We start from the raw sequence: 72089 nt of genomic DNA, 5'->3' as shown, positions 1-72089 counted from the left end.
TCAAAATCTCACCATACAAAACCTCATTTTTTTTACCACAAACACTTAATAACTCTCTCCAACATGCCCATAAATAGTTCTACTCCATATTTTCATCTTTTGATAGCCTAGACAAGTCATAATAGGTCTCTTAATTAACTCCTAACTGTCTAAAAAAGTCCCCACCTCTTACCTTCAATTTTCACTAATCAAAACCCTTTTTTACTCAAAAACACTTCAATTCTTCAACAATGGATCACCCCCTTTCTCCACAAACTTTTTCAATCATAAAACACTTCTAACAAGTCTCAAGTTACTTCATAAGTGTCCTAGAATAGTTGTTCTCTCACACCAACCCCTGTTTCTCAAATTCACCTATTAAAACCCCTTTTTTAGCTTAAAAACTCAAGTAAAAGACCCTTCCTCAATACCATAATAGATTGGACAACATTCAACATCTCACAACAACATTCTAAACCAGACTGGGTTCCAAATTAAACTAGCAAATCATACAAACATCATCTAATCAAGAATCCACATTCCAAAGCACTTCAAATTCATAAATACCACTTTAACAAAACAATTCAACCACATGCATTTATTTCATAAACAATTAAACATCCTTTCATACTCAAACATTGAATTCTAAAAACATTACTAGCTTCCCTTACCTCTAAACAAACTACCCCAACTTTCAAAACGTCTTGCCAATTGCTTAAAACGCAAGGAAACTCTAAACGAACCTATGAAACACCAAAGGATGATCGGACAAAGTCCTTATGACCTCAATTTAACCAACAATAAAAGGGAAAACAGAAAAGCTACATGCAAAGGAGGATTCTTTGACAGAATCACAGATTGAAATCGAATAGAAACAAGGGTAAAAACTTACTTGCTCTAGACAGAAAGTGATCAGCTAGAAATATGGACCTCATTGTTGTGATCGATTAGACACCTCTTGATTGTCAAAGAGATAACTCTGGAGTCAGAACTCTTAAAGAGAAGGTAGAGAATTCTAGAAAAATGGTTTATAGAGACCTGGTGCTGCAAGAGTGATGCCACCCACAGGATTCTACCTCCACCTTGAACGGAGGTTTAAAGAAGGCACCAACCTCTGTTCCTCTCCGCTCTCTGCCATCGTCGAAGAAAGTGAAGTGCAATGATGATTTTTCTAATTGGCAAAGAGCGTGACATGGGAGACTTGGTGCTACAAGAGCGAGACCACCCACGAAATTCTACCTCAGCATTGAATAGAGGTTTGATGAACGCACAAACCTCCACACCGCTTCGTTCTCTACCATTTTTAGAAAAGGTGAAATGTGGTGATGATTTTTGCGTTGTTGCATGTGGGTTTCAACATTTTTTTTGTTAGTGTTTGAATACTACATCATTTTAAATAGAACCAATGTTAAGGATGTTCAACTTATTACATCGGTGTAATCAACATAGGGTTCAAAATCAATATAATATGTTCAAAATGACTGATTTAAAATGTTATTTTTCAAATAGAGGTGAATAATAATTATTTTTCTTTTTCATGTTTAGAGTCTTTAATAAGTAGATCAACTTTTAATCGAATACGTTACTGTTCTGGTTTGTGGGGTTGAGGCCAACTCCTTTCCTTGATTTTTCTTTTGACTCCAAGCTCAAGTCAAAGTTTCTCTTCTACTTTGTACTTTATACCATTCGGTCAGACTAGGGAATTACCTGCAGAAGGCACTCAATGCCAAAGTCAGAAGGATTCGTGATACTTACAGTAAATGCGTAATAAATGTAACCAATCTACTATAATACTTCAAACATGTATTTATAGATTTTTTAATGGATTTTGGATTAGCATCAACCTAATTACGGCCAAACTAGTAATAATCTTGATTAGCTTTAACGTAATCATTCTTAGTATTAATCCTCGTTTAGTCCGACCGCTCGACTAATCGACTAGCTCTTCTAAAATTCTAGATAAACAGAACCCTCTGATCTTCTGCTGACCTGACGATCATACTATACATTTACTAAATATATTATGTATTCAAATTTGGTTAGATTGAATAATTTTGGACTCAAAACAAGTATAATTATAACAAAATTTATATACATTAAAATCCATAAAAGATAGGTAATATGCAATTTTTACGTTAAGGTAGATAAAGTTATTTTTCTAAATTTAATCAAAGAAATATGTGCAAACAAATCATATAAAATGTATTTAACAAAAAGTTACGCAAGTTAACATGAAGAGTCTTTCAAGTGATTTAGGTGATAATACAATAACATGAAAGGGTGACAAGCGTAATTTAAATTGCACATACAGAGTAGTTAAAATGAAAATTTATCATAATCATTTAAAAATGTCACATAAGTTTATTTTATAATTTCAACCTTTAATGATTTTAGTTTATATTTAAGATTCACTATTAATATTCCCTCGCAATAGAAGTCTTTTCATTTGACATGTCATGTGTGATCATATTTATTATTGTAATTTTTTAATATGTAAGTATTCATACAAACGTATCTTGTAGATGGTTGAAATGTTGTCACGTACATACAGAATCATCACAAATATTATTGAAAATGACAAAAGTCGAAAGGTACCTAAATCCTGTCCTATTCGAAAAGTGTTTCCTTTTTTCTTTGAATTTAATATTGACATGTAGTACGTGTAAATTTCTTTGCAACAAATTTTCTTTATCGATATATTTTAATTACCTTTTCAATGAATGATTCGTGGTGACTGCCAGAAGTTATTTCATTAATCTATTTTAATACTGTTATTTCTACAATCTCTATATTTTAATTGTTGTTTATTTTAAAATTAAAATATAAAATGTTCTTGATCGAGATTGGCGTCGTAATTTGAATACCGTAAGATTTTCTCTTCAAAATATTGAATTAATTCTTTTGATGATATGAAAGTTGTATTGTTCGTTAAAAATAAATAAAACATTCGCTTGTACGAGATTTTTCAACACTTAAATTAAGAAAATATTATACGAGTATAGAATATATAAGTATAGTAAATGAGAAAAGTTTAATAAAAGCTTTTACATCATTATATATATTTGTAAGTTTTTTTATCCTTCTAATAAAGCCTTATAACCAAAACATATATTTATTTATAAATTTAAGGTTTATTTAATAAAATGGTCTTGTATTTGTAAATATAGATAGTTTTATCGTTCTATATATTTAAACATTTTTTGGTTTTGTTATTGGTCACTATTCTTCTTTATCTTTCAAGACCTGTAAACATTTTAAAAAAATTACTTTTGTCATCTTTCTTTTATAATAGGTACGCTCAAATAGCCTTTTTTTTCTTTTTTTCTTTTTTGAATTATGATAATTATATTGGAAACAAAGGTTATTGAGATTGGAAATGTGTTATCATCAAGTCGTATTAACCTTTTTTTAAAGGAAGACTATGTAAAAGAACTTTCTTCTACTTCCCTTTTCACCACTCATATGGTGATTCCAACCATACCACCATCTAGTGTGGTCATAATTGATTCTTTAGAAAGGTCCAAATAAAAAGATCTTTGTCACAAGATGTTGAATCTAATTGAGCCATTTTCGCCAAGAAGAAAGGCAATGACAAATTTTATTCTATTATCAATCTAAAGTACTTTTGGGAACTCTAGGAAGTTGCAACTTATTTATTTGAGTTTACCTTTGGTGGTACGATAGAATAGTCAAATATTATGACTGAAACTTGTGATGTCAAATATAAGCTTTATATGAAACAAATTAATGCGAGTGTAGATTTTATGTTTGTGTACAAGTTCTACTTTAGGAACTCGACGTTCTCTTCCCTTATGAAATTCCTCTGATACGTATTTAGTGTGATCATCATCTAAGCATGCAATGGTGAGGATATCAATATTCTAAATAGATTAACGTTATATATAGTTTAAAATGAAGCTTTATGACGTAATCTCATGGCCACTTTTGGTTAGCAAGCTTTGAGAGAGTATGAACTCAATTGTATTGATCTCTTTATTGAAATCAAATGAACCCTTTAAAGATAAAGGAGTTCTAATGATATGAAAACACTACCAGGTGGGGATAAATAACTGACTCAAAGAGTCAACAAAGTTGTTGACTAAGCTTAAGTCATCACAAAAGGCTTTTGTTCACTTGTAGATTATAAACAAACAAGTTAGTATGAGCTATATGTTAATAAAGATCCCCATGTGTGATTGTAATAGGAAGACAAATGGAAGGAGGGTTAACCATGTATGGTGTTCCTTTATAGACGAACTAAAGTTTGAGATCCTAATACTTGAGTTCGCTACCAAGTACAAAGGTTCAATTTCGTAGGAGAAGCCATAGACTCATTTGTGGTGTTGCATAAAAATCAAATCTTTCCTATGCTGCACAACAACAGGTAATCCACTGTCTTCTTTAGTAAATTTTTGTTATAATTTATAAATACATGAACTAAACTTTGCATATGTTTATTTCAATTCTCTCATCATCAAAAGAAGTTCTTGTGTGACCATACTATGGATGAAAATAACATGGCAGAAGTAAAGGATGACCCTCTTTAAAAGCTTTTCACCATATTTATACATTGAGGAGAAGACCAATAAAGCTATAATAGGACTTCAGAGTATTTGGACTTGAAGTTGTTGTACCATTTTACATTTCCTTAGTTGATGCATTAGAGGTGGTTGGTGGAGAACTAATGTGAAATCTTTTTATCATCCAACTATCATGCATGCAATTTGTAACGTGTCTTTGTATTGACCATATTGAAATTGCCACATTTAACTTATAATTCACTATCTTAAGTATATGGAAATAATGATTATGGAGTAAGGCTGATCATAACTTTATGGATGTTTTCAGTCTCAAGCCATTAAAAAAATTTGGGAACACAAAGGTCCAAATACAACAATATATGTAAACATGGATGACTCACTCACAAAGATGTGTCTACTTAGCTCCATACTATGAAGTTAGTCTCTTTGAGAACATTTTTTTGAAAGTTATAGTAAGTATTCAACTAATTATTTCTCATTCATTGTGGGACTCATTGGCAATTAATATTAATTATTTCTCAATATTTGTCCATAAAAATATGTAAATTTGCATTTGACACAACATCAACCGACATAAAATTTCGTCTTACACCATGAAAGTCAGACATAAATATTTGTATGTTGTTTTTAAACTCTTTCAATTTACGTCGTAATAAATAACTCTGATGTTACGTCGGGATTATTGATAGTCCGACGTAAATTTATATTAGGCAAATAACTATACATAGATTATGTCTTTCGCAATGTTTGACCTTTACAAGACATAAAAGGCCTATAATAAACATAAAGAAGGTTTTTTTGTTTTAATGTTTGAAGCTATCACTACCTTCACAGTCATAACCTCTACAAACCTAACAATGTATCTAAGAAAGAGAAATCCAACACCAATGTTTTTAAACCTCTTATGCTATATATGATTATTAACTAGGTGTATTACACTTTGACTATGACAATGAGTAGTCATACAATTCTGCATAATACTTAACTATTTTATCATCGCCTTCAACCATCTAGCCTCCTTCATTCATACCACAAGCATGATATGCTCAGACTTCGTAGTAGTTAAAATTATTACTAATTGCAAATTGACTTCCAACAAATTATAAATCCAAATAGTGAAAACATACTGATCAAGTGACTTTTCAATGTCAGCATTGCATGCACAACCTACATCTACAGACCCTTAGTTTCTCTATTAGGGGAAGATTGTCCATACATCAATTCATACAATATAAGTTCATTCAAATATCTCAACATCCACTTCAAAGTTCCCAAATGAGCACATCCAAGATTTTCCATGAACTTGCTAACCACATTTATAGACTGCATTAGATTCGATCTACTACACAATATTATACACATTATGCTCCCTACTCCATTAGAATATGAGTTAGTCTTCATCTCCATTTCATATTCCTTATAATTAAGAGTTTAAATAATTGAGATATTTTTTTATGATCAAAAGGTGTACTCATATTGTTATATTTGTGCATCCCAAACCTCTCATCATTCTTATTCAAATATCATTATTGAGATAGATGCAATACTCAAAACATTTGATACTTATGGATGTCTATCTCTACTATTCACAGTAAGATCTTTCATCCCTAATTATAAATTTATTTGCTCTAAGTTCTTTTATTCCATTATTATATTGGTTGGCTATAAGTATACCTTATATACATTAGAGTAGGAATAACACACTTCTTTCTTCTCTTTTAAGAATCTAGGAATAATTAGCATAATCCCTCCTCTAAAACTTCTTCCCAAGAAATTATCAAACCTATTGTACTATAGTGATTTTTGTAAAAGACACATTTTTGCTAATTTTCAACAAACCTCACATGTTACATGTAAAAAATCTCTTCTAAGTTTTCAAGCAAAAGACATGTTTTAAGATATAGTTGTTTCAACCTCAAATTTTATTGGTTAACAATTGACATTAAAATATTGAACATAATGTCATCCCCTCTATTTATGCAATACCTTTTGACACTAGACTCACATCTTTCTCCAAACATGTTATTCCCTTCTTCCAACTACATTTTGATTTCTAGAGAGATCTACAATTGTCCATGTGTGATTCCATTTCAAACAAAAGGTTGATTCTCATCGTTTGATGCTTTATTGTCTTACCTTCTAGACGATATTATCCAAATCTAGAACACTTCTCCATAGACTCACCCAACAAATTTTTAGTGCTTACCCAATAAGTTAGGGTAATTAGCATGTTACAGAAACAATCTCTCGCCTAGCGAGAGGCTATGCTTTACAAAGGAGAAGATACTTTTTAAGAGTGATTAAAATGTTGAGAGTTAGATGAAATGAGTAATTTTTTGTGTGGGAACATGACCACAAATAAGACACGGGAAGAGGCACTTCTAGGGCTTGGAAGCTTCATTTTCCACCCTTAGTTCCCCTATTTTGATCCTTTTTTTTTTTGTTCTGGATGTGTAAGACCAGTCAAACTTTCATTTCATTGGGGTTGGATGCAATGTACCCATATGTAGTTTTTTCTATGCAATATAATCGCTTCCATTACTCTTGTGTTCTATCTTTATTATTCACATGCATGATCAAATATCTATGTCATTTGGTGGTGTATAATCATTGGAAAATGTTTTGAAACCTATACATTGATAGAAAAACCAAGAGGTTTAGTGCTAGACATAGAATTTTCTCTTGGTCATTCTAAATATTTTTTCTTAATGCAAATTTTATGTTAAAATAGCTAAGAGGTTAGTATTTTCATATATTTAGAATTTGCCTCTAAAGAATTAAGGCTTGTATGTTTGTAATGTGAATGCTTGAGTATGTTAGATATATATTGTGTAGATTGTTGTTCTTGTATTCTGTCTTTAATATTCATGTGCATGATGGAAAATCTATGCTAGTTAGTGTTATCTAATCATTGGAAAATGTTTTGAAACCTAGACATTGATAGAACAACTAAGAGGTTTGGTTCTAGACATAAAATTAATCTCTTGGTCATTTTAAACATCTTTTCTCAATGAAAATCTTGTGTTAAAATAGCTAAGTGATTAGTATTTTCACATAAAGATCTAGAATTTATCTCTAAGAAATTAGGGCTTGTATGCTTATGATGTGAATGTTTGAGTATGTTATATATATATATATATATATATATATATATATATATATATATATATATATATATATATATATATATATATATATTGTGTTGATTGTTGCATTGAGTTTGTTTCATGAAGTCTAACGCCAGGGAATACTTACCCTAATCATTTTATAACTTTAATATTTACATGCTTTTAACTTGATTTCGTATCTTGCAAATAGTTGAATCAAATGATGTCTTTATTAACAACTTGAATTAGTAAATAATTACAATTAACCAAACAAATACAAATCACTTTAAAAAATTATGCTTAGACTTTCATTTTATCACTTATGGAGTTTGGTACACTTTTCAAGGAGTTAACGTCAATATAGTACAAAGTAGATTATAAAATTTTCTTTATCAATAGTATATAATGTTTGCAATTTCTCCCTATAAGGACTTAGGTGAAACAAATCTTAGTAACATACACCTTGCCCACTCTAAAAGTGTTATGTTCATCCTCTAAACACAATTATAGTGTTGACATGTACTCGCAACTATCTAATAGCTTTTGATATAGTTTTTTCTAGAAACTCATTAAATTGCTCCAATAAGCACATGAAGTTTGATTACCTATTAATTATCTGTGTCACTCTTTAAATATATGAAAATTATTATTCTTACTTTTCAATGTATAGAAAATATTAAATATACTTTTATACTATGTCAAATAATAAAAATTGTAATTATTAATTAACGTCATAGCAATTTATAAAAAATATTTAACAGAGAATTCATAATCACATAACCAATCACCAAACTAATAATTGTGTTTCTTTTTAGTTTAAGTAACAGTGGCATTCAACAAAGAAAAATGGACAATCATGCCTCTCAAGCTTTGATATTCTCTAAAGTTTAAAGTGTAAGAAGAAAAATCAAAACCCTAATTATACAACAAATCTCTAGTTAGGAATTGAATCGTTAGATTAGATGCTTCTTACTTGACATAGTTGCAATTTCAGTTTGTCTCGAGTAGAGGGGCACGTGTGTGTAATGCTAAAAATGATTTAGAACAATCAAAAGTCAATATAGGGTTTACAAATAGCAAAACATCAACGTTTGTTAATTATGGCAGACAGCAGGATTAGAAACTTTTTTGTGTCGATCTTCTTGTCCATTTCAAAGTTAAAAGAAACTAAGAGAAAAACTACTTTTGTAACAGTTTGTTAAAATAACGAGAGAAGAAAATGCATAGTACATGACCTGATTATTTTGTTTAGAAAAACTTGCAATAGATAAAACTTTTATGAATAATCTTTAGTCTTATTCTTTCTTTGGAACACTATAGACCACAAGAGCAATAAAATTTGTGTTGTTTCATCATTGCATGCATTGTGATTCATTATTCTTTTAAGAGAAGCTCACTCAAGCAATCATCCAAAATGAAACATAGAATTATTGGAAATATTAGCTTCAAAGTCAGATCGTAGTTTCATCAAAAATTGATCTCATTTGCTAATCTCGTTCATGATTTAAACAACATTTAAGACTCCATTAACAATCAAACATTATTTATACAAGTATTTATAGTGGTTCAAGTCGTGCATAAGACTAACAAGCAAGATCAAATTTCGATCAAGCTTGAATCTGACTTTTAAACTACTCGTTCCAATCTAATGAACTATGCCTCATATAAATGCTTGCTTGTATTTTGTAACCTCTTTTCAACATAGAATATTTTTATATTAATATAAAAGACTAAAAGTTATGTCATAAAAGAAATTATATAAGAGAATTTTTATTTACAAGAAATAATTGTTAATAAATCTTAATAGCAATCTAAGATAAAAATTAATCTAATAAAAACTAGTAAGACTAATAAATACAGTGTTTTCGTTCATTCATTAACAAATGTTAATTGCAATTAAATTTTAATCACAAATTTACAAAATTATAATTTTAGACCTAACTTTATAGAATTGTTGTGCTTTTCTTAACGTTTTCCAATTTTAGTCTTTATCCTCATAATGAAAATTTCTCTGCTTATTTTCGTACTTCATAATTTCTTGTTTTTGTTGTTCTACGGTCATCAACTACTCGATGCTGGGTGGATTTTTCTTATAATTTATTAAATGCCTCAGAGATATTTCTTAACATTATTTGAATATCTCAGTTACACATAACTTTCGCTGATATATCACATCATACAGTGGATACATTTAATTCGCATACATATTGGCAAATTATATATACATCAAATTATGTGAAAATAATAACCGAATTTATAAATATGTATAATGAGCATATGTATTTAAATTATCACAGCGGTCACATTTTCTTTTTCCTTTTTTATTTATTTATTTTCATACACATTTTAGTCGTGTAAAAAGTCATTTTTTACATAGTGAATAGTAAGAAAGATAGATGAAGATGGTGAAATAAGGAAGTAAAAATTAAGATTAATTTTGTACGTCGGTTGAGTGTATAACTGACATCAAAAGTTGCACTTTCTATGACGGATCCAGAATTAATATAAAGTGTAAAAAAATTTTATGCAACCTAAATATACGATGATCCAAAATTATCGTAAAAAATATTTTTTAACCAATATAAAAAGTCTTCGCCACACTAGTAATTACATGAAATATCATGTATTTAAACCCACCGCGACAAAATTCTAATTAATCTCATCAGGTAAGGCATAAACCAATTAATATCAAGAGTAGGAATGATAACGGATCGACTACAAGTAGTACCTACTTGCAATCCGACTTGACAAAAAAGAAATTCACTTATTACCCGACCTGCAACCCACATGGATACCCGCTTAAAAAATATCCGTAGATATTTGAAAACCCTCAGATATCCATGGATACCTGCAAATATTTAAAAAAATATAATTTTATAAAATATTATAATAAAATTTAAATAAAATTACAAAAAATATATAAAATATAATATAAATTAAATTAAATATAAGTTAAAATTTTATTTTAATTATATTTAACCTTATGAAATATAAATTAATGTTAATTTTAATTAAATTTAACTTAACAAAATATAAATTAAATTTTTATTTTTATTTTTTGCGGGTACAGATAATATAATACCCACACCCAACCTCTGCTACCCGTAACCTGCAAGTAATAATTATGCGTGGATATCTGCGGGCGTGGATTTTTTTGTTATCCTAATCAAGAGTCTTGTGTTTGACATAATTTTCTGAATTTACATATTTTTCTTTTTTTCTAAATTATCCTATTTTCTGCATATGCCTTCATCTATGTTTTTTTTTCACTTTATTTTCCTTGATTCATGCTTTATAGCACATGCACAATATTGTATTCATTATAGCACGTGTCGTGATTCCCACAACAAACTCTTTTAACGTTAAAATACTCTGTGATGGTTTTTGGAGTTTACAGAAATTTTATAATCAGGTCACTGAACTTACTCTTTACTTCATATACATCACCATCGTGTTTTAAGAGCAATGGTTCAGAAACTAGAAGTTAAGCAAGCATACAACAAGAAACTAGTACGTGCTTGTTTGACATATTTAGATTTATTGAATCTTTAGTATAAATCTCTTTCATTACAGCCTTATTCTCTTCTATTCCTACTCCAATTCCTCCCTTTTGTATAACAATCAATTACCTTATTTTCCTCATGTTATGTTTTTGTAGTGGTTCACTATAAGACTAAAAAAATTTATTTATGTATAATTTTCCAATTTCTTACCTTCATGCTAGAACTCACAACAAATAAAATAAATTAGGGATAGCATTGATAGCAATTGGGCTGATAAGCAGAACGGGTTATTGCCTAAATATGATATTTATATGCTTTTGACATGTGCTAATTTAAGAAATGAATGGCTTGCCAACAACTTATAACTAGTTGATCATCAATTGTATTTCATAATTGTAATGTAGTAAGAGCTCGCATGTCAGTTCAAGATTGTTGTTATGTTTATTTAGCTAATAGCCTTATGTAAGAATATGAGTTACATCTATTGATCTAGTGTTAAAAGACCAAACTTATAATTTTTATTTTCTTGAATTATATAGCTGTAACTATGTAGGTCCCAATATATGTACATGTAACAAAAGTCGGCACACTGCATTCCATTACAAAACCATTTTTCGACTTTTGAAATACCTAAATGTCAATTTAATTTATGAATTGTGATATCATGGTTAAATTCAATTAAAATGAATTGAGATGGATATTCATTCATTAAAAATATACACGTATTTTTAATAAATAGATTGTTTTAAAATTTTCAAAATTAAGCGATGGCGTGTGCAATAATGCTTTTAAAAAAATGGAACCCCACGCAAGGAAAATAAATGTATATCATCCATTTAAATAATAAGACTAAACAATATATCAGAGTTTAGTTCTTTAGGATCGTGTTCTGTTAGTTTATTTTTATTTTTCAAAAACTATTGTGTTAGGGTAAACTTTTGTAAGGGAAGAAAACAACTAAAAACCATTCCTGTTTATCTTTTAGCTTTATATATATATTGCATTTGGCGGATAAAATTTTAGGGAATAATTTGTTTTTATAGAAAAATTAAAATACATTATGGTAAAAATATATTATTTCGATAGTTAATTCTACAATAAATTAAAATTTTAGAAATTTATAAGAGTATTTTGATTACTAAATCATAAATTATATAAGTTTAATTTTTCTTTTTTACACATATTATTATCTTTTTTCTCAAATATTTAAAATTGTTGCTTAATATTTTTAAACTGTTCAATTATTTTAAATATAATTGTTTCAATATAAAATGATATTATTAGAATCAATTATTATATATACACGAGATATTGGTTATAATAAGACATGAAACTCTGTCATAGTTTTATTTTTAATAGACACTTTAAAAAGTAAAAAAAAAATATTTAAACTGTTTTATATTTTAACTCTTAAACAAAATTATTGAGTATGATGAAAACAATAATAAAAAATAAATCACTCGATCGGAGCTAAGAACCTATAATGTAAAACGTTTGAATAATTTATTTGAAAAAAAAATATTTAAAATGTAAAAAATTTAAAAGTTAAATCAAAATATTCACGTGGTGGAAACAGGAGATTAAGCTAAATCAATTAATTTAAGTGTTAAAGCAAGATCCAATGAATATTTCACTAACTTTATAGAGCATTTGGAATTTTAAAATGTGAAGATGGATGCATAAAGAATGGGAAGAAATGATTTTAGTAGCAAGCAGGGCACAGCAGTGGGGTGTCGGCAATGCACTATCTTTTTTACTTTAACATTCTCTCTGCTAAACATTTATTCATTACTTATAAATAATCATAAGCCATTATCCTAGAGTTATAGCAACACAATAACTTTAAAGCCCGACCATACTTCTTTCCCTCATTGTGAAACTATTCAAGGACACACATACAACTTTTTTCATCTTCTGCTTTTACATTATCTACCAAACCTATTTTCTTTCTTTCATTTATTACTCTCTCTCAACAACATAAACTAGAAAACATAATGATCACCCCAATTCAAAAGGCATACGTACAAAAGCAATAACTTCGTTGTTGAGCTAAACTTTCGGAAATTTTGAATTGTTGAGACAATTTTAGTACCCTCTACGACCTACCAACTTATAATAACCATATTCAAAGTTTTTTCTAAAGAGAAACTCGATTTATTTGTTATTTCCATACAAAATTCTTTTACAAATAACTAGACAATAAAAATGTCACATTGTTTTCGTTCTAAATTATAAAAAAATTACATTTTCCCTTTTCCCAAATATAAATTTGTATTATTTAAATTTTTCTCCTGTGTGAATTTAATGTATTTAATTTTTTATGTTCGAAAATTCAATTGTTGGTGTACACACATTGCAATTTCCTCTTCACTTAGAAAATATTCTATCCACAAGTTATCTAGTTGTATAATAATCTCCACATATAACATTAATTTGTTGAGCTTTTTTAATATACATGTTGGAGATAATCAATATCTAACCTAAAAAACATGGTTCAAGACTCATCGTATTCATGTCTTCTAGGCTATGTATTGACTTTTCTCGATATGTTCACTCAAGAAATCTAACTAACGTCATTTGTGAAAAATGTTATACGAGTAAAGGACATGTGGGTTTTGAAAATCGAAGTAATGCGTGAATTTTATATAAGTGTGTCTGAAGTCTCATTATTTCTTAAATTTTTTTATGCATTTCTCTTCGAAAGAGTCATCATTTCAATATGAATTTAGTTTTTCTTTTCTTATAAAAAAATTGTAGTTGGATTATATCAAACAAATATATATTATGAAATATTCTTTTGTTTTTTCACCAAATCTAGTGTGGGTAGTTGGATTTGGAGGTTAGGGTTAATGGCTTTTGAGTATTTTCAACACAAAGTGCAAGAAAAAGCATGAGAAGAGTAGTAGCAGCAGTTAGTTAGGTTAGCTAAGCATAAGGAATAGTAAGTAGTGGTTGGTAGTTAGTTAGATTTGCTACTGTCTCAAAAGACATAAAATCTATGGCAAAGATACGGCTTTCCCTCTCTTTTCATATCCTTTTATCATGGGCTTACGTAAGCATAAATTTTACTTTTACTTGCTTTCGGGTATAATGATGAATTACTTCCTACAATGTAGGAAATTAGATGCTTTTAATATCTAGGTTAAAACATCCTATTGGTAGTTATATTTATTTGAAAATTTAAATTAAGTTTCTATATTTTGATTGATTTTAGTTAGATTTTTATTTTTGAAAATATATAACAATTAAGTTATTTTGTGATTTTTTTAAATTTTTATTTTAATATCATTAAATATGTGTTATGAATCAATTTGTGAATTTTTTTTAATTATTAATTTTTTTAATATCATTAATTTGATTATGTATTTATTATTTTGAAATATGAGAATTTAATTGAAATTTTTAAAGAAGAAGCATAGAGTGTTTTAACCTAATTGTTACTATGTTGACATCTATTTATTATAAAAATAGTAAAGTTAGACAAATTTTCTTTAGATAAATAAAGCAAATTGAAGTATTAAAGATACCTTAATGTGTTTGATGTCTTAAATTAGGGTTTTGTGCTTTGGGTTGCGTTAAAGTGTTAAAGGTTTTCCTTGAAGAAGAAGTGTTGTGTGACATTATCCCTCCCCGTGAGGCTGAAAACTCAGTTTGTGGAGGGTCCAACATTTTAAGTCCCATCCATTGGGATATTTTAATGGTGGTTAATCTTTAATTTGGATGTTATATAAAAGCATATATAAGGGTCGATTTGAAGGACCAAATATTCTCTTGGTGCTTAGTGTCTTAACAAGATATGATTTTGTGAACAACACTTTTAACAACATCCCACATGGGGTTAGAAAGGGAGAAGCAGATTGAGTAGTGGGATATTTAGCTTCTCACCTATAACCTTCATTAGTGCTTCCATTATTTTACACAAATTAACAAAATATGAATATAAAAACAAATAACATTTTTATTTTTCTAGATAAATTTTATGTGAAACGTATTATCATCTCATCTAATTATATATATTTTTTTATTTATGTCAATTTAGTTAGATACATTAAATTTATGAACAAGCTCTTCTTTTACGTAAATGTATTTTCGGCAAGCATCTTCAAATGAAACTTCTCAGAAAACGAAAGCTTGTTACCGTTTTTGTCTTGTTTTTATATCTTTTTAGTTAGTATATTTTTGTTAATAATTAAGAATTTCCATTTATTTCATCTTGCTTTCTTATTTGAAGAATCGAAAAATATTTAATGCCTTTTGACATTTTGTACACATTTCGGAATTAGGGAATGGAACATGAAAACAAAACACTCTAAGAACTATCAATAAATACAATCTCAAAATAAAAGAAAATGGACGTGATCCTGAAATTTTCTCATGGAAGAACACCACACATTGTGTTGTTTGGAATCTAACTTTCTAAACAAAACATAAATCACTCGTGAATTTTCACGTTATCTACAAAGTTATGGTTGGCTAGTTTTTAAACTTGAAGTGGATGAGGATCCAAGGATGCAGAGAGAAGATTACTGGAAAAGAGTAAGTGATTTGAGCATTTGAATTTGACGTGTAGCACTAGAATTTTTTTTTTGAATGAAATGGTGGGAAAAAGGAAAAAAAAGGTGAGAATAATAATTAATATCCTTGGCAAAAGGAAAAGGTGTATGTAAACATAAAAAGAATGAAAAATCTCCAACGTAATATCGGACATCATATAACATAGTAACAAATGGACGGCTGCGATTGGTTTCAGTTCTGACAATTGACAACACACAGAGAAAGAGAGTGAAACACGGGAAGAGACAAAGTAAATTAAGTAGTGCCGCGTTTGGACGTTTATAAACAGCGGGTTGGTTAATGGCCGTTAATAGGTATCATTTCCTCTTTAACAAACTAAAGTCAAAATGTCTACTTCTTACTATCACTACTTTGCTTTTTTGGAGCAATAGTTTTTAGAAAAATAATCAATACAAAAAACGACAATTATCAAAAAGAATTCTTAGTTGTTAGAAATGTAAGGACTTTAAATACCAGTGACATCAACAGAGAGTGACATTTTATTAATTAAATGCACAACACATTATGATAATTAATTTTTAAATATACGAAAAAAAAATGTTATGTGGATTATCACAACTTTTTATAGAAGATTTATCTAATAGGTATCATTTGAAGTTAAAAATCACTTGACATGGTTAATGATGAACTAAATGGAAAAAAAAACTATTTTGTATTATTTTTATATTTTAATCTCTTTTTTTTATAATAATATCTGAGCGTTAATATTTATTGTTCCATTCCGATATAATAATAATAATAATAATAATAATAATAATAATAATAATAGTAATAATAATAAAACTCCAACTATATAATGAAAGGTTAATAAAAAAATTGAGAGAAAATATTAATGTAACTAAGTTTGAATTTTTTTGTAATTTAAAATACTTGAAATAGTATGACGTGATTAATAATACTCCTATCTTACTTGGTAACAAGAATAAAAATTGAAAAAAGAACTCTAACTACTGTTTTTAAAGAAAAACGAAATGATAAATAGCTTTCTGGAAAAGAAATAAATAGATTTTGTAATGTTTCAAACAGTAAAAAAAATCTTTTTAAAATTTTAAGAATTCAATTTTAGAAAAACATATAACTAAAAATCTGCAAATAATTGAGAGCAACAATTAATAATTTAACCTAATAATTACTTTATAGTATCTTTTGCACACTGATATGCATAAGGGTGAATAAAAACCTTACAAAATCAACTGCGACAGTTTAACAAACTGAAACAGATAGACTGAGAAAATAACATGTCTCTCTGTAATTTCTCTTTTATCTGACAGCATATTGCTGATATGATTTTTGAATTATGGTGGTTTCGTTTCTTTCCTTCTGAGTGTTACTGTGATAGCTAGGGCCACAGGAAAAGAAATTCAAAAGAAAAATGATGTTATCAGAATCCAAGTTGATTTTGAAGATAGGGTAATGAGAAAAGGCCAAAAGGGTGCATGTGCAGCTGCTGCCTTTGCGAGTCTTCAAACTACTCACAAATCGCTTTCAATGGGCAAATGGCACATACCTTGGTTTGAGCTAAGCATTGGTAAACACAAACAAACTACATGCATGCATGCATGTGATGTGCAGCCACTGCATTCTACCAGAAAAGATTACCATACCATAGCATATACCATAGCATGGCAGCCATTGAATTCAATCACTCTGTCTCACACACTGCTTTTTTTCTCTGGTTTTATCACCCATTCTTGTTCATTTCCGGAGCTTAGAGATAACCCACAGAAACTTTTAAGACAAATCAATAAGTTAGTCAGATTATTCTTGAAATCAGCAATTTTTGTTTTCCAATGGGAAATGACAACATTTTCCAATGGGAAATGACAACACTCTGAGGGGCAAATTCTTTTTCTATAATACAATTTCATGTATTTTAAAGTTTTTATTCAATTAGTAAAATTATAATAAAATAATGTTCTTAATATTTCAACTTTCTTGCATGTGTCTTTTTTTAATGTGTTATTTTCTCTTGATTATATTGATGTATTGTTGAAAATTATTTGGCCAGTTTTTGTTCTAGTGGGATGGGGAAAAAAATCCATATAAGACAAAAAAAATGTTTTCATGAAGATATATCTTACAAGAGCTGAGAGGACTATTATTTTTTAAATAAAAATAAAGAAGCTAAAACGGAAATTATTTTAGAATAGAAAGAGTGACAGTAGTTATTTATTTACGAAGATAAAAAATTATTTTACATAAATTCTTAATAGTGTCTAAGATATTTGTAAGGAAATTAGTTTAATTTTATTATAAAAAAAAATGGATTTTAGTTAAATTTCTTGAGGACAACTTCAGGATTTCACCCAAAATTTACAATTTTTTTATATATTTTTTTCTCTCTCTTTTTCTGCTGCCTATTCAATGTGCCCCTTTTGTTATGATGTGAGTGCAAGTTGCCAAAGTGCCATTAAATGGGTTGGGTTATGACTAGCCAAACTCCAAATTAGGTCACACAAGTTCATCTCTTGTAGCACTTTGTGCTTATCATGCCAAAATAATATATTTAAAACCATAGCCTATTTTGACCTACCAATCATGATGGCTTTTTTTCCTTCTTTTCTTTTACAAATATTTTCATCCTTAAGATATAGATTAAACATATATATGTTAATTACCAAAGAATTATTGAAATATTTTATGAAAAAATGATATTAAGAGAATTATAGAAATATTTCAAAATGGTGGAAAACAAGAAGAAGCAAATTTTATTGTTTTTTATTGAACAACTGTTTCACCTGTATTTCTGTAGACGTATTTAACATAAGTCCTGGTTCATTAAAGTGAATAAGAAACACTAATGGCGAGAATCGCGGTTTAAGATCATTTCCACGTAAAATCTCAAATCAGTTTTATCGTTTTCCATGCACATCTTATCAACTAAGATTCATTAATCACTCGCTAATCACCATATATTATTTGCTTGACAGATAATCCAAATCAAAATCCAGCTGTGTAGAAACACAACTACTTAAATATGTCTGACTAGTATATATTTTTTATTTGACTTAAGCTTTACAGTTTCATTCTCATTGTTTTCTTCCCCTGTATTAAATGAATTATTACTCAAATTATTGTTATAAAATATATTTCCACGAAATTATCCTAGTTAAGACTTAGAATATAAGTATATAGTATCTTTCTAGGTATATATGACAACCGAGAAGGTATGATTCGATTTATATAATAATAAATATTTTAATTTAATTAGAAAAATGAAATAAAATACATTTTCATTCAATGAGGATAGGTAGCTGCGTTAATTAAGCCCTAGAAGGTTTCAATCCAAAATCGAAGAAGTTTTAATAATTAATTCATATGCCTAACTTAGACTTTTCAAGTAAAAGGTAAAAGTAAAAAAGAGTAAAATTTTGTCAACTCTTTTTTAGAACAAGAATGAAAAAATGTATATAAAAGAAAGATAATAGGAAAAGGATTGTTGTTGAACATAGTTTGAAGAAGTGATGATGCATGTGCAAAGTTGCTTTTGTGTAGTTGGGAATAGAATGATGAACAATAAGAGATGTTGCGTTGAATAGCAACCGTCCGTGAGTGCAAAGAAGACCCACAAGACAGACACAGAGATATGGCCACACATAGGGCTTGTACCTTTCAACCTAACGATTTTCTTTGTTGGATCATTAGGGTTCCATTTTAGGATTGTTACTTCCTTTCAACAACAACTTTCCAAATATTTACTTACTCCTCATCAAATCTTAATTATTTTTTTAAGGTTATGTATATTTCTACAATTGAATATTATGTTAAAACATAGTCTTTATGAAAGTCTGTAAGAAAAAAAAACATTATAGACACATAATACGATGGTGAGAAGATTCTCAAGTGGCTTACGATGAACACAACTAATAATACAGTTAAATATATTCTACGGTGACAATGTCGTACACGTACAACAGATTCATATATATTAAGGAAAGGATGAAAAACAAAGATATTTTGGCCAACACTTCCTCGGCCATATTTTTGCTGCTTGGTACGTAATAGCATATTTATGCTGGTTGGTAATAAGACGGACGAAGTAACTTAAGAGAATAATTTACTTATTTATTTAATAAATTTGAAATTTTTTTGAATAAAATAAATTATTTGGATGAGAAAATTAAAAGAAGTTAAAATTTAATAATTTTAAAAAATATTTCAAGTAACTAAAAATAAAAATTTATAATTCATTCAAAAAATAAGAAAATTGAAATTTTACAATTAGTTATTTTTTCTCTATTAAATGTCTTAATTTGATCTATAGGCTATGGTTAGTTTTCAGTTCATTACTGAATAACTTTCCATTTTTTATTTAAGAGACTCAAAAAGTACTTATCCTCCAAATCTTATTAAGACTCTAATTAACTTCAAAATATAAGACATTTAATCTAGGTTAAAGGTGGTGTGAAGTCAATCCATGCTAAAGGTCAAATTGAGTGTGTTTAGGTCGAAGGTTGAGAAGAATTAGCCTAATCTAAAAGTTAAGAAGAGTTAACACAAGCCAAAGTCGTGTTGAGTTGACTTAGGCCAAACCTTTAGTTTAGGATGAATCTACTCTACCCTTTCATCTAAGTCAACTAGAGTCAGCCTTTAGACTGACATGACTTGACTCAATTCTTTGTCTTGATTGACACAAATTACCTCCAACCAAGGTCGACGCTACTCGACTTTAGTTAAGCTAACTTAGATTAACCTTCATCCTAGACAACTCAAAATGACCCTTACCTCAAAAGCTTTAACTTGACCTTCTGATTGGAAGGTTGGCCTCGGGCAACTCCACTCCAATTTTGCCGTGGGCCAACTCAAATTAATTCTTCGAGTTAATTGACTCTAATCAACCTTTGGTTCAGGTAGACTTTGCTAGACCTCTCACACAGCCGACTTGGTTGACCTTCGATCAAGGCTATCTTGACTCAATCTTTGACTCACTACGACTTGGCTCAATCTTCAACCCAAGCCAACTCGACTCGATCTTCAATCTGGGTTACTTGACTCAACCTTTGACCTAAGGTTTGGAATAACAAATGGGAGTTGTAGGTACATGTGGAGTTGTGGGAGTTAGAAAATTTAAGGTAGTAGGTCCAAATTCTGTAGAAATTCTATTTGAAAAGTAGTAGGTCCAAATTTTATAGACGTCGGGGCCCCTCCTAACAGAAGTCTTAATGCTTGACAGGTAGGTGAAAAGTAAATTTTTTCCGCCTTAGAGACGTCTGATCCCACCATCCCGACGTCTATATTCGATTATAGACGTTAGTGCCCCTCCTAAAGGACGTGTATATGTGTGACAGCTAGATGAAAAGTTATTTTTTTCCGCCATACAAACGTCGGATCACGCCAACCGATGTCTAAATGACTTGTGAAAGTTGTTTTGGACGTCATATTAGTGAGGGTCTCGACGTCTAATTTAGAATAGACGTCGGTTCACCTGGGGAGCCGACGTCTAGTTTGCTGTTAAATGAGACATGAAATCTGCTGTTACGAGCACTTCATCGTCTTCCTTCTCTCACCTTTTCTCTCCGCGACATTGCTTTTCCAGGTGTATTTTTGTCTCTTTTGAACTGTTTAAATGTACTTTTATTCCGATTATATTAGTCCTTGGTTGATTATCTTTCATTTGAACCGATTAAAATGAGTTTTTGTTGTGTTTTGGTGCAGTTTTTCTCGTGTCTTTGGGTAACGTTGTACCGCATTCTCCCTTTGCTAGTTTCCTCGTAAGAAAAACTTGCGTCTTTTGGATGTCTTATAGCGTTTCAACCCAAAAACGAACTTCGGTCCTTGCCTAGTTCTATTGTCACCGTTCGTTTTCATTGTCGGTTTTAATGGAACTAGGCAAGGACCCAGATTCGGTTTTCGGTTGAAATGCCATAAGAGATCCAAAAGATGCAACCTTTTCTATGACGAAACTAGAAAAGGGAAGAAGGTGCTACTACACTACCCAAAGACACGAGCTACAGTAGACGTCGATTAATGCAATGTTCGGCGTCCATGGAGCTCTTTAGACGTCGGGGTAATGTAGTAACCGACGTCTATGGAGCCCTTTAGACGTCGGTTACTGCATGACTCGACGTCTTTATAGACGTCAGACCTGTTTTGTGTCCGACGTTTGATTAACGTCACCCACAAAGATGTCGGTTCTGGAGCTGACGTTAAAAGGCCAAAATAACAGACGTTAAATGCCCTTTCTGCACTAGTGGTTCTTTCGTTGAGCGCCAGGACAAGCATTGGGCAATCTGTTCAACTCATGTTTAAGGCTTTCTTTCTTTTGTTTTCTTGTAACTTTAAACTATATTAGGGCTTTGAGGTTTGTTAAAAGTCTCTATTGAATTATATGATGATTTATAAATGAGGTTATGCATGTATTTAATGTATAGTTTGAAAAGAGTTTCTAAGGTGAATTTCTTTATGTGAATTTTAGAGTAATGTATTGATGTAGGGACTTAGTCTTAGAAGTTATCTTGACATTCCAATAATAATTTCATCTGAGATAGAGAAGGGGATTGTGTGGTGAGGAGTAACAGAAGGTCCTAGTCTATTGTCTAGTGTTCTTTATCCATAGACTATCACAAATTAATCTTGTGTGGTAGCTTGGGGGACAGCTATTCCACCACTACAAGTGTACAACTTGCCATAATCTGACATCAATACATATACCCAGAAGTGTCATGTCTAGAATTTATCTTAGGTTTATGTTTAATTTGATGTGGAAATGAATTATGTTATATGATGTTTTATAATTGCATGATTTGATTATTTTGATATTAGCCTACCCTTGTTGTTTTGGTTTGTTTGTGTTTGTACTACTGCAAAAACAGCGTATAACGTCACGCTTTCAACGTTCAACCACTGAATAACAACCGTTAAAAATGACCGGTGACATTTTTGTAAATAAATGCAATTGTAGAACGTCGAAGTCTCATTCAACTCGACGTTTTATGATGGTAATTATCTAAACCAATGCGTCATTCTCTTTCTTTTTTCTTTTAAACCACCAATAGTACGTCGAATCCTATAGGGGACGTAATATTTGTCAATTAGAAGCCAAAGAGTCACCCTTTTTAATTCTTTTTTCTTTTTTCTTTTAAACAACAAATAATACGTCGAATTTTGTAAGGGTTTCGACGTATGATTTGTCAGCCAGAAGTCAAAAGGTAACCCCTTTTTAATTCTTTTTTTCTTTTTTCTTTTAAACCACATATAATACATCAAATTTTGTAGGAGCTTCGACGTATTATTTGTCAGCTAAAAGTTTCCCCTTTTTAATTTGAGCGGGATATTGAAAATTCATTCGCTGTATCTTAGCGCGTGAGACCCTCTTCTCTTCTCAAACTTTTCTCGCACGAATTTTGACGACAATCACATGTAATCTTTCTTTCATTTGATACAAATGCATGTTAATTAACTACTTTATGTATAATTTTCGTTTATTTTGACCGATTATTTTCGTGTTCTTGTTCTTCATAGGCGCATTTTGTTTTCTCTCTCACGGGTGGAAACACTTTATTCCAACGAACTCACCTTTTGAAGGTTAGTTTTCGTTTTCGTTTTGAAGAACTTATTTGTTGAACTTGTTTGTTGTTGTTTTTTGTTGAACTTGTTTGTTGTTGTTGTTTGATTGAACTTGTTTGTTTTTTGTTATTGTTGTTTTTTGTTGATACTATACTACATGTTCATAGTTCATGCTTTATAAAATACCAAAAACTGAAATTTGTATTTTTTCTGCTTTTCAGGTCTCGTGGAGTTGTAAAAAAGGATTACAATTAATTAAAAAAACAAAAAAATTATTTAACGTCAAATATTAACAAAATTCGATCTCAATTTGATTAACGTCGAATTTTTTAAATTCGACATCAATTTAACGTCTCCCGATATAACGTCGATCTCGAATTCGACATGAAAAGGCCAAAAAACAACGACGTTATACAATATTTTTGTACTAGTGTTGTTTTCTCTTTTGGAATACTTAAATGGTGTGAGCTTAAAAAAATGTATTTTTAATTAATCTAGCGCGAAGTGGGGTGAAACAACTACGTAATTAAGTTTTCATTAATCAGGTGTAAATTTTCTCTTTAAAAGATCTCTAAATTTTTTAGTTATATTTTTGTAATATTTTATTTAGTAATAGAATTTGATGATTTAAGATTTTAATTATTACAAATATAAATAAATAATTAGGATACTGAAGATAAATATACATGATTAATACTGAATGAAATGTAGTCAGAAACTCTTTGAACAGATTAATTATCAATAAATAAATAGAATAATACATATTTCGTTCCCTTTCATTAATTATCATAATACTATACTGAAGTTCAAGTAAAAGTTGCAAAGTATTGTTCTTCTCTTTCTTTTCTTTTTTTTCTATTTAGTCTGCATGCCCTTTATTGATTCTCTTCTTTCAGTACATATCTTCTTTCACCGTTTGACATTTACCCATACTCTATTTATAGGATTCATTGTGATCATTGCAGTTAGTTAAATTCTAATTTGATTCTCTTAGAATTAGGGTTCACATTCCTTTTTTAAAAGATTTATTTTCCAACTATTTTTATTGTTATAGAGAAGGATAAGACCTGCCCACGTGCAGCCTTATTCCATCATCTTTTCCTTTTTACTTTATTGTTATCATTATTTATAATAATTATTATTTTCAATTAATTATTTTAATTCTATATATATATATATATATATTATTTTATGGTGACAATAAAATAATTGTATAATTTATAAATAATAATATTTTAAATACAAAATATTACATTATAAAATTTTCAATGTTACATTTATTAAAAGTGAAAATTAACATTGATATATAATTAATCTTCAAAGAAGTACCTTTTTTCTATTTTTTATTTCTAAATTAAAAAAATTAGTATTTTTTCAGGTTAAATTATACATTAAATTCAGAATTTGTGATATATATATATATATATATTGATATCTCAAAATAATTATAATTTTAGTTTTCGAAAACAAAATCTTATTTGCATTTGTAATATATAATAATATATTTATTGTTGTTTTTACTTATATAAAGAAAAAAAAATGTTTTGTAATAGTCTTAAGGCATAAGAGTAGTTGTTTTCTAATTATTAACTTCACCAAACCTTTTGGCTTTTTGCCAAGGATAGTGTGAAACCGTTTTTACCATAGGTTCTGTTTTAAAAGGGTTCAGTGTTGCAGAGCAGATGCCCGAAGATAAACCGTTTCACCAATTATTCCCCAGTGTTATTAATGGGAATTTCTCTGCACACTGATGCATTTATTAGAATTTTCAACACTAACAGAAGCTTTCCAAACAATTTACTTAGTTTTATTTTTATTTATTATTATTATTATTATAAATATAACAACAATAAAAAAAAAAATTTATGTTAATTGTAGTTCAGAAGTAACAGCCGTATACACGACTTTAAGTTTCTTAATTTAATAACACAGATAAATTTATGTTTATTGTATTTATAACAAATGTAAATTTTGTATTTATTGCATGACAATAGATAAATTTGTAATTTTTTAAGATAAATTTTTTGTTTTTTGAAAACATTAAAAATTAATATATAATATAAGAATATACTACAAAATGTTTCAAAAAAATTTAAGTAATATGAGTATATCAAATAAATATGTTAAGTATAAAAAAATGAGTAAAAATATTAAAAAAATAAAAATACATATCATAAATGGTAGAATTTTTAAAATTCAAGACCCTTAATCCGTTCAAGTATTGGCCAGCATATTCATCGTTACATTTCCAAAAAAAATTCATTTTTGAAGTGTCTCCATTTCATTTGAGGTATGTAACAAAAGTTATAACTATTTAAATTTTTTAACTACTAAATCTTGACAACTCAAAATGTCTTACCAATATGTCATATGTGAACACTTTACATTTGAATATTTTCTCATAGAATTTATCACAATAATTTAAGTCAAAAATAATTTTCTAACTATTTTTAGTGACTTTTACAAAATCAGGATAATATGAGTTAATTTAAAAGAGGAAAGAAGATGAGAAAAACTAACCTCAATGGCACAAAACACAACATTTATGACATACAACAATGACACGAGATGATGAAAACACCAATATATAGTGAATGAAAATAACAACTTTAATGCGAAATGCAATCGAGAAGAATGAAATCTTGAGTCCATACGAGTAACATAATTGCAAGATGGAGTTAAATGAGTTGAAAAACTTGCTCTTACAAGTTTGGTGTCATTGTTGCACAGTGGTGGAAGGTTTTGCACAAATGAAAAAAGGAAAGGTGAAAGTTAACACTATTTTTTTGAAATTTTAAAAGGCCAATTAACGTCGGTCCATCTTCCACTAGACATTAATTCACCATTTAATGTCGGTCCTAAAGTAGTCCAATGTTATTTAACATCTGTTTGGCCTAGAGCCGACGTCAAATGAGGAATTCACATATGTTAGGAACAAGTCCAACATCAATTTAGGTGAAATATTTACGATAATATCACTATGCATTTTTAACATGGGATTTTTCTACACCTGATGTGAAATTAGTGAAGTTGAAAACTCTTTTGTGTTAGTGCAACCCCAAAATATAGGACATTTCTACAAGTTATTACACTATAGATATTGAACAAATTCTGGCCAGATAAATATAGAAAACATAACATACTTATATAGTGTAGTCACACTCCTTAATATAAAAGTTTTTCAAAATAAGTACATTTCTTAATTCCAGTTACCAAATGTCACAGTGCGGTTACACCAAATATCATATTCAGGTACATTAACTAAACTCAATCAACCATCGCTCCTAGGGTCTAGTTTTACTATCACATGCATGTTCACATCATTATAGTGATCATTACAAAAAAGAAACACAAACAAACACATCAATAAGAGAAAAAGTTGAAAACATTATAGGGGGTGAATATTATTTTTGAAATTCTTTCACAAATGGCGTTTGATGGGTTTTCAAAAGATTAACAAACAAGAGTACGTTCAGACGATGATGTTTCAAAAAGCTTTATAAAAGCTTTTAGGGAAGGAAAAAATAAAACACAGTTTTTATACTAGTTCACTCAACTTGAACTACGTCCAATTCTCCCTTAAAAACTCTTAAGGGATTCCACTAATATTTTTTCAGATTACACGAGTTTTACTTCTTTAGATTTACAACAAGTATTCTTACAATTCCTAGTTCCTTAGTGAACACGACTAATCCGAGTTTAATCACTCCTGGTTACAACTATTCTAACCATTTCTGGTCTCAAACTTAGACAACTAGTCTAGACAAGTGTTTTAATTCTCTTCAAAATTTACAACACAAACAGTGTTAAGAGCAAAAGTACAGATGATAACTCTCAAAGAGAGGATATAAACAATACTAAGAGTTCTGTGATTTTCTACAAATTTTTTTCTCTCAAAAGATATTGAACATCGGATGATATATGAGCGCAACAAGCTTGAGTTTACTATTCTATTATTTATATGTTATCTTTTTTATTTTGTGTTGCTATTCTTCTTGTTTTCTCTTCAAGCTTTCTTCTATATATAACTTTTCTTCAAAGAAGATCATTAGACAAGAAAGTTGACTTCAGGAGAACAGTAACCTTTGGGTGGAAAGTCAAACTTTAGTCTACTTTATAGAGGTTAAAGATTTTTCCCATAGCTTGAAGTGAAGCTAAGCTTATACGATGTGATAGAGCATAAGGCTTTAAAGGAAACATTTCCAGAAAGTTCTTCTTCTCTCACAACATCTTTTTCTTGAATGTAGTGATTCTGATAATATCTTTCTGCTTTAGTAATTTACACAAATATCAAGAAACAAAGTATACAGGTATTGAAGTACTTTATTGTACATGAAATAAATGTTTTGAACGTTGATAATCGTTAGACTATATTGCGTGTTCAAGACATTTTATCATTTGTCATGTCATTCATAAATGCATCGTTTGATAAAACATACAACATGTATAGTCAGATGGTATGAACATTAAATGCTTCTTTAAAGACTATAGCGTTTAACGACCATTCATCAGACAATGTATTCTTTAAAGGGCTTTGCATGAGATAAAACTGTATTGAATAAATACTTATTTTAGCCTTAGTGTTATACAAAAGATAAACTTTCGTTATCATGAGACGCTAGCTTGTTTTGCTTATATAGTCTATTAGATGATTTCAAAGAGAGATACTTTCTTTTATACGTTGTTTATGATTTTAGTTCATTTGAACCTTTGGTCTATGAAATGTTGCTCATAAGCTTGTAGATGTTACAAAATATTTCCTCTTTATACATTATTTCTTTTAGAAAGCTTTCCATATACAATAATATTTCATTTAATGCTTATTGTTAAACTTAAAAACCTAAGTTACTTAGACGGTTTATTCTCTAGATGATCTTGTCTTAACTAGAGTAAGTTATTTATAAATTTAAACATACTTATATTATAACATTTATAATATTAGAATCTTATAACCAATACTTATAACCAACACAAGCAATTTGTCTATAGAACAACCAAGTATTAGACATGATATAAGATTCTAAACTCAATCTTTATATGTATGCACTAACTTGATACTAGAAACTTTGCACCTATCATGAAATAGTGAAATATATTATCAAGATTGGTCATACCAAATTGTACGATCTCAACCCTTACATGAACAAGGTAAGTTAACTTATGGCTTCGCTCCAAAAGGGGTCCCACCCAGATCCCACCATAAAAACCTGTCTTAACTCTCACCACTTAGACTCTAAAATGTTATGTGAGTCTATAAGTCTAGTAGAGTTTATAATGAAATTTGACCAGCATGTATCCCTAATCAATGCATAACACTAACTAATAATGGATTTTCATTTCTCCCTTATAAGCACAAACCTTGTACAACATACAATTCAATCATTTCATTTCTATAAGAGTCTAGAACATCATGTTTTAGAATTGATATTGTTTTTAAATGATGAGACTAAATTATTTTAAAATTAAAAGTCTAACGTATAAATATAGTTTTTATGAATGAGTTTCATTATTTTAAAACATGTCTTGTTTTTAGAAACCTTTTCCTATAACTTTCTCTCCTTTCTCTCTAAAATATCTTACAATTTATTCATCTTTTTGAAGATCATCCAACCAGTTTCTTCAATAGGGTAAGTTTGTTTTTTGCCCCTCTTTTGGTCTGTTGGTTATTCTTTTGCATGTGGCCCCTTTTTGACTCGCATGTGATGTTTATGTTCTTCTTGCTAGTCTTTGTTGATTAATGGTCCTAATGATGTGCCTTGATCGTGTTTGTGCAGTTCATAAAGGCAGTTTGAACTACTTATGCATTTAAGGATGCTTTAGGGGTCTTTGAGTTGTTTGGTCGTCTTTCAAGTAAGGGAAGCTAATTGCTTTAGTCTATGAGTTGAAAATATTTGATTGATCATGGTATAAGTTAAATTTGATTTAATGTTGTGTTTGAATTGAATGGTTTGATAATTGATTTGAATTTTGGCTTGTGGTTTGGTTGTTGTGGCTAAGTGAGTTGAAAAGCTAAGAAATTATACAAATTGGTATTAGTTTAAGGTATACAAACTATGTTGAACCATTTCTTTAGAAAAGAAATACCAATTTAAGTAATTGATCAAGTCTCATTTTACTTAAATCATAAATTTGATCGTGCTGAAACCATATATAGCATTGAGTGGTACTAGTGTGGCACTGAACGCAAGCTTGGTTATGCAACTCTGGAAGCAATTTTGTTTCAGAATATTGAGCAATTTTGGTTTTGGCACTAAGCGGTGTGTTGATGGATTGGCAAGTGTACCAAATCGAACAAGTAATATAAAATGGTAAGACCAAGTATCGTATCCCAGAGGACTCTCGGCACTAAATAGTCGTAATTAATTAATTAAGACTTAAAAGAAACAAGATCATTGGTTTAAAATGCAAAGACAAAAAATTAAATATGAATGCAAATTGATCAATAGTAGAGTAACACAAAGATGAACAAATGTTGTTTAATATGAGATGAATATGTTGTTGGGGTTAGATTTCACCAAGTTCCCTCTCATGTATATAAGAATTCCTCTAATTAAGTACTTAGAACCTAATCCCTTGGCGCAATAAGCCTGCCTTAATTCCTAGTTCGTGCAATTCCTAGCGTTCCTAGAAAATTAAGTCTGAAAATCAAGAGCTTAAGACGACCAAGTACTCATACCCTCATCCCTGAGAAATATTACCCTTGGGAGAATTCAACAAGAATCTGAATTGTAAGGAACCTCCCGGCACTCATGCAATTCATAAATCATGCAACTAAATGAGTTAAATAGAGCAAACATTAAAACAGATGAATTCCCTAACAATTAATGAATAAAGCATATATGATTAAGAATCAATTCAAATACATGAGAGTTCACAAGGTTACATCATTCCCCAACAACAAATAGAGTTTAGTTCCCCATAGACATGAAGAAACTATATGAACAATGGAAAAACATGAGATAGTAAAACCCTAAGAGTAGAAGAGGAAGCTCCCGCCTCTAGACCTGCGTTTGGAGAGTAGAAGAGTGTGTTGTTGTGTTGCTCCAGCCAGAGATACAAAACCTAGAGCTCTTGGGCCCTTTAAATAGAGTCAGAAAAGAGTAGAAACAGGACCCGGTCCAAAAGAGTTGAAACAGAACAAAAACTGGGCCGAATCAGCAATGAACGCCGCTCGGGCGGCCCATTTGGTCGCCCGGACGGTGGACGTCGATTTCCGTAAGGCTTGAGCCTTCAATTTCGCCCAGGCTTCAGGGGTTTGACGCCCGGGCGGCTTAGCTCGCCCGGGCGACGGACGTCGATTTTTCCACGCCCAAGCCTCCTGTAGGTCGCCCAAGCTTCGTGCGGTTCCCTCTTCTGGTGCTTTTCTAGGCCTTTCTGAGCTCTATATCCTTAGCACTTCATCTCTGCTTCCTGTATTAACTCATTTTCTATCAAAACAAAGGGAATTAGTCATAAAATCATCAAATTCAACCTCAACTCTCTTATTCACACAATTTAATGAAAAAGCATGAGTCCAAGCAAGTTTCTAAGTCAAAAAAAGGTGTATTTAGTATCAAAATTACATCACAGATAACGGTATTTTAAACCGTTATCAGGTGGCAAGACATCGTTGAGTGCCATCTTGCATTATAAGTCTAGAGAAATTTTGGCTTCAAGACCTTGAGTGAAGAAGAGAGTCGATAAGTGTGACATTTTGCAAGAAGAATGATGTTGAACGCTAAGACTACCGTTGAACGCCACCTTTTACGAAAGGTTTGGCACTGACGTTAGGACTGTCGTCAAGCATCACCTTTTAACGAGAGGTTTTACAATGAGTACTACCTTTGAGTGCCAATCTGTATACTTTTTTTTCCTTCTTTTTGGTTGTTTGGTATTGATTTAGATAGGCTTTGAGTATGCTTATAAGTATGACAATTGTATGTGAGGAAATGAGAATTTTTGTTATGAATATGCGTGGTATTGTTGTTCAGAGACTTTCAAGGAAAAATTCTGTGTTGTGATGTGTAGTGTTATAACATATAGGAGTCCGTAAAGTAAGTATCTTGATATTCTACTAACCATTCAACTCAATAGAGATGAATATTGGTAGAGAGAATGACAAGAGGTCCTAGCCACTGGACTATTTTATCCTAGGCACACCTATTTTGTCCAATAGCAAGGGGACTGACCTTGTGAGTAGTAGGGTGATAACCCCTTGTTTATGCTCTATAGAGTATAAATAATACATGTGCACACCTATAGTGAAGTCTTATGTCATTGCATATATTTGGATAATCGAGTCTAATGTCAACTGTATTTTGTGTCTATTTGAGTTAATGAAATTCATAAACGATTAGTATAAATATATGATGTGATAATTGTATTATGATATTTCTTTTTGCACTCTAGCTTACCTTGCTTTCTTTTATTTTTGTGTGTTATTCTTTTGTAATGATCACCTATCGGTACGAGCATGAGATGAGTTAGGTGTTGACATATCGTTAGTGGAAGACAATAACTTAGAGGCATAGTTATATCATTTTATCTAACGATTTTCTATAGAAGTTTCTTCTTTTTGAACAACTTTAAGAGTTTCTATTAATATTATAATGGATAAATATATTAATATTTTATGTTTTCTATTAATTTGTCATGCATTATCAAAATTTACAATTTCTATTTAGTAGTTTTATATTATTAAATAGGATATGTTATAATTTTCTAATTCCATTAATTCACTCTAATAGAATTATGAAATTACAAATTATAAGATTAAAATAATATAAAATGAGAAAATGAATATATTATAAAATAATAAAATATAAAATTATAAAATTAGTTAACTTATGAATTTTTAATTATATAATTTAAAATTTATATGGCCAAATTTATAAAATATAAAACTAAAAATAACTAAAAAATTAAAGGAAAATTATAAAAATATAATATTAAAAAACTAAAATATTAAAATAAAATTATAAAATAGAAAAATAGAAAAATATATAATTACAAATTAAATAATTATAAACTATAAAATTAAAAATTAAAAAATTAAAAAAATTACAAATTATTAAATTTTATATTTTGATATTTTTTAATTTCATAATTTTGTAATTTGTAATTTTATATTAACTTTAATCTTATAATTTCGTACTTCTATAATTTTATAATTTTATAATTAGGCAATGTTTTTAACTTTATAATTTTGTAGTTTTTAAATATGATCATGTTAGAAAACATCGTGAACTTTGACATCTCAAATACATAAATACATACATTGATACTTCAAATCCTATAAATCAATTGTTATTACATTAAAATTTATTAAAAAACAAAATATAATAGTACAAAGTATGGGAATCATACCAAATTCATATTAAAATTTATATTTTACAACACAGACTAACTATACTTATTGTAAAATATATATATATATATACATATATAAATAAATATATAGATTAAATCATTTATATTATTTCTTATGAATAAAAGCTAAATTAATTCATTTATCCGCACACAAACTTTCTTCATAAAAATGTGAGAAAGTTTGAATTGACAGAGATGCAAGCATCAATTTTATTTTTTCTAAAATTTCAAGAAATCACTTTATGATAAAAAAAACCATGACATACTAAATTAGAAATATTTTTCAACTAAAGCTTTTGAAAGTTTTTTCTTCAAACGTGCTCCAAAGCATAAATAGTTCCCATAAACTCATAATAAATATAAGTTTAAATCCCTAAAAAGTTGAAAAACTCCTTACATATTCATCCGAGCTTCCTCTAAATATATCAATACTTGAAGTCAAACTAAGACAACTCTTAGTCGCACCATCAATATTCACCTTAAGTCAATTATATGAAACTTGTCATGTTATGTCTATAAATGAAACCACCCTACCATCTCTAGCTTGAATACTAAAATTTTCAAAACCAAAAAATTAGAGAAAGTAGTACTCATATGTTTTTTAAATTTATTCCCAACCATATGCACTAACTTCTTAATTAATTTTAAAAATAGCATAAAGAAACATAATTAAATCCTTTAATCTACTATGATTTCTCTTCCTTCAAATAATCTAAATAACTACAATAATAAGAGTCATTTTAATCACTTTAAACAAATGACAACAAAGAGACTTTAGAAGCTAAATAACCAAATTCAAAGAAGAAAACTGCAAATCCTAAAAAATTTATTTCAACAAGTTAATTCAACCATTCACACTACCGTGAAATAATAAAAGGATGAAAGAATAAACTAGAGAAAAATTCAACATTATTAACCCACAAAAAACACATAGAATATAAAACCATTCATCTTTTTTGATCTTCAAATCAATAGGAAAACAACCATATAACAATTTACAAATAACCAAAGTTTTAATTCATAACATCTTATCCCACACGTTTCATAAAATAAATTAAAAATAATAATTTAGAATTTTTAAAGAAATCCTGCCGCATAATTTATACCCAAGTGAATCTTAACTTAATTTTTCTTAAAAAAACACACACAAAAAATTTAATAAATTTTTTATCCTAATAAATTAGTTATGAAATTTTCTATTTTCTCATCTTGTTTTCAACATCATACTATACTATAATTAATATATATATATATATATATATATATATATATTAAATTAAAATTAATATGAATATTAAATTTAGACTCATCCAAATAAGATAGTACAAAATAAATATGTGTTCAAACTTTTTAAGCATGTATCTATGCAAATTTATAATAAGAGTAGATTTGAAACTTCCTCTATTATTAAATTCTTGGTTTTTAACCTCTGAAATTTATTCCACATGTTGATAAATTCTCAAGTCTCATCATTCTCTTTTTCGAAAATATACTCTTACTAAAATGTCATTATTTTCTTAGGTTGTAATATGGGTTACTTTTTTTCTTTCAAGCATAGTTCAGGTTATTTTGGGAACACTAAAATAATATATTAACTTCATAAAATATTTATAATACTTTTTATTTAATTTTTTGTTTCTACTTTACAATACATTCACATACATAAACTAATTAAAATTAATATAAAAAATAAGAATATAAATAATAATAATAATAATGAAATTAAAGTGGCTAATATTATCTTAAACGTTAAAAATAATAATTGAATAGAAAAAAAAACTTCTAAAGATCTAACAATTAAAAATGGGTGAAGACAGTAATAATCTTAAAACTGTACATATTAAAAAAGAATACTCTAAACAAAATATAATATTCATATTTTTTAAAACATATGTAACTTTTACAATACGGTTACTAAAATTATGTTACTCTTTTAACAAATATGTTATTTTTAAAAAAAAATAAATATTATATTTAAAAATAAAAGTTCCAGATGATAATATTATAAAATGAATACTTTAACTATAAACTAAATTTTTTTTTTTTTTTTTTTAAATCCCATCCATTTTTCTTGTGACAACAACATTTTCCATGAGAGAAAAAGAACAGAAAAAAGAGTTGAAAAAGCGTAGGGATTGTGCAAAAGGGTATTTGCGGCAAACGGAAGATGCTTGCATGTGGCAATGGCAGCATAACTCAAAACCGCTATGTCCCACATCGATTTCGTAGATTTTCCAGCAAGGAAAGCTACAAAACCACACGGCTTCAGCTACAAAACAGCTTTTAGTAGCTTCAAATGTGGGCCCCTTTGCAAATTGCACTGTTTTAAAGCGTTACAGAAACCGCTTATACCCTCTGCAGTTTTTGGTCCCAACACTTTTAAAAGTGTCAGTTAAAGCTACGACTGACCCTATTGCTTGTGCCTTCCAAGGTCTATAAATTGAGTACCAGCCCCCTTCACTTTTCCTTCACTCATCCACTCCACATTGTCTCTCACACTGCAATTCAACCTTCTCTGTCAAAGTAATTGCAAATTTCCATTGCATCATGTCAACTTCTTGCTGCACATTTCTAGCTAAATGTTGCATGCAATTTCACAAAAACATTACTAGAAGGAACCCAAATGACTAATTGTGTTTGTTTTGGATTTGTTCAGGAAAATGGCTCAATTTGGTTTGCTGGTCTTGGTGGGGCTTCTTCTCACAATGTTCTCCTCTGCCTATGGCTATGGCTATGGTGGAGGCTGGGTTAATGCGCACGCTACCTTCTATGGAGGGAGTGATGCATCTGGAACAATGGGTATGTAGCAATCATAAGAAAGATCCAATTTTTATTTTTCTTTTTGGATGGAATTTAGAACTTGTTAATTGATTATGGCCTAAAAAGGCAGCCCTTTTTGACTGATATATTTGGTAATGAAACTTGTGTAGGTGGGGCTTGTGGGTATGGGAACCTCTACAGCCAGGGTTATGGAACAAACACTGCTGCTTTAAGCACTGCTTTGTTCAACAATGGTCTGAGCTGTGGTTCATGCTATGAGATAAGGTGTGTGAGTGACCACAGATGGTGCCTTCCCGGTTCCATTTTGGTCACTGCCACCAATTTCTGCCCTCCAAATAATGCCTTACCCAACAATGCAGGAGGGTGGTGCAACCCTCCCCTACACCATTTTGACCTCTCTCAACCTGTTTTTCTGCGCATTGCACAATACAAAGCAGGAATCGTGCCTGTGTCCTATAGAAGGTAAGCAATTGTCTTCACTTTTGTTCTTTGGTTTTTCAGTAAAATGAAACTACCTTGCTCTCCTGTCACCTTCAACTTTTCAAAAGGAGTTTTCTCTTGAACTGTTTTTAACTCATGTTCTTGGAAGTTTCCTTTCTTTCTCTTTCCATATAGTGGTAAATGACCAAACCACTATCTTCTCAAAGTTGGTAACTTTACAGTGAAACTAGTGTTTTCCACCTACTTGGTTAATGTTTGTATGTACTATATAGGAATAATACAAAGGTATTGGGTAGATTTGTTGCTTATAAGCAGCAAAGTTTAATTTATTCCAAAGTAGCATGTATAAGTTTCGTGTATATGTGGATTTTGTGTAGGGTGGCCTGCAGAAGAAGGGGTGGCATAAGGTTCACAATCAATGGTCACTCCTACTTCAACCTGGTCCTGATAACAAACGTAGGAGGTGCTGGGGATGTGCATGGTGTGGCCATAAAAGGTTCAAGAACTGGATGGATGCCAATGTCCAGAAACTGGGGTCAGAACTGGCAGAGCAACAACTATCTCAATGGCCAAAGCCTCTCCTTTAAGGTCACAGCTAGTGATGGCCAGACAGTGGTGTCCTACAACGTTGCCCCTGCTGGGTGGTCCTTTGGACAAACATACACTGGTGCTCAATTCCGCTAGGGACCATAATCATTCACCACTGCAAGTTCAAATATTTAGATACACCACTATATATAAATATATGTTTCTATAATTTCTCAATTTAAGTGTTAGTATGACGACTCAATAGTATACTAAGGTATTATATAGTATGCTACTTGGTGGAGGGGTGGGGTCAATTGGTATTATTCTTGGGATCATAAAATGGTTAAGGCTTATTTTAAGCTGGCTCTTAATCATAAGGGGTTCCCCATTCTTAGGGTCTTTTTTACTATTGGGGTATTTTTCATTTTTGGAAGTATTTTTCAACCTTTCTGCTGCTGAAAGCTAGCAGAGATGGAGTTTTCATAGTTTATGTGACCTACTAAATTGGAGGAGGTGGACTATGTTGTACCACCCGCCGTTAGTATTGCAATTTTTACTTTTACTTTTACTTTTGTTCACCATTGTGATTTTTAGAAACATTGTTTGCTACTCATATGTTGTAAGCAACCTTGGCTGTATCCAACTTTCTAAGTGTCTTAGTATGTCTTTCTTTGTATTCAACTTTCAAAGTGTAAATTTCCCTATTTCTACAATATGGAATGTTGCTGTAATTTACTATCACAAGTTCCTTCTCTCTTGTTTATTCTGCCAATTAGTGCGTGTGTGTGTGTGTGTGAAATTAGTGGTTGTTTTACATATAATTTGCTTTTAGTTTACATCGTTTTAAAAATTTTAGTATCTACCACTTATAACTGATAAAAAAAAATGGTAACTTTTAAAAGCACAAAATGATAACGTCAACAAATGATGGAAATGTTTTGTACGGAGTTTTAAACACCTTGAAGGCGTGAATGGTTAATGTAGCCACCAAATTAGGTAATATTTAATGTTTGTAGCGACTTATTGCAATACATTTCTTTATTTTAATAACCGTCTTAAATTCTACACTTTAAAGCCACAAAATCGCTGAGGTCATTAAATTATGCAAATATTGTATCCACTTTTAAACTCGTCCAAAGTTTAAAAGGACAACCAAGGCTTCAGTAAATTAATTAATTATACATACATATATATATATATATATATATATATATATATATATATATATAGGTAATGTAGGGTTGATTGGATGAATGGAGTGAAATGGGCTTTTTGGATTTACAATTACTCACTAAGAAGGGAAAAGCCCAAATATGAAACAGGGACAAATAAATACCTGGGCTGTTTCTTTCTTCCAAATAGAAAATTATTATTATTATTCGGTTTATGTTTTGCATTTCAATCGCATTCTAAAGTCCAATACTTTGTGTTTATATTTATGTCACTTTTATTTCTTAAAATAATCTTTACTAAAATGTACTTTTTCAATTCTAGAAAATACTTTTTGAAAACAATTTTTCAGAAAAAAATTAGCACGCCAATTTAGAATTTGTTTGAATGAAGAGATGGAAATTTGGGAAAGAAAAAAAGTAGAGTAAAATGTGAGATCATTTGGATTTAATGAAAGAAAAGAAAAACAAAAATAACTTAGCAGAAAAGTGTATTATAACTAGCATAAAAGACCATTAGAGGACTTTCCCTCTTAACTTAAAAATCCCTTTTTCACACTTGTCAAAGGAAGATTCTCTTTAAATTAATACATTAAAAATATTTTTTTAATATAAAATAAAATTATATTAATAACTTTGAGAGATATAAATATCAATTTTCTTTGCTTAATAAATCTAACCTTGAAGCATAAGGCTACAACATTGTAACATTGCTTGTGTTTTGAAATGCAATGTTTCTGAAACTTGTGTCAACCTCCTATTGAAATAAGTATCTGTCTCAAGATTCAGTCTAGATATTTTATAGAAAATATAAAAGAAAATACATAAAAGTCAAGGTTTTCCTTTATTCTCATCCCAGTATTATTTAATTAAAATTAAACTTAGATTTTTTCATGCATGTTTTTATTATATGAATTATTGAAGTAAAACTTCAATTTTAATGGGAGAAAAAAAAATAACAGTATCAAAAAATAGTTATTCGTTTTGTTCTAGATTATCTTTTTTCTCTTAATTTTTGTGTAATGGTAATAATTGTAAATAAGTTTGGGGGAGAATGTTACTAGAATGAATTTTCGAACTTTGTAATATTAATATTTAATTAATTAATTAATCAATTGCCACTAAGTACTTGTGATAACATATCATTAATTACTAGTAACACTTTTAGCATATGTATGTTCTTTCAATGACTAATTTCTTTTACGGATCGTAAAATAATGTGGATCTCATTTGAATTGTTTTTTAATAATTCATGCACATAACTAACTTAATTAAATTACAAATAATAATTGTCTTTAATTAGTATTTTTATTCCACCGAATAACTTGACAATTATTCAAAGAGAGGGCAAAATATATCTTTCTAATTTTTCTTTTTTATATAAGAAGAACTTGAGGTCCCAAAAACAATATACAATAATAAAAGAGAGTTCAAAAGATATATTTTTAATTCTTCCTGCACCTCCCATTTTTCTTCCTCCACCTCCTATTTTCTTTTCTTTTTTGACAATTATTCAGAAAGTCCAAAAAAATATCTTTTTAATTTTTCTTTTTTATAAGAAGAACTTGAGGTCCCAAAAACAATATCCATTAAAAGAGAGTGCAAAATATATCTTTCTGATTCTTCATGCACCTCCCATATTTCTTCTTTCTGCACCCTCATAAAACATGTAATCCCCAAACTATCCTTCATTAAAATTATAATAAAAATTTATACACCTTTTCTTTTAATATTTTTGAAATTGGATATTTCAGAAGGTATTTACAAATCTGGAAAATATATTTCAAAACACCTAATTGAAAAAAAAATGAAATAGATATTTTAGAGAATATTTCCATATCTTGAAATAATAAGTTATGTTGTTTGCCTTTTCAATGTCTGTTAACTTTCCAAGAAACCATCAATGAGATTTTGAAATTTTGTGTAGATTTGTGGTTGTTTTATTTTATGACCTTATCGTCTACACCAAGTCTTTTGAAACCCACTTTCACCATCTTACCATTGTTATTGATATTGTCCATTTTGTTTTAAAACTCTTAGTGTTTGTTCACACAATACCAATTGAATATTTTAATCGTTTTATTTCTCAATAAAGTTGCTCTTAAACAATCCAAGGCTCATGCCAATGTGAATTTGATCTATTACTTATTCAACCACTTCTCTCAAGGATATTTTGAGATAGATTAGTTTCTACTTGAAGTTAATCACAGATGATGTTTGTTTTTCATTTGACATAAACAATTTAAGATTTTTAATGTTTTCTTTGAAGATAATCATTGTATTCATAAATTAGCTGTTTTTACTTTTATATAAAAGGAGAAGGTTAAGTGGTTTGATATCTTGTCACCATTTATTTTTTTAAATTTCTTTTATAACAAGTATAACTTGTTTATGTTTTGTGAAATTTATTTTTTATCATAGATTTAGAGTAATCTCTGATGTTTTTTGTATTCTTTTTTCTTTATTTTATTTTAATAATATTTTATAATAATGTCTAACTTAAAGTTATTTAAAATATGTGAAAAGAATGAGAAAGATAAAACTTCAATCTACTTTAATTAACACCATAATTATATATATATATATATATATTACTAGAAAACTATTCACCATTTTGAATTAAAAATTCAAAGATGTAGACCAAAAGTTTGAATGAAAAACTAAGGGTGTGACAAAGCACTAAAAGCGAATTTTGACTTAAAACAAGTTATTCAAATTTCAAATTGAACAATTATGAGGAAACTACTGTATTAAAAATACTTATATTTTATAGATCTTGTATTCACAAATACAAATGTTATTAAAGTTTCGTCATACCTTATAAAATATAGAGTCTATAATGTTTTTAATTAAAAGAAAAAAAATAAAAAATATATATATATATATATATATATATATTTTGTAACATCCCAAAATATAGCGATTAACCATATCGTAGTTGTCACATAATCAATAAGATAGAACAATTATAGACTAGAATATAAAGTATATAACTTTACCGTCATCCAAAATAACCATAGAATTTAAAACTTTATATACAACCTATCTACTACAAAACTTTGCACAGTACTATCCTAACTAAACTATACCGCGGCATTATCTCCATCTAGCACTTACTCTAGGAAAACATCATCTTTCTCTGTTCACACCCACATGATGATCATTGCAAAGGAAACAACACAACACATACAAAACACAAGCACCAACAACAAGGTAAGCTAGTTTAAATAAAAGAATAATCATCATATTTATCAACCATAATTCATACAGTCATACATAGTCATTCCCATCACAAAAACACTTTATGCATGACACTACACTAACTTTGATCATCCGGACTTAGAATGATTGCCGAGTTATGGCAGGTTGTGCACTTGTGGTGGCTTCTGCTGCTTTGCAAAGTTATTGCTAATGGGTTTCACCCTACCACACTCACAAGGTTAGTCTGTTTCGGGCCTTGGAGCATACTAGAAGCCTCCAAGACTAAGACCTCCTGCTATTCCTCACAACATGGATCAATCCTCTCTACGTGAGAATGAAAGACCATTGGAGTTTCAGGATAACCCCCAAGACTGAGCTCCTGCATTCGTTCTAAACATACTTGAACCTCACCAAAAGGATTCACTTTGAAACTATACTTTCACCAATTTGAAACCATACTTTCACTTTGAATCACAACTCATCACATTGATACTCATATACTTCAATACAGACTCATACATAATTCACAATGAATCCAAAACATCATTTAAATCAATCAAAGACAAGGAAATAAAGAGTAAACTAAAACCTGGACCAGTGGCTCAGCGAACCCTCTCGCTGAGCAACCCCATTGCTCTCGCTCAGCGACCCTGCTCGTTGTGCGAATCCTCCAGACAATGGTCCAGACCCCCAACTCACTCGCTCAGTGACCCCATTCGCTGGTCGAGACCTAAGATAGTGGTCCAAACCCTCTAAGCACTCCCTCAACGACCCAGTTTGTTGATTGAATAAAACTCATAGTGCTCCCAGACCTCGACCTTGCTCGTTGTGTGAATAATTAAACAGTGTGCCAGACTCTACACCCACTCATTGAGCGACTCCACTCGCTCAGCGAGACTGTATAATTATGCAGCACAAAGCTGCAGAATTATGAACCTATACCAAAACTTACCACTTTGAAATATTTTTTCCAACTTTTAATCCTCCTAGATTATGTTATATACTTAATTAAACTTAACTAAATGTGTCTAAACCTTTCTAACATCATACTCAAGTGTTCAGTAACCAAAATTAAGCTTCAAAAACTAATAAATCACAACTTATGAGCTCAAATTTCATTCTACCACTTTTGGCACATTTTCAAGTAAATTAGAGACTCTAACAAGTCTCAATTGACTTACCAAGACTCCCCAAACTGACCATTTGCACAAAGAATCCCAAACTGAAGTTTTCACTAATTCCCTTCCTCAAAACTAGTCCTAAGCTAAAGTAAACTAGGTCTATACAACACCATACCTTCTTAGAGCAGATTTCACCCAATTTTGATACTTATGCATGGCCCAAAACAACTCTTAACCAAGATCAACTGCACCAAAACAACACACCAACCATTTCTCACCTTTTCACTACCAAAACTCTAAATTTTGACCAATTAACTTACAACTAATACTACCTCTTTTCCTTCCACAATTCCATCAACATGAACAACTTCCTCAACCTAGAATCCACATCTCAAGCACGCATACACTAATTTCAAATAGTTATACAATACATCATCACACCAATCATCAATATTTCCCAATTAGTTCAATTACCACTAACACCAAACAACCTTTGCAATCAAATAGTTTAATATTCAATTACCATCAAACTCACACCACATAATTCAATTAAACTCAATTATCTAGATTCTCTTACCTTTATCAAACTTGCACAACTCAAGAAAATACCCCGATCGCGACTTGTACCGCAAGGAAAACCTAGAAAACCTACAAATCACCGATTGGTGAGGAAAAACCAATCTTAAAACCTAAATTAAGTCAAGAATTAAGAAAGAGGAACTCATATCCCATGCAAGGACAGATTCTTTGCATGATCATCGATTCAGGGAAAAACTAAGAAAAATCGAACGAAACTTACTTGTTTTAATTGAAAATTTGATCGAACATATAAGTAGCCCTCAACTCAGGGATTGGCTAAGCACTTCCTGATCGTTGAACAAATTATCCAAGTATAAGAAAATTTAGAAAGATGTAAGAGAAAGATAAAAGAATAGTGTTTTAGATAGATATAATGTATTTAGATAATGAGACGAGCTTTAGAAAACTCAATTTATATTAAAAGATTATTTTAAAATAAAATACTCGATCTCGTTATTTTAATATACCTATCTATTCTAATACTTTATTTTCTAAATTATTATATATATATATATATATATATATATATATATATATATATATATATATATATATATATATATATATATATATATATATATAAAACCCCACATAAAGATGCAAATACAAACAAAATAAAATAAATAAAACAATTAGACCCAATAAAATTATTAATCAATTGATTGACTTGAAAATAGTGAAATGACATTATACTTTAATAAAATCTTTGGAACATGTTGTATAATAAAATTTTATTCGGCATACTATTTCCAAAGTTTTGTCAATCATGATAAAAATATTGATTAGAAAATAATATTTAAACATTTTTTAGATCTCCTTATGTTAAATTGAATATCGATAAAGCATGATTAAACCATAATGGAATATAAATATATGAGACTAAACGAATGTGATTTAGAAGCAAATGTAATTATAAATTTAACTTTTATAAATTTTATGAAATGAGAACGTCTTGTTTACGAACTTATAAGCTAAGAGAGTGAGTCTAAATTATACTTGATATTTAGTTATTAGTCAATTCAATTTAAGATAACTTTTTTCTCAAACTAATGCCAATATTTTGTAAGATTTAACATGCATGTTCACAGAAGCACTTTTTCTCCCTTGATTCTTCCTATAATTAAGTTCTTTATTTTTGTTAGAAATTCAAAATGACAAAATCCAGACATAATTTTAAATACTCTTAATAAGAAATTAAGAGTGACAATTTTTCGAATTTATTTTTAGTTTTATAAAATTTTAATTATAATATTTAATAATGAATCAAATTATTTTTTTAAGTTTAAAAAATGCGAATACGTGGGTGCGACATGTTAGTATTAATAATAATGTCACAAATAATTGGTAAATTTTTTTTAACGTATGGATTGGTTGAAACAGTTTTAAACTAACTTTAAAAAAAGAAAAAAATAGTATAAGTATATGTAAAATTCATATTATTCACTATTTCTTTCAAAGTATGAATTAATTAAAAAACTACACAGGTAGGATTAAACATCTAAATTTGGACTGAGAAAAAAATCTTTAGCCCAAATAAATCAACCATTGAATAGGAAAGGCTCTATTTAGGCCATTTCTTCCTGTACTGCGATATTTTTCTTTTGCACTCCTATAAATTCAAAAATAAAATCCCCACATTGTCCTTGAAAATTGATTTCCAAATTCTTGAAGTCAATTTTTGGCATAAAAATATTTGGATGGGAGAATTTGTAAGTTTTTTTTTATTTGTTTTTATTTTCATATTGTACAATTTAAAAGTTTTTATGATTTTTGGATAATGAAATACAAAAGTATTTTTTATAACTTTTGGATTATTCAATGAAAATTCTTTTTACTTAGAAAATGTGTAATCTAAAAGTTATTTTTCACATAAAAAAACATCTTCTAGATGAATTTTCTTTTCATAAAAATATTGCATGATCAAAAAGTTATTTTTAAATTACACAATTCAAAAACTTTGTTTTATAAAAGAAAAACAACTCTAACTCAGAATCTAAAATACTTTTGAATTGGATATACATAAAAAAGGATGACAATTATGGATGAAAAAAATATTTTTTTTTATTACAGATAATGGGTAAATTCTATTCCTACCTGACTCAACCCTTTGTCAACCGTAGCTTGGCGTTTTAACGAACTTCATGAGGGTGCACATGGAAACTATGGGTGTGGAGAAATAAATGGCCCTCGTTCTAACGCACTTGTTCAACCAAGCCCAGTGAAAAAACGACATCGTCTCCTGATAAATAAACGACCAGTATTTCCATAAGCTTGCCAAGTCACGTACATCATCTTCCTCATCCACGCGACATGTCGATAGTGCAACTCTCTCCTCCGATACACTCCCAATTTTCTTCCCACCACAATCCTCCGACAACTTCGGACCGTGGCATTGTATTCCACGAAAAGGTGCGGTACCTTAAAGCCCTCAAAGTGAATCCGGAGAAGGCCTTCCGCTTGAACCCCGAACTCCGCTCCTCCCCTCTCGCCACCCTGGAATCCGTCACGCGCTGTCTCTACTCCCTCGGAGTCCCACGCGCCTCCTTGGGGCGCATCCTCGACATGAACCCCGTGCTCCTCACCTGCAACCCTTATTACCAACTCTATCCCCTCCTCGACTTCCTCCTCCATGAGGTCCCAATCCCCTTCCCCGACGTCCACCTCTGCATCCTTCGCTGCCCCAGATTGCTCGTTTCCAGCATTGATAATCAATTGCGTCCCACACTGTTCTTTCTCAGGGAATTAGGGTTCTGTGGGCCACACTCCCTCACGTGCCAGACCACCCTGCTTCTCGTGTCCAGCTTGGAGAACACCCTTTTGCCCAAGATTGAGTTTGTGAAGAGTTTGGGGTTCACCCACATCGAGGTTTCCAACATGGTCGTCAGGTCCCCTGGGTTGTTGACTTTAAGCGTGAAGAAGAATTTGGTGCCCAAAGTGGAATTTTTCTTGAAGGAGATGAATGGGGATGTTTCTGAGCTCAAGAGGTTTCCTCAGTATTTTTCTTTTAGCTTGGAACGGAAGATTAGGCCGAGATTTGGGATGCTGAGGCAGCTTGGCGTGTCGATGCCGTTGGCAGATATGTTGAAGGTTAGTGATGGCGAGTTTAATGCTAGGTTGCTTGAATTGAGGTTTAAGACTCTTGAGTTTGGAGTAGGACAATAGTTGTAGTAGTTTGCGGTTGTTGGGAAGGTTTAAGCCATTTTAGTCCAAACATCAAGGGATTTAGGGTCACCCACATTTATCTGCAATTTTCCTCGATATTGGGTGTGATGAAACTGAAATCATGATGGTGACCTCAATTTAAAACCTGATGTTGGTTTTGCTAAAGACTAAAGTATAGTGGTTGATTCTGATAAACATTTGTGCAAATCTGTTAAAATAATGTAGAGAAAGGGCTGCTTGTGATTCAGAGAAAAGGAGATTTTGGTGATGGAAAATTAGAATAATGATGTAGGTTCTTGAATTGAGATTCGGAGCTAGTAAGTGGTTGTTGTTGACAAGGTTAAAAACAATGGTCCGCTGTCATGATTGCAGGTACAACATCAAGTTTTTTTGGATTACCATGACTGTATACCACTATTGCAGTCCCTTTTGTCTATAATTTACTAATTACTAATATAAAGGATCACAACTGCTACCTAAAATATTAATCGGTTGTAACTGCAGTTGCATTTGTCTGCAATTTCTAACAATGTTAAGGTGAGTGAAGTTGGTTTTGCTGAACTATAGTGACTGATATCCTAAGTGCAATGTATAGTGGTCAGTTTCGTTTAAATAGCCGCCAAAGCTGCTATACTCTCAATTTCAAGGATCCGCTATTGCATCCACAATAGTTGTTGTGGTTGCACCTCCCATCCTGCATCCTTCATCTTTGGCTAGCCTCCAACCAATTGAACTTGTACTTAACATTATGCCAATTTTCATGTATTTTATTTTTATTTGTATACAATTTAACTTTTTATACATATATTATTGATATGTTGGTATAATAGTATATTTGAACTGTAATATGTCTTACTCCATATGATATTAACATATTATTGGCTTTTCACTATCCAATATATGATATAGCAAGTTATTGGTTTTCTGACGTTTACTGCAATCCGCAATTAATTTCACTGATTGCGGTTGATAAGTATATATGTGTGTCTTTTAATTTCTGATTGATAAAGGGCTGTTTGTGATTCAAATAAAAGAATATTTTGGTCTTGGAAAAGAAAGATTTTGATCGGGTGCACCTTAGACAGTAAAGTATGAATTTGGGACTGTGGAATTGATTTTGATGATGGAACATGCTTTATGAACTATAGAATTTCCAGAAAGCAATCAGTCAATTTCTAGTGAATTGGTATAGGTACTTTAACCCTTCAAAATGAGTAAAAAAATACAAAATTTGCACGAATCCTTGACATCGAGTGTAGGGAGTGGAACCCTCCAAGGTTACTGACAATTAGTGATGTAAATGACTACAAAAAGTGTTGCACTTTGATAAAGATTTGTCAAACCAAAACTGTAACTTTCTGGTGATGAGATCTTCTCAATTTGGCTTAGTCTTGTTAAATTTCGAAATTTCTGTCAAAGCCATCAACAAGGCTCTATTGTACACCGAGATTATGTATATTTCATGTGGAATCTTCCTACCATTTTTGAGTGATTGCATGATAATTTGAGATTTTTGAATGCTACTATGCCCTGTTTAGTTTATTTTCAAATTTATCACGCTTAAATTTCTTTGGTGCATATGTGAAATTATATTGATACTAACTCATGTTCTATCTCATTATTAAACACTAGATTGTGTCAACGAAGCTGTGTTAAATGAACAATGTGTTATCGATACTAATGCGCAAAATCAGTCTTTGCAGTTTTTTGAATATAATCTCAATAGTTGATCTAGAACTAGTAGCACTGACGTGCATACAAGGTTGTATCAAGTTTCATATTTGAAGTTGTGTGTAATGAACTGATATTACTCAAAGAAGTGAAGAACCAAAGAAAGGGTTGCATCGGTAGTCTTTTTATCCCAAAAGAAAAAAAAAGAATCAAATAATGTAATTGTATACAAACAAAAATCAAGTATATATCCCACAAAATCTCAGTATTTACCATAAAAAATATGAAAGAAGTAACTATCTTACTTACCTTCACTGTTCAAATAATTGATTCTGATTTGAGGTGAGAGCATTCTCTCTGATCACTAAAATGGATATTACCCTGTAATATATCACTGTTATGTTATGCACACAACAGAAATAATAACACATTCCCAAGAATTTCGATCTGGAACCTAACTGACCCATATTTCTTATTATATTGAGCCCAATGGTAAGAATGAGTTGGGCCGTTTCATGAAGCTCAGGATTGTAACATGGCCTGATATTGGAAAGAAGAAAGTAACCACATTCCCCTCAGTCTTTTTACAAACCAGAATGAAAATGTGATGTAATGTTATGTGTTGAAACTTAATTTAAAGTAAAGACAAAAGAAAATGCATCAAAAAAGATATATAATTCAGAACATTGTAACATAAACTGAGAATAGTTTGACATGGTTGAGAGAGGTTTTTAGCTAGCTACAACAGGCAGAGAATAATAGGTGAAACGATGAAAAAAATATTGAAAAAAATGAAATAAATAGGACTTTTGTTTATTTTTAGTTATATATTCCAACCTGTATCCATGTGGTCTTGCTTCTCACAATAATCTTCAGGTGTCGGTCATGATTGTTTCTTTAACCATCATCAAAGCAATGGCTTTCATTAATGTGAGGAAGAGAATGTCTTTCTCTTGATTTTTTTTCCCTGCCCAGAAGTTTTATTATTGCATACTATGTAGTACCTACTACACATGCTTCTTAATTTCATCTTCCATTAAGTTACGTGTACTGGGTTGGTCCATTTGTATAACTAGTACAGAGGACTAAGGGGCGAATTGATTGTAATAATTTAATTGATGATTTTGCCACAACACAATTAGTATGAGCATATATAACATAATAGTAGATTAAGATGTTGTCGTTTGATGGAAGCATCTGGGTCACAAGTGGACGAGGTTACTGACAGGTTGGTGCCAAGTTTTAACAACTATTAATGGGTTTGTATCCAGTTAGATGAAATTGCAGGAGTACTATCTCCAAGCAAAGTAGCAATAATTCTCATGGCAGTCCGTAGAGTAAGTTAAATTCAGACCCTGTTTCTTTTTCACCCTATGATTTTTCCGCGCACAAAATCATATATCACCATTTCAAATTAACTTTATGCACCATACAGATAAGGTAAATTATTAATTTTGTTTTGAGTTTCTCTCTGCATGGAGGGATCAGATCAGACACCAGTTTTTTTATTTATGACAATTTATCACAGTTTTCAGTTGTTGAAAGGTTATCTCATTTTTGTACATTTGTTTAGTTCGATGCATGCTGATATGATTTTTATTTAGTGTTTCAAAAAATTATCTTACAATAATCGCTGTTATACTACTTGCTATGCAGTCATTAACCGATTAATGTATCTGGGATAAACCATCTGTACTGTCTTGAACTTTGAGTCTAGACTTAAATCAATCTTATGAACTGATTTTTGTGAGGAATTATGTGAGATTTAGATTTTTTTAATAACACTGTCAAAAAGTGCTTTCTGATATTACAAATACGGATTTCAAGTTTAAATTGTGACGAGTGTTAAGTTTAGAGATCATATTTTTTATATTGCAAGAAACTACATAGAAAAATGTAAAAAAATAAGAATAGAGTTGGGATTAAAATTCAAAAACTTTGACGTTGATTAAAAAATTATGGTCAGAATCAGAAATCATTCTTAAAACCTGCTTAAGGTTTGATTAATATAGAACAACTGAATCTTACAGTTTTCAGAATCATTGAACATGACAACTTGAAATAGAGATAACTACAGACTTAGAACTAAATGAGTGCCAGAGAAATGTATCTGGAACATTATGATAATAATAGGAATTATTTACTGTTTGGCAGGGAAGACAGAAAAATTGAAGTAGGGTCAAGTATTTTTATGATTGTTCTGATATCTGATGCTATTCTTGAAGCATTTGATGGAAGTTGGCACTAGTAACTGCGAGAAACCATGGTGCCCCTCATCTCATTACCAATTATAACAAGGACGTGTCACATCACGGGCGCGGAATACTGTGCCAAAATGCAGTGTAATTGCTTCAATGATGCAGCTGGATCAACAACTAGCTTTGGACGTACTAGGATTTTTCTTTCATTTTCTGTTCCCATAATTGTATTATATGTTCAGGACCCTTTTTAAGTTGATTGCTAGAAGAACTCTCAAGTACTTGAACATTTTCATGAATTACAACATCTATGAATAGTGATTCTGGTTGTGCATGTGTTATGTTAAAGGGTATTGGGGGTCCTCTTGGTACTACAAAGAGAATGAGAAAGAAAGATATCAGAAAAGGTGATCACAGCCCTTACTTAAGCACCATTTCTCTTGTAGCAAAAAGCTTTTACACAAAATCATAGGGTTCTCAAAGGGTTACAGATACTAGTCAGTGTCAGATCCTCATGCATTACGAGAATAATAAAATGACATGTTTGTGGCACGTTGGCCATGAACAACCGTTGGGTCTGCTATGTTTCATCAGCACTGCACATCATGGGTCTACGCACGTGGCCTGCTACAGTCACGTCCCAAAACAAGTATTGGGTGGTGAAAAATTGTTAGTATATTCATTCAGGGTCAGACAATTTTCTAGTGGACATCATTCAAACTAAATGCTTTCTTTTAAGCCCTAAATAATAGGGTTTATCTCTTTTTCTTCACGGATTTTCCTTCTCCATTAAATCACAAACAAACTAGTAACCTTTCTTTCAATAAACTCAGTCACAGATTTCTAATTGTTAGAAAACATCATATATATGTATATATATATATATATGCTTAGATCAGTGGAACTTAGATATATAAAGGTTTGAAATTACATGTAAAATATATATATATATATATGTGAAAAATATATTTTTACTTGATCCTACTTATTAACTACACGTCACATCTATAGTTTTCCCTCCTGTAAACAGGTCTGCCTGAACCATTTTCTTGAAAGGATAGATGGTCATGAAACTATTTTACTGTGCTGTTAAGCCAGTTATTCGTGATGAGTTGTTCACATCGGGGAAATCGTTGGGAAGTGTGGAGAAACCACTACGAACTTGCACATATTGAATGTGCGATGAAGTCATCTATTTGTTGAGGTCTTTATTTATGGTGTTTCTTTTTCAGTCATTTTCTTTTCCTTTATGAATCAGCATGTGTTACTGTCTCTTGGGGCTTATCAGCTACTCCATACACTGCACGTCTAAACACCCTATCTTCATCATTATTATCATAGCCTTTTACACATTCCTCCTTTCTTTCAATATATTTCAACCCTATTATAGAAACCATCCACTATAAACTCTCTATACTTGTTTCCACTGCATTTATATATACACCTTTTTAAACTTTGTTCCAATGATGTTAGCAAATCATAGATTCATAATCTCTCTCAACTATTACTTCTTTTGGCCTGTACTGACATGGCATTATCTTCTTGTACCTAGGTATCGAACATATATGCAGATAATAAAATTTAGGTGGTTAATGTTGAATTTGTTATAGGTGTTTGAATATTGTGTTTTCTATATAATTACGTTGTTTCAGGTGTCGTGCATGCTTATCTATGAAATATAAAACAAAAATTACACCACGAATAATGCATCTATGCTTATGCATAATAATATTGTACTTCTTCAAATTGCTTTGAAGTGGTTTATTTGTTGTCCAATGTGGAATTCCCTTGTATGGGATTTTGACATTATAGAAATCAGGAGATGAAGAAAATAAATAAGAAAGATAAGCTATTAAACTGGTGGGCTTCTTTCAATTTTTTTTTTGTGGGACCTTAATTTTATGGTGTATTTATATTTCGGTTTGCTTGTATAAAATAATTGTCCACTAAAATAGAAGTTGTTATGTTTCAATTTCATGAAAATTTTGATTATTTTTAATTCAATTTTTGTTAAAAAATTTTAGTTGATCGAGTATTCAAAAATTTTATATTTATCAATTAAAATCCTGTTAATATCTATCATTTAGTTAATTGATATTGTTGCTATCTTGTTTATGTCTTTTTACATTAAAAATAATAATATAAAATGATTTTGTAGTTAATAGGTGACTAAGGATTTTTATTATTTTAACTTAATGTACAATTTCTTAATATGTTGATGATTTATAAATCATCAAAGAATTTATAATATCATTTTTTATATTAATAACTTATCCTCTGTTATTTTTTATATATGTAAAAATAATTAGTAAGATAATATAATAAAATAATATTATATCTTCATTACAATGAAAGTGCAAGGACCTGAAAATGTAAGGTTATTGGACCTTAGGTTGAGGTAGCCAGGCCCGTAAAACTAAAGACATCATGACTTTAGAAGAGACCTTTCAAAATCTGAGTTCATTAGCCAACTTTCCCTTTTCTCTCTAGAATTCTTATTTTTCCTAACCTTGCTCTGTCTTCTCTCTATCATTCCCTCACATTCAGCCGTTGCATTGTTGATTAGGTGGTGCTCAAGTGACCGCGGTGTTGAGACCTTCGCAACCATCCGAATAGATTTTCATTCTTCAGCGGGTAAGTAGCTCTTCACTGTTCTCCGCTTTTTGGGACTTAGGGCAAGTTGCATGTGCCTAGTGTACCTTTCTTTATGTTTTTCCTTTGTTCGTTCTAGCTCTAAAAGTTGTTTCTATCGCCACTTGGGTGATTTGTAGAGTGGGGTTGTACCCTTGCTGTGTGAGGTGCTGTAGAGAACGGTACTGTAAGCTGTGCTTGGAGTTTTCCAAGTAAGGGGAGCTAGATATTGTTTTCAATTTGCTTGCAGTATTTGTATGTATGTTAAATTCCTTAACGGGTGTGCTGTTTGGTTTGCTTGTTTAAGCTCTAAAGTAAGTGGGTCATACATGTTGATGCGTGTGATGTATGAAATTGTAGCGTGAGGTTTATGAAATTGTAGCGTGAGGTTTGTAAACTGAATTGGTTGAATCTAGCTGCTGTAATTGGGCGTGTTGGAAGTGCTTGGAGTGATAAATCTGTTATAGCTTGAATGAAAATGGAAAGTTAAGTGAAATTATGGTGTTTTACGGCAAATTAGGGGAAGTGAGGTAGTGATTTTGGGCATTTGGGGCCTAAAGTGCAATTGGGCTGTTGGGGCAGTCTTAGCTAGTGTATTGTGACTTGTTTGAGTCACTAAATTGATCAAAATAGGTGCAAAGCAGTAGGATTGGGTTTTGGATCCCTAAGTTGGGAAAATTGATATTTTAGAGTTGAAATTGAGTCTTAATCACTTTAGAATGGTAGTAGGAATGCTTAGAATCATTTAGATAAGTTTAATTAAGCATAAAACAAGAATTGAGGGTGTTAGAAGTTAGTAAAAATGGTTAGGAATGGTTATGTTAGGTGTTGTTCATAATTCTGCAGAAATTCTACAGAATTATGCAGTTTCGCCGAAAGTGAACTGATAACCGTTTGGCCATGCGCTATTGAGCGTTCGGTCTCTTAGGTAGCGTTCGGTCTTCATAGTGCTCGGTCTTAGGTAGCGTTCGGTCTCTTAGGTAGCGTTCAGTCTCTTAAGTAGCGTTCGGTCTCTTAGGTAGCGTTCGGTCTTGATAGTGCTCGGTCTCAAGTAGCGTTCGATCTCTTAGGTAGCGTTCAGTCTCTTAAGTAGCGTTCAATCTCTTAGGTAGCATTCGGTCTTGATAGTGCTCGGTCTTAGGTAGTGTTCGGTCATGATAGTGCTCGGTCTCAGGTAGCGTTCGGTCTCTTAGGTAGCGTTCGGTCTCTTAGATTGCTTTCGGTCTTGATAGTGCTCGGTCTTAGGTAGCGTTCGGTCTCTCAAGTAGCGTTCGGTCGTAGTAGCATTTGATCTCTCTTAGTGGGCGATCCTAAATAGTGTTCGGCCACTTCTTCAGTCTTACCTTTTATGGACCGTTCGGTCCTATCCTTTGGGAAGTGAGATATCGTTCGGTCTCCACCATTCACAAGGTGTTCGGTCTTGCTCATTATGTGTTGATGTTTTATGTTTGACCTATATTCCTATTTATTCCAGTATGCTATTTTAATTAATTGTTCCAGTTGCTTTAAGGGCTTATGTGTGCATTATCATGTTGGTGTTAAAGTTGAAAGTATTAGTATTGGACATAATTCCATGATCCTCAAGGGGGGATACATGGTGGTGCCCTTTCAGTGTGTTTAGAATTATTTGCATGGTAGCTCAGTCTTGGGGGTTTTCCTGACGTTCCAATGGTCTTTCATTCTCAAGTAGAGAGGATTGATCCATGTGGTGAGGAGTAGCAGGAGGTCCTAGTCTTGGGTGCTTCTAGTATGGCCCAAGGTGAGTGATAACGGACTAACCTCGTGAGTGTGGTAGGGTGAAACCCATTGACAATGGCTTTGCAAAGCAGTAGAAGCCACCACGAGTGCATAACCCGCCATAGCTCGGCAATCATTCTAAGTTCGGACGAGTCAAGTTTAAGTGCCACAAGTCATGTTTGTATAGTATAGTATATCTGTCTTTACTTGCATGTTGCCTATGACTGTTATAACATGATTTTTATATCTAGCTCACCCTTGCTTGTGTGTTTGTGTTTGCTTGGGTATGCTTTCTTTTGCAATGATCATCCACTTGGATGTGAGCAGAGATGGATGAGGTGCATCTGGAGCAGGCTTTGGAGGAAGATGATGCTACTGCTTAGTCTCCTTAGGATTCTATCAGTTATTCATTATCTTTTGAAATACTCTATTATGTTTAAGTTTTAAATTAGGACTCAATTTGGGATGACTGTAAGCTTAAAACTTTATTTACAGTCTACTCTAACTGTTCTCTTTTATATAAATGTGGACTTACTATGTTATATGATTCTATATAATCTGGGATGTTACAGAAAGGATATGTACCAAGCATAGCAAGTACTAAATCATAAATAACAAAAAATAAAAGAATGTGGATTTTGATTTGGTTATAAGCATAACTGCTAAATCTTATTTATACTTCGGTTGTTGGTATAAGTGAAGTTTAATGTGCTTTTCAAATAGTTTTTTAATAAATGGTATTAGGCTTTGGTTATAATATGATCTGAAATCTAATACTTGTCTATGTTTTGGTTTTGATTATAAACGAAGTATAATGTAGACATTTCTATTTTAAAAAAAATCTTTCTTTTTATATATTAAACCTGTGCAAAATACTTAACACATAAACTATATAAAACAAAACAATACTTTATATTCATCAATATTTATCCATTACATTAAATGAGTTGAATCACAAAGCATTTTATCAGTTTTTTTACTATTTGCATGACATCTAAGTTTTTAACGTCTTTTTGATTCGTAAATAAATGCTTAAGTGTAGTAAGATTGGAAGATATCAATCTATTTTCAAAGCGAAACTATCTTTTTTATATGATCACTATCTTCATCTTTATCTTTTATTTTGTATCAAGATAACCAATATTTCGAACATTTTTTCAAACCTTCAAATTTTTTATGTATAATATATAATCATTAGGACATGCATATATCCTTTCATACTTTATACTCATCGGACAAAGAATTTTTTTAACATCATAATTATGAGTAGATAATGAATTTCCATATGAAAGTGTTTCATTCAACAATATTAACAATTATTGGAAACTCTTATTGACTCATCCATTAGTCACCTTTAAATTTATAAGTCTTAACATCATTGACAACCGTATAAAATTAGTTAAATCGCCCTACAATAGAGTCTTTAATTGTCAGAACCACTCAAATCAACGTACGTGCCGTTTTAGTGGATTCCATGTGTCAAGCGAGGGGTTTGACACTCAGATGGGCGAAGGCAGGTGTTGGCAGATGAGCGGACGCTCGTTTTAACGTGGGAAGGAAAACTTGATTTTCATAAATTCACGCCACACTCTCTGCATGCACCCTTCTTCCCCAGATTCTGAAAATCTCATTTTCTCCTCCTTCTCTCTAAATCTCCTTCATCTTCTCTCTAAGAAATCCTCACCGTTTCTTACTCCGATCATCACTCAGGCACCATTTCCACTCTCCCGGTGTCAAGAGCTTTGATTGAACCGATCGGTTTGTGAAGCTGAGTTGGTAAGTTCTTCTCTTCACTCAGCCGTGCGGTTTTCTGGACATGCAAACCAAGTTCTGGTTTCATGTGTTGTTTACTTTCTAAAATTCGTAGTTCTGATAGTGTTGGGTTTTCACTTGGTGTAGTTTGGATTGTCGAGCGTTGAGGGTAGAAGAACTTGTAGTGGTGAAACTGTATTCTGCCTCTGTGAACGTCCGGTCACGCTCAGAGGTAAGGGAAACTTATATAATTTGATTTGTATGTTTGTTTGGATTGTATGTACGTTCGTTGAATTGACTGAATTAATATGAAATATGATTGTTGCTATGTTTTGATTGTATGAAGTATGGAAATTTAATATGATATGAATGTATGAAATTATGAAGATAAATGTTGAGAAATGAGTTGAGATAAATAATTCTATGTATGAAATTCCCTATGATAATGTACGTTCGTTACTGAATGATCTTTGACCGTTCGGTTTTTCTCGGGGACTCGTTTAGAACTGGATTCTTTCATTTGGAAGGAATTTATGTTGAGGACGAGCGTCTTCGTCTAGTATAATTTGTGTACAGGCGTTCCACCAAGGATATTCTTTTCTTGGCATTTTGATATAAATTTAAGTATGTCCATAGGTAGTACTATAGTCGTTCGTTCTTGAATATTAATTAAATAATATCTTATATTCCAAGCGTTCGTACGATTTAGTGCTAGGTCTTTCACCAAGCGATCGTACTATCTACTCATAGGTATTTTATCAAGCGTTCGTACTATTTAGTGCTGGGTCTTACACCAAGCGCTTAGTCTCTTTTATATAATTTATCTGGATGAAAATAGCGTTCGTCCAACCTCAATGGTGTTCACCTCTACCGTGCTCGATCTCTGACTAGTATTCGGTTTTCTTGAGGATAAATTTATAAGTAAGCTAAGTATTTATAAGCGTTCGATTTATTCATATGAGTCTTCTAAGTACTATTATTTGAATGTCTTGTGGTGTCTGTCTCCATTGGTTTCTGCCTAGAGTCTTAGTACTCGGTCTAGGCTTTAAGCTGTTCAGTTTAAACGCTCATGGGTCAGTTCATCAAATTGACTCACCTTGTAAATAACGTTCGATCCTTTTAAAATCTTGAGAAATATTATTGAATTCTGTCTCTTTCAAATCCCGATAGCAATTCTCACTCGGCTTTGATCTATTTTGGAATTGGAAACCTTTGGTCTCACTCCAAGCGTTCGGTCTGGTTCAGGGTTGATGTTTAACGTTCGGTATTTGGTATCCTTAGTGATCTTTGTACGAAGGGTTTAATTGAGATGATTAATAATGAAAGATGAATAGAAAATGATATGGATGAAATGTTTTGGATTATGGACGAGCGTTCCGGGAAGGAATAGCTCATGAATGTATATTGGAATTTGTAAAGTATGAATGTGGGCATGCTAAGCTGGCGGTTCATCCTGATGTTCCGTGATTATTCGTCCTCACGTAGAGGAAGGTAAGTCATGTGTGGGAACGGCAGGAGGTCCTAGTCCTTATGGTTAATTTGGACAGATAGGACTAACCTCGGGTGGCAGCTGTTGAGGGTATCCCAGTTACTACATCACCCGGGTGCACGAACGTCGTAGCTACACAGATTTCATACAGTCCGGACAGTCAGTCTAGTATTAGGCTTTGCATGAACGAATGATGAATTATCTTGTTTGGTTGATTGTGTGAAATATATGTTTATACATGAATTAAATTACATAAGTTTACCCTATGTTTCTTGTCTTGTCTGTTTTGTACGTTCGGTGTTCCTTCTGTTGCAATGATCATCCATGTGGATGTGAGCAGAAGGAGACGAGCTGTTGGAAGAGGCGCTGGAGGAAGATAGTTTAGTGGAGGTAGAAGTTAAGACCGAACAGTATAATCGTTCTGTCAGTAGTATAGTCTGATAGTAAGGTGATCGCTCGATCACCTTTTCCCTTTGCTTTTGTATGACCGTTCGGTATAGACTTTTGTAAACCGTTCGGTCAGAATTGCACCCTGTATAGCTTTAAATTTCTTGTCTTTGTAAGGTCGTTCGGCCACAAGCGTACGTTCTATTTTAATGTAAGACTGATTTGTAATATTATTTAATGTAATTATTCTATTATATAGTTTTAGACTGTATTTTTGGGATGTTACACTAATAATCGATAACATTTTCGTTGAAAAACAATTGTGTAAAATCATACAGGGAGAAGAGTGACAATGGTAATAACAGGGGTGAAAAGAATTAAGAAAAAAAATCATACAGGGAGAAGAGTGACCATGGCAATAACAGGGGTGACAAGAAGTAGATTGAGGGAAGGCAGGGAAATGAAAAAAGGAAGTGGAAAGGGTGAAAGGCAAATAGGAAATAGAAAATGCAAAATGACAAAAGGAAAGGGAAGAGAGAAAGGAGAGTGGCGGACAGAGAGTAGGGGAAGGGAGAAAGTAGCTGCAAGCTACAATGGTGAAACAGAACAGAGGAGGTTCAAAAACGGTGTTTGCAAAGACGAGAGAATTATGATGACTTCATAAAAATTTTACTTTAATTTACCATATACAGACTTTTGACTTTAGTTATTTATAAAATTAAAGCAATAATATATCTAAGGCTTAACTTTTATTAAAAATCAAGGCCTAATGTCTGCAAATAAAATAAAAAATATAAATTTTTATGGCAAATTTGAATTTCTTTTTAGTTTTTAAGCGTCGGGTTTAATAAAACTAAAATCTTATAGTATATCACATTGATTTCCAGAAAATTGAAGTCAAATCTTCCCGTTCAAGTAATTTGAAAAAATAACAATTTTGAAATTTTCTTCGATATCTCGGGTCTCTCAAAGCCAAAATGATAGAGATACATGATCTCGGTTGCCCGAAAACGAAACCAAATTTCTTTCTGAGAAAATATTTTTAAAAAAATGACAAATTCAAAATTATCTTCAAGTTTTAAGGTTCGAGTCTATAAAATTCAAAGCCAAATAGCTATATGACCTCTATTACTACAAAACCAAAGTCAAATATCTTCGTTCAGATAAAATATTTAAAAAAATAATTAACTTTTTAAAAAATTTATACAATTTTCCGTCTCGGTTGATAATAACAAAAGTCAAATGGTTTCGATTATTAGAAAATCAAAACCAAAATAAAGTAATTAAAATTAAAAATAAAAATTGAAAAATTTCAAAAATTTTACATAATTTTCGTCATGGTTTCAGATATTGAAAAATCGAACCAAAATAAAATAATTAAAAACAGAATTTTTTTGAAAAAGTTTAAAAATTTCACATAATTTTTTACCTTAGCTTTTAACTTTGTAATAACTGAAAGTAAAAATAATATATAGTTTTAGTTTTTATGCAACCAAAACCAAAAAATTTATAAAATTTTCAAAATTTCTTCAATCAATATCTTTATATACTTCAATTTTTTTTGAAAAATCAAAATATATTACGAAATTTAAAACGTCAAAACTACACTAATACATTAACATATAAAAATTAAACGGACAATTTAAAAGATACAAAATTTCATCAAAAAGAGAGTTTACTATTACTGCATTTGTGTTTTCAATATTTTATTTTATTTTTACAAAAGAAAAAGAGGTTGATATATCCATTGTAATGCATCAATGTTATTATACCTTTAAAATTGGTTTCTGAATCTGTCAGCATCTACAGGAAAAACCATATATCCAAATTTAAGTTTTGATATGATATTTTTTTCTCTACTTCAGACATTTGTTCTTCTTGCAGCTTTTATAAGAAGTTGAATTGAAGGCACCATTTAAAATAACTATAGCACAGTTTTAAAATTAAATGCAATTGCTGTAGTGTTGTAATTCATAGGACTATAGCACATAGTGAAAATGATTTGAAGAGACCAAATTAAATTAATTTATGGCAGAAACACTGCAATTGATTTTACATGTGTCGATGGAGAATTGCATTTACACCCTGCAGCTACCAGGGTCCAGCCCTAAAACATGGATCTTCTGCTACATCTAATATCAAGTATGAATCCTTTATTAAAGACAACTTTGTATACTTAATATAGTAAAGTACTTCACATTAAATAAACAATAAATTACATATAAAAAAATCCATTTAAATTATATGAATTAAATTAGTTATTGTTTAAACAATAAAATAGCAGGGATAATTGCACTTAAAAGAAAAAGGTAATTGTAAATTTCTTTTGAAATTTTTTATTAATACTTCTACTTTATTATTAATTATATTTTCTTTTATATGTAGATACATAACTCGATCAAATAATTAGTGCGAAAATAGCATTCAACGTCGTTGAAAAATCAACATAAAAAATTATAGATGATAATTTTGTAAATAAAAAATTATTATAAATTTTAATTACGGAGGTTCCGTAACAATTAGATGTCGATCCCTCTCAAGTCGGACGTCAAATGATTTGCAAAAAATCACCGTTCTATGCACTTTGAATATCGACTACAAGACTTCGACATCTAAATCATATTAGATGTCGGATTCCATCACCAAGAACGTCAAAAAGGTGTAAAAATACTCCATTTTCAGTGTCAATATTAATTTTTTACGAATAAGACGTCGGTTGGAAGGGGAGCTAACATCAAATGCCCTGTTTTTTCACCAACTCAAGAATGTGAGCATAAGTTATGCATTTTCTCTCTCAATTCTTCGTCTTCTTCCTCTTGCCTTCTCGTTCGCCATCACTGTTCAGGTATGTTTTCTTCCACTTTGCACCGTTTAAAATCATTTTGCACCGATTACATTATGATTTGACCCATTATTTCATTTACACCAATTAAAATTTGTTTTCGTTGACTTTTGGTACAATTTCTTGTGCACAAGTTCTTGGTCCTCAGCAGCGGCGCTTTCCTTCTCCATTGCTTGTGCCCATTCTCTTTCACTGATTTCTATTTTCAACCCTTCAAGAAGGTTATTGTGATATGCTAGGATGATTTTCTTGGATGATTTTCTATATTTCAGGTGTGGTATTATTGTAAAAACAAATTTATTTAAAAAAAAAAAACAAATTGGACATCGATTAGTGTCATCGATTAATGTCAAAACCGAAGTCAATTAGCATCTCATGTGGGATCTGACGTCCATTTGATGCCTCCCAATAAGACGTCAGGGCGAGATTAGACATTGAATGTCTAAAATAACAAACGTTCAACATCCTTTTTTATCGTAGTGAATGGAAAATTAAGAACAACGAAATTAAGGATGATGAATAAAATTGAAGTGTTGGATGTGGGTAAAATAAAAGATTCCTAAATTATAATGTGAGTTTCGTTTTTGAATTTATTTAAAAATTTTGATTCTACTAGGTCTTAAACTTAAGAATGAGCTTATCTCTAATGATATTAACTGTTTTTTTATTTATGTGATAAATAATGATTTATGTTAACCTTTTAATATATTGATTGAAGTGAAACTTGTACATTACATTTAACTAAATTTCTTATTTTTCACATAAAAAATCCAGTTAAAATAGTTGAACAACATTAATGTATTTTTTAAATATAGAAATTTCACATGATTTAAATTAGAGATAAGGATAAAAATTAAAATCATAACAAATATTGCTAATTCTTAAACTTCGATCATTCAGATTTATATATTGATGTCAGACTCATGAGGGACTTGCTCTGTATGGTGGAACAACTCGCTCACATCAAACTACCACATACCAAGGTTAATCTGTCAAACATCTATGGTCGATAGATGACCATCAGACTAAGAACCTCCTGCTACTCTCCATGACATAATCATCCATCACTTGAGATTGAGAGTTATTGAGAGAGTCATAATCATCTTCTAATCTCGAAGTCTCTACTTCAATACATCACATAACATAACAACCATAAGGATTTCCCCATGGAATCCTTTTCACTTCATACTTAATCCACACTTTTCATTTCATTTGAATATATCATCATACATATAACACATATTAAATCCATACACACATCCATGCTTACCATCCATAATAAACATTCATTAATTCTACAGAAGTAAATAATTAATCTATATATACCAACTCAACCAAACAAGGAATCAAAAGAAGAGAAAACCTAAAGAAGAACATGAAACAGGGCATTCATAATTATAAAAAAAACTATACAAAACGTCTTAAGCAAACATACATTAAAGAGTGTAGAAAACATCTTGAGTTATATTGATTCAAATATTATCGCTAATCTCCACTTTTTGGTGTATCTAGATCATTTACTATAAACTTATGTTCCAAAACAAAGATTGGAAGATCATACAAGCAAAAAGAATTGTAAAACAAAAAGCTTGACAAAGGCTCCTGCCGCCGAACATCATTCTTCTCACAAAACTAGCGCTTGAGAGCCACCTCTGTTTACACCCTTTGCATCAATATCTCACCACTCAAAACCCTATTATAAAACTAAAAGGCTTCAAAACTCCAACTATGAACCAATTCGCTGCTACATATAAGATTTCGCTCACAAAACACTTATAACAAGTCTCAAATTACCTCATGATAGCTCCTCAACAGTTATTTTCTCACTTCAACCTCTTTTTCTCGAACTCACCCATAAAAACCTCCCTTTTTAGCCTTGAAACTTAAGAATTTGACCACCATTCACCCAAACACTTGAATTAAGTATTTTCACCACCAAACAACTTCATCACACCCAATCATGCCAACATCAAGCATCAAAATCACACAATTCCAATTATACTCAACATCATACTATTAAAATCATCAATTAAACATACATAGTATACACACAATCGTACCAATTTCTCAAAATCATCTATAATTCTTAGAGATACCAAATTTATACTACAAACATAAACTAAAGTAAGAATTATAGCTTCCCTTACCTCACAAGAAGTTGCCCGACTCTAAGAACGGTCCACCGATTGCTTGAAATGCAAGGAATTTCTAGAGGAACCTACGAAACATCAAATTGGAAATGAAAAGAATCATTGAAACCTTAAATTAACTAAGAACAAGTAGAAGAAGCAAGATTACACATGCAATGGTGGCTTGCTTCTTCTAATTTCAAATTAAGAATAAAAGAAAAAGAAGAAGTCGAAACTTACTTGCTCTATTGAAGAAATTGATCGGGTAGAAACGTAGACCTCGTTGCCGTGGTCGATTAAGTACCTTTGATCGTCAAAGATATGACTCAGGGATTAGAACTCTTAGATAAAAGGTAGAGAACCGTAGAAAAGTGATTTTTAAAAAGATGATATGTTTTAAAATAATGAAACTCGTTTATAAGAAAATTATTTATAAATGAACCATTTACTAATAAAATAACAGACTCTCACTATTTTTAAACTACCATCGCTTTTAAAACACCATTTTCTGGATTTTTACAATTAATTTCATTAATTAAAATAATATAAACTTATATAATAAATTTTGTAAAGACAATGATATCTTTCTTGTTTTTTATGCTTATAATTGATTTTTAAATATAAAATAATAGAGATTTTCTAAATGTTATTTAAAAGACAAAAATTAATAACTCATTTGTACATCAAAAAATTAAAAAATAATTAAATAATAAAATAATTTTATGTTTGTTTTTCATTTTAATGTTGTTGAAATTAAAATATAATTAAATGTAAAGAAAAAATTAAATAAAAAAATAAAAAAGATATTTTAGAAAAGTGTTGTTGTTTTGTGTTTAAAAAACTATTGTAAACATAAAATACAAAAAATTGCATTTTTGTCTTTAAAAAATTTATTATATGAATTTATTATTTTAATTGGTAAAGTTAATTACTTAAGATTTCATAATAGATGTAGGAAAATCAATTTTAGTTAATGAAATTAATTAAATTTTAGTATAAATATAATAAAATCAAATATTATTAATTCAATTCGTCAGCATTCCTCTTTCCAAATAACTTCTGTTTTATTATTTCATATAATTGTATTAAATACACTATACCTATATCAATTTTAGAAAAAATTTCACTAATCAACAAATAATCTTCAATTTTCAGTTACTAATATTTTTAGTCCATTTTATTTTTATTTTTATACGACTGTGTAAGTAAAAACTCATAGTAACTAGGTTTATACAGATTTTAAAACCTAAGAATATAATAAGTAACACAATAATGTTAATTAATATTATTAGAATAAATTTTGAATGTACATGATATTATATTACTAAACAAATTTATATTTAACATAGTTTTATAAAACTAAATTTATAAAATAATATTTACATTTTTTATATATTTTTATTTAGTCATATTTATAGGAGATCTCCAACTCATTAATTAAGCTATAGGAGATAACTAGAATACGTTCTCCACCATTTTAATTCAATGTAATTTGTTTAGAAAAATTATATAAATTGTTAGCAAGTAATACATGAAGGGACTAAATTAACCAAATCCTCTTATTGTAGTAAAATAATTTAAAAACTATTATTCCCAAGACATAAGTTAATTTATAAAAAATATATATATTTTTTAATATTTATTTTACAATATACTTAATTTAGATAAATTTAAAGTTAACAAAAAGATCATAAGCAGATAGAACTTACTCTTATAATATCTTCAAATAAAAAAAAGAAAAAAATTGAGTAGTATAAATGTGTGTCTATAGCCGAGGAAATATTAGGTTTAGATGAGCTGGTGGTTTTGAGTCATGTAAGAGTGTGTCCTTTTTTTTTCCTTGAAGAGATTGATTTTGATTCTTTCTGTGTCCAAAATCTTGCAGACGATCTTTCTGTATCTATACAAGCACCAAAATTTAGACGTTACATTTACTACATTTACTCCAAATAAAGCTGCAAATTCATTTTTTATCACTGCATCACTCTTCAATGCTCCCTGCCAGATTAGGATCATCTTCCTCCTTATCTGTACTCACACTCAACACTCCATCTTCCTTAATTAGTAATAATTATATATCAAAACTTAATTACTTTTTATATATATTGCCACTGATAAATCTATTAGTGTTTCATTATACTTTTTGAAGTGCGTTCGTATCTTTATCAGGTCAAAACATTGCTGGAGCTATATACTATGAAAAAGAAAGCAAATCTGATAAGGAATGTTGTTTTGCTATGTTCTAGGCCTTGAATGTTCTGTAAATATTAGTTAACTTTATGCAACTAAAGTACAACACACAGGAGTGGTCCTAACCTTTTGCAATTAATTAGGATATTGAGAGAGTCTTGTTACTTTTTTTTTTTTAGTTTCTTTTAGTTCTTTGCTATGCATAGTAGGTGTTTGTATATTTGTTTGCATTTGTCCCTCAATACCTCTTATATACAATCTTGTTACATGTAATAGTCATATATTTGTTTACCAAGCTTTGTTAGCATTGGCTCAACTCGTAATTACGGGTTTCGAGAAATAAAATAAAATAAATTATTATAGTTATGATTTAACTCACACTATCAGTGTAACCTAAATCAGGATTTGTTATTATATAAGCTAGGTTAAATATTTTAAAATATATTTAATTAAAATCTCAGTATTTTAATATAAATACTGTTAGCTAACGAATGTCATTAGCATAGTGGTTAATGAGAAAAATTGAAAATATCTTATAAGGTAATGTAATAATAAACTCTAAGAATATACATTCCTTTTATTGATTCTTAAACTACAGTCATAAAACACTTATTAACAACATCTTTTAATATACATGTTAAATATATCAATTTATTTATTTTTAAAATTAAATAACACACTATAATACATAAACATATAATATAATTTAATAAGGTTAATGATTATTCAATACAAGCGATGTTTATTTTTCACATAACAAGTAAAGATCGATTGATTTTGTGATATGGATTTTTTTTTCTGTTTACATCTATAAATGATAAGGTGATTTGTTTATTTTTAATTGAGTACTAGTGACATTTATTCTCAATTAGGGTATGAAACTTACATCAATTCTTCATCATATGATATATATATATATATATATATATATATATATATATATATATATATTTCACTCTCACTCTCATTTTTATTTGAGTGTAACACTTCTCATCCAAACGAAAATATAAGCTGAGGAAAAGACACTATGCTAAAAATTCGTCTTCATTTCTACCCTTTCCAACCCCTAAAAAACTTAATATTCATAACTTTCTAGTTAATTCATTCTAAATTATTTTACATTTTAAAGTAAAAGTGTTATTTGATTGATGTTGGAAGGGTGTTGAATGAAAAATTGGGCATTTGTGTACGATCACCCAAATCTTTTTACCAATTTTAACAACTTAAGAAGGTTAATCTTTTAAAACTCTATAAAGAATGTAGTAGAAAATGATTAGTTGGAAAATGACTTAATCTTTGAAACAACATAGCTAAGTTTTGGCATCATAAAGTTTATTGTAATCGAAATCATTGTGACCTCTAAGAGAGTGGAAAAAAGTAGCAATGAAGTTACTGTAATGAAAATGCAGAAAGTTATACACAAGAAAGAATGAAAGGAGATGTTGCAAGAGGCATATACGGAACATAGTTTGTGCTTCTTATTCTCTTGTGTCTCAGGTCTGAGTGGATGGATGCAGATACACACATGAATGAATGTAAAGTATAAAGGCAAAATATTTTTGTTTTATTGTTTGTAACGACCTATGATCCCTCTGTCTGTGCCACAGTATGAGATTTCAATTTTGCAAGATACAATTAGATCTGTCCTGTTCTTTGTTGCAGCATATGATGTTGGAAGGAGGGAGAGGGCCCTATGACATTATACTATCTGCTTTATCATTTTTCAAGTGCTTCCAAAAGAACACCCTCAATACAATCTTACTATTAATTTCATGGGCCATTTTCTGACCCTTTTTCATATTTATACACTTTTCCCATTTCACATACCAAAAACCATCTCTTCACTGCTAATTTGTGTTTGTTTTCTGTGATCACAACACATGGCTTTTTCTACAAGAAACCTCACTTTCATATCCTCTTCTGCACCCACTTGTGCAACCACATACAAAAAGCAGTGTCCCCAAATGCCAACTACTGTCATTTCAAACCCTCACACCTGGTTTCCTTCGTCACTTCCAAACTTAACTTCATCTCCATTTCAAGCTTCAGATCATGTGCAACCACCATTCTTACACACACCTCTCTGTCTCCTGACCATAATTGCCCACACAAAAACTAACTCTTCTTCCTTACATCACCATTTCTTATAAATAAAAAATTAACTCCAACGCTGCTTCTCACATTCACTCTATAAATCTCATTTTCATTACATAGTTGACACTTGTGCGTGTACATGTTCATTTTAAATTATATATTTGCTATTGAAATGTTACTATCTTCTGGTTAATTAGGAGTAGGAGTACGTGCAGAATGTGATCCTTCGAGAATTGGAATATTTCGAAATCTTTCTAAGGATTTGTGATCTGTGTCCCCAAACCAAATAATTGCTTTCACATATGAAATAAATGACATCTCTTAACTGATGTTGCAACACGGATTTTTAATATAGCACTACTGCTGAGATGTTGTGTTTTTCTTTTTATCTTGCAGAGTTTTGTATACTCACTTCTGCTTTTCATCATTGTGCCCCTCAGTATCTAGATTCTAGAGTTAAGGAGTAAAAAGTTAGATTTGACTTCTTTTTCAATTATCATTCATTATGTTTAGTCATGACATTTATCTATTGTTTTTAGATCTTAGGATTAATGATAACTTTTATTTTGTATATAGAGAATAATTTTTATTATAAATAAAATAATAAAATTAGATTGTTAATTGGTGTTTAATATTACTTATTAATGTTTTAACTATTAAAAAATAATATTTAAATTGGTCACTAATTAATTTTAGAATACTCTCGTTTCGACAACAATTTCTCACTCACAATAAGTTTTTACAATGAGGAACTATGTAAAAACAAGAGAAATGTGAGATAAAATAAATTATACAATTAAAGTAATAATAATAAATTATGTAGTGATATAAGATTGTTAATTGTTAATGGTGTGGCACTATATAATTGACCAAGCTACACTATGTTGTTTGCATGAACAAGAATTTCCCTCAGTGGATGGCAGGTTCTAAGACCATACTTTGACTGGATTGAACAGAACAGAGGGTATCCTAAGAAAGGTGAAAGGCAGTGTATGAAGAAAGAAACAGTACACATGGGAACTGTGGGAGTGGAAAGAGAAAAAGAAAAATCAGAAACATAAAGAGAGTGGTGTAATTTGCATTATGAAAAGAAGGTGAAAAGAGAAGGAAAAATATATGTATATTCCTTCTGCTGCTACATGATGCATCATTTCAGCTGGCAATCCATTCACTTCACCATACATTATTAACAAGTATGGAGGCATGATTGTTCAATCTCTTTCCATTGGGTTTCACAAGTAGGAAACCAACCAAGTTATCCACTTTGTCCTTATTATACAAGAGAGAATGTGATATGAGAGTTCCTATGGGGATTTGAAAAGGTTTTAACTACTTGTCTCCTCAAATGGCCCAACAACATTTATTGTTCCTAACTAATCCACCTTCTATACCTCTCATGCATGTTTTCTTCAAAATATTTCTGGGAATTTTGTTTCAGAAAGAAAAAACATTTCTTGTTAGATGTTCGTCTGGTAGAAAGTGAAAAGAGTGATTAGAGTAAAGTAATTTTTTGTAACTTATAAAAATGTTGATGATGGGGGAGGAAAAGGAAATAAATTGAATATTGAATTCGTTACGAATGATGGGAAGTAGATGGGAGGCTACGTCTTAATCATCATTTATGGTTTTACGTCAGAAGATGAACTTTGATTGAAAGAGAGAGAAACACAACATAACACAACAGGGAGTACAATCCTACTAGTGACCGACCATAGGATTATTGGATTTGGGATGATGTTGTTGTTTTCTCTTCGCAGGTTCCCGATGTTAGAAATGAGTGTGGGAATTGCACTGCGCACACACACCATTGATTTTTCACGAGGAAAGATAAAACAAATGAATCTGGGAACGCAGAAATGTTGTTCAATTGAATGCATATTTGCACCTTTCTAATAATGGCATGGGGCAGAACTAGCCACCCTATGCTTCTCAATCAACTTTTCTCACCCCATTCGTATCATCCATCACACACATATTATAAAATATAAAATACAATTTCAAACTTATGACTGTCTCACCTACTGCACTTTTTAGTTTGAGTGTTTTAATAGGCCTTCCTTTTTCGTTTTTCTAAATTAGGTCTGTTAATTATGGATTATTTTTCTTATATAAATCTAACTTCTAAAAAATTACATAAGTACTTTCTCTTCAGTTTTATTTCTATAAATAAATAGACTTATTTCACGTTCACATATTAAAATTCAGTTTATTGAGATCTAATTATAACATGTGAACAATAATTTTCAATATACATTTTTTATACAAATTATCACTCTTTGCATGTCAGAATTTGATTCTTCTTACTGAATTCTAATATACAAACAATAAACATATATATATATATATAATATATATATATATATATATATATATATATATATATGCGTGTGTGTGTGCAAGTTTGAAAAGGTTTATTTGTGTAATTTGTTTAATAAAATAAAGGTTTTTAGAAAAAAGTTCTTTGGATTTAAATGTATAACATTATTTTTTCATATCGGACATCAAACTTGTATTATTTTTTTCATAGGAATTTTCCCCAAACCCTCATTTAATAATTGTTGTTGGAAATTTTTCTGTATTTTTAGACATTTTTAGATTATTTTAATTTGGGGGGTTTTTAGTTTAGAACGTGTTATGATTTAATGGTGAAATTTAAATTTTTAAATTAGTTTCTTGTATTTATCATGGACTTGACATTTTATTTGAAATCTTGCCTTTTAAATAAATAAATAAACTACTATCTGATTGGAATATTGTCATAATTCTATTAATTTAGCCGATGAATTTCTATTTTTTTCTTTAAAAGTTAGAAAAAGACACAAATAAAATCATTAATGTCTTCCAAAGAGTAAAAAATGATATGTTTGATTGGGTTGAACAACATGTTATTTTAAGGTTTAATACATCATTTGGTCCTTAGTTTATGGTGTTGTGTTCAAAGTTGTCCTATCTTTTAAAAAAGTTCACTATTGTCCCATATTTTGTTAAAAACGGTTTAAGTTGATCCTTTTGGCTTACGACATTAAAAACATAACAGTGCAATGATGTGGCAACTGTGACCTATCCAAACTTTTATGAAGCGGCAACTGTTACCCCATTGACGTGGTCAAAAACCCTAATTTTCATAAGGACAGAACCCTTGTGCCACCACCGTGAAACCCTAGCCACCGCCACTGCCATAGAACGAAACACGCCACCACCAAACCCTCTGGCCACCATGCCGCCGTCACCACCATCAACACAGACCTACAATTCGAAGCAGAGAAAAGCAACATAAAACCCAGAAATCAAACCCAAATTGCCTAATTCCAACAAAATCCTAGCCACCATGAAACCCTAAACCATGTCGCTAGTAATCAGGACAAAATCTCCACCATGTGTCACGCCTCACCACCTAGCAAGAACTGAATCGAAATCTCTAACTTGCAAACTAGAAATTCCAACCCAAATATGAACAAGAAAATCGCAATCGCGACACCTAGAAACCCAATTCACACCTGCACCAAACCATAAACATACATAATCACTACCTAAATTGAAGAAACCCTAGTTCGCAAGCAGCATCCATGGACATCAACCTACAAATTGCACAAGCCAGAAATGCAGAAACAATGTGCCTCCATGCATCGTGCAAGAAGCCTCTTCATGCATCATCCATCTTCGTCTTCTTTGCAAAGAGCAAAAACCCAGAACGAGAGTTTCTTCTTCGTTCATCGTTGATCAAATGCATTGTGCCACCATGGGCTGCCGCGAGTCAAGGTGCAGAATCATGAAGGCTCTCTCGCATAAACAGGTCACAGTTTCTCTGTTTCGAATTGTAGGTCTGTGTTGATGGTGGTGACGGCGGCATGGTGGACTGAGGGTTTGGTGGTGGCGTGTTTTGTTCTGCGGCAATGGCGGCGGCTAGGGTTTCACGGTGGTGGCACAAGGGTTTATGGCCTTAGGAAAATTAGGTTTTTTGGTCTTAGGGAAATTAAGGTTTCTGGCCACGTCAATTGGGTCATAGTTACCGTCATAAAAAATTGAACAGGTCACTATTGTCACATCATTACACCGTTATGTTTTTAATGTCTTAAGCCAAAAAGACTAACTTAAATCGTTTTTAACGAAATATAGAACAATAGTGAATTTTTTTGAAAGATAGAACGACTTTGAATACAACGCCCCAAACTAAGGACAAATGATGTATTAAATTTTAACTATTTTAAAATAAAGTCGCATGTTTGAGTCATTTATTCGTATTCTTTGTAGGATAAACATAGTGACATCTTTCATCTTTTCTAAATTTTGTATACATAAAATGTCTAAAATAAATTACAGTTTTGTAATGTTCAAACTATATTATTTTTTGCTTAGAATTAACATGAATTGAAATGCATGAATCTTTAACCAAGAGCATATTCAAATGTTTTGTCTTCAACGATATCCATGTGTTCCGTACATCCTTTCCTGTTTCAGCATGACAGAAATAAATAAAACGTCTGCGATTGGGTTTTATAGGTCAGAATGAGAGCTATAAACTAAAATAGTGGTTTATCTCTTCTCTTTCTAATTATATATATTTTATATGGTAAACTGAGTTGTCCATCAATGCAAAAAGACATCAACGTTGAAGGCAAAGAAACATGTTATTTAAGTATGATTTTATTTCTTTTTCTCAAAATTGGAAGTATTTCAGAATTTTAGTGTAATTTAATTTTTTTATTTTATAGACAGGTAAATTTATTTTTTTAATTCAAGTTAAGCTTATTTAATTTTTTAAACACATTTTATTTAAGTTAATATTATTTACATCACGTTTAATTAAATAAATTTAATATAATTTTATTAATATGACTAAATTGAAGTTAAAAGGATTAATTAAATTAAACAAAAATTTCAAAAATATTAATTTATATTTTTCACTAATAAAAAATATATTTAATTCATAAAATAATAAAATAATAAAATTTATTCATATTCTTAAACACTCGTAAATAAGATAATATAATAAAATAATAGTGGCATAATTTAATTAATAAAATGATTTAATTAAAAATATTAAAAAAAATTAAATATTCAATAAATATAAAAATTTAACTAAAATCCGTAAACTTATGAAAAATTTAAAATTTAGTTAAAATATTTTTAGATAATGACGTTAATAATATAAACTGTTTATCAATCTTTTTTCAAATAGCATGTAAAGATAAATAAACTCATTTGTAATGCACTTTTAAAAGTAAGGGTAATTTAAAATGTGAATTGATGTTTTCCTTAACTCTATAGAAGTCACAAAATAAATTGCTTCTATAGTTTTATAAATATTCTATATTTGAAGTTCATAAAAACATGAACTTCATATAGCTTACATGAAAAAACCATTATATTTTATAAATTAGTAATTTATTTTATTCATTTTGATTTTTATAAATAACTTTTATTCTAT

At 30.5% G+C, this 72089-nt stretch overlaps 2 protein-coding genes across 6 annotated transcripts; both read left to right on the top strand.

Annotated features, from left to right (window-relative positions):
- The first annotated feature begins 34921 nt into the window (after nucleotides 1–34921).
- Nucleotides 34922–37053, top strand: LOC108336124 (expansin-A10). Its single transcript, XM_017572470.2, has 4 exons — nucleotides 34922–35082; nucleotides 35216–35358; nucleotides 35490–35802; nucleotides 36159–37053. Exons 2-4 carry the CDS (start codon nucleotides 35220–35222, stop codon nucleotides 36463–36465), a joined length of 759 nt encoding a protein of 252 aa, XP_017427959.1. The 5' UTR covers nucleotides 34922–35082; nucleotides 35216–35219; the 3' UTR covers nucleotides 36466–37053.
- A 7619-nt stretch (nucleotides 37054–44672) lies between these two features.
- Nucleotides 44673–49744, top strand: LOC108335139 (transcription termination factor MTEF1, chloroplastic). Of its 5 annotated transcripts, none has more exons than XM_052869849.1 (2): nucleotides 44673–45466; nucleotides 49438–49744. In XM_052869849.1, exons 1-2 carry the CDS (start codon nucleotides 44690–44692, stop codon nucleotides 49504–49506), a joined length of 846 nt encoding a protein of 281 aa, XP_052725809.1. In that variant the 5' UTR covers nucleotides 44673–44689; the 3' UTR covers nucleotides 49507–49744. The 5 variants fall into 5 exon arrangements, with proteins under 5 accessions (XP_052725809.1, XP_052725811.1, XP_017426569.1 ...); XM_052869851.1 differs by having other exon boundaries at nucleotides 49367–49504; XM_017571080.2 differs by lacking the exon at nucleotides 49438–49744 and adding an exon at nucleotides 49367–49385 and having other exon boundaries at nucleotides 44673–45913.
- The last annotated feature ends 22345 nt before the right edge of the window (nucleotides 49745–72089 follow it).

This window comes from Vigna angularis, chromosome 10, assembly GCF_016808095.1.
Source record: "Vigna angularis cultivar LongXiaoDou No.4 chromosome 10, ASM1680809v1, whole genome shotgun sequence".
NCBI lineage: Eukaryota > Viridiplantae > Streptophyta > Magnoliopsida > Fabales > Fabaceae > Vigna > Vigna angularis.
The sequence above is the reverse complement of the archived record's forward strand: the minus strand, read 5'-3'. Positions and strand labels throughout refer to the sequence as shown.

What these genes read in the sequence shown, in the direction of transcription:
- LOC108335139 (XM_017571080.2), top strand. Translation starts at nt 44,690, where the DNA reads ATGTCGATAGTGCAACTCTCTCCTCCGATACACTCCCAATTTTCTTCC.
- LOC108336124 (XM_017572470.2), top strand. Translation starts at nt 35,220, where the DNA reads ATGGCTCAATTTGGTTTGCTGGTCTTGGTGGGGCTTCTTCTCACAATG. An exon ending in TGATGCATCTGGAACAATGG is followed by an intron (nt 35,359 to 35,489) that starts GTATGTAGCAAT and finishes AAACTTGTGTAG; the next exon opens with GTGGGGCTTGTGGGTATGGG. An exon ending in GTGCCTGTGTCCTATAGAAG is followed by an intron (nt 35,803 to 36,158) that starts GTAAGCAATTGT and finishes GATTTTGTGTAG; the next exon opens with GGTGGCCTGCAGAAGAAGGG.